The sequence below is a fragment of the Lactuca sativa genome, chromosome 4 (genome assembly GCF_002870075.4).
Source record: "Lactuca sativa cultivar Salinas chromosome 4, Lsat_Salinas_v11, whole genome shotgun sequence".
Lineage (NCBI taxonomy): Eukaryota > Viridiplantae > Streptophyta > Magnoliopsida > Asterales > Asteraceae > Lactuca > Lactuca sativa.
In genome coordinates, this window is record NC_056626.2 from 45889775 (window position 1) to 45961863 (window position 72089).

Sequence of the window (72089 nt, forward strand, 5' to 3'; positions counted from 1 at the left end):
TGCCGGTTAATATACTTTTGTGACATCTTCTTCAATCTCGGTGTTGCTACCTTCTTCACCGAACCTATCCTCCCTGGTAGTTAAATTTACTTTGTCCAAGGCCCTGCAAGCACTCGAGCGGTGACTAGGAACCCCACATTTAAGACATTTTCCTGCTATTGGCCGAGTATAAGGGTTAGTTAGTTTTGGTGGGTTGTGAAGATGGCGTAGCAATAATTTTTCCGCAATCCATGGTAGGGGTTGTAGTTATTGGTTGGGTGTTTTCAGTGACTGGAGAAGGGAATGTGGTGGAGGGTGGTTTGGTACGAGTATAATTTATGTTCTAATTTTGTTTATTCTTGAGGATTTGGGATTTTGCTCGAATTGCTAAATTGTAGGCATCATCTAAGGTGTAAACAGGAACCAAAGAAATCCTGTCTTGACTATTGGGACATATTCCATTAATAAATCAAGAAACTTTCTACGATTCTGTTTCGGATAAGTTATTTTTGGAAGATAACCTATGAAATTCAGAAGTAAATACTTCTATTGTATGGTCTCCTTGTATGCATTGTTGGAACATAGTAAACGACATATAATCATGATTACAGGGAAAAATCACCTATCTAACTCTATTTCCATGCGATCCAAGTTAAAAATAGGTAACTTACCTTATCGTCCTCGATTGATTTGCAAGTTTTTCCACCAATTTTGGGCTCCCCCTTTAAGCTTATAAGCCACCAACGTGACTCGCTTCTCTATTGGAATCTCATAAAATTGAAAAAAAAAATTATAGTTCAATTTTCCAATTTAAGAAATCTTCGATGTTCATAGAGCCATTGAATGACAGAACATCCTTGGATCGTTTCTTGTAATCGAAGTCTCAGTTGTCCCTACACCTTCCAAACCGACCACCTCTTACCTCTTCATCTCCACTATCATCTTCCAAATCAGAATCCTCCCCAAAATGAACATGTTCTTGTTGTCTCAGTCGCTCCTATGGTTTATTCCTTCTTGATTTGGTTGTTGGTTTTGACGATTTGGTTGTTGATTGGGTGGGTTATTTTGATTGTTCCGGTTTTGCGCAACAGTGAGAGCTATTAAACCTTCTGTGATCACTTGTAGCGATTGTTGAAATGTGAGCATGGTTTGTTCGATTCTTACGATTTGAATAGAGTCGTCTTCTTCTCCGGCCATCGAAAGCTCTAATACCAACTGATGTAGCGATAACTACATATTTTAGACAAATTGGGTTATGTTTTATCGGACAAAATGAAAATTTGGAGATACTACGTGTATCGGACGCAAGAATACAAATAGATAGAGAAACTCTTCTCTGACTCTTTTGTATTAATTTAAAATAACCTAATCAAAATACATGGTCTTGATCTGTTTATATAATGCTATTAAACGTAACCTAGAAGAATTCTAGAACTTGTAATTTAGGAAACTAAATATTGGAAAAATAAAGAAAAGACTTGACATAAATAAAATAACTTATGTATCCACGTTATTTGGTACTATCAGATCCCCATCATGCTCATACCAAATCTATAGGAATTAGATTTACTAGTGAACTGGTTTGATTACTAAATTTGTAGTTGATAGTATGGAATTTGTTCAAATTATTTTCTTTTTGATTTGGTAATTATTAATAATAAGTTGCTACATTTTTCATGAATTCTTTTTGTTTTCATTGTTTTGCATGTTTAGAACCACTTCCAAAATAATATTTTATTCAAACTTCCACAATCGGTCCTACTCTTAAAAGATATAAGTGAATTAATATGGTCATGGAGTATTGGCAGATGGTTCATTGAGATGAACATAGCAAAGGTATGTAACCAATACTGATGAATACTTGAAAATAGAGATTTTAAGTATTTAAATTAAGTTGACTATATTTCTTATTCTTTAAATGGAGATGACTGAGGTTATGTTCTATAATCTATATGTATCTTGGTTTCTCCCCAACTTTGTTCGTAGTTGGTAGTTATACAGGGTTTGACTAGATATTACATGAGGAATAGTACTTGCCTATGTATTCAAAAGTTTATTTGATCCATCTACCAGAAATGGAGAAGCAGATATCTCTAGGCCCCTTGATGATTTAGTGTTAATAATAAATGCTTGGCCGAACTAAGACCGAGTTGATCTGGTTCGACTGTCAGTTTGATAAGGTCACCACGAGTCGGTATTGGGAAAAAATCTTGAGTCATGAGATTGACATGTGATCTATGTCCCAGGTTCATTACAAATATCATGAAGATCAAAGGAATTCAAAGTCACTAGTCTTAGGGTTGCTAATAGCAAAGTTGCGATAAGTATAATAGTTGCATTGGACTGTCAGTCACTACTTATTTCTAGTAAATATTGAACTAGACTTTTTTGATGCCTAAGTGCAAGTGGGAGCTGTTGGAGAATGGTGCCAATAGTCATAATAAGTCGGTAATATTACTATAAATAATAGTGTCATTTTGGGTTAAACACAATAGCAAAATAAAGCAGAACTGAAAAGATATTTATTTAAGGACTTATTTTGTTAGTTAATTAAAAGTTTAATTAATTTATTAGAAAAACATGGAAAATATGAGTATACTAGAAACATTTGATTCTTGGATAATTTCCAAAAGTTTGAATAATTAATAACTTATCAGATAATTATCAGTTGAAGTTCAAATCACCTCCCTATAAATAAAGGGCTCAAATCCCGGTTTTGAAATAATGCAAACTTAGCATCTTAGCTCCAAAAATCAGAAACCCTGAGGAAAACCCTGGAAGAGCCGAAGCTCGATACCGCATCGCGATAAATACCTCGTTGTGCCGTGTTGACAGCCATAAGTGTTCTTCGGTTTCGTTTCCTGTTGGTTCTCGGTGGTGCTTTCAGATCTGCTGTTTTTTATGTCTTGGATAAGATTACAAGAGAGAGACCCTACGTTGGGTTCTCAAGTCTAATCAACTGGCTAAGTCAATGAAATCAAAGAAGACCACAAATGTACAATTCGTTTTTATTAAGTCCTTTAAGTTGCATATATATATATATATATATATATATATATATATATATATATATATATATATATATATTTGTTTTGAGCTAGATATGTATTTAAGAGTCTCAAACCAAAAAATCATTGTTGCTTCCGTTGTCCCGATTGGTCTTTTAGCTAGGCTTATAACCCATCAGACACCTCAACATCGTGTGGATAAATTTTGATCATAATAGCTTACGTCGCTTGCCATGTATACATGTTACATGTTTAACATGTTCAAATGAGATTCAATGGATAGATGGTGACAAACTAGAGATGTTAAAGTTTAATTTAGTTTCTTTTGTTATTAGGGAAATGTAACGACGTAAATTTTCAAACCAATTTTTCATTTTTCAAACAACATAATTATCATTTAAGCATTCTCAAATCTCATATTCAACAATTGTCATCAAATAAAACATATCCTAAGATCACAAATTAAAATCCTCGGTCTGTGTGTACGGATCATGTCGGCGCCTTCCCGCGGTCGTTACTAGTACCTGAAACACATAACACGTAACATTGTAAGCATAAATGCTTAGTGAGTTTCCCAAAATACCACATACAACATAAATTAGCCACTCAAGGCTATAACTCTGTATGACCCTCTGGTCACAGTGTCCCAGTTGGACCCTCCAGTCCCATAACTCTGTGGACCCTCTGGTCCTAACTCTATGGACCTTTCGGTCCTACTCTGTAAACTCTGAATCACATATAGCACAGAATCACATAGATATCACATCATATAATAACATACAACATACTCTGCCATATAACTCTAATTACCACTTTAGGTAAAGTATAGTGAGAAGACTCACCTCGGGTAACTCGGTAAATCTCGAACTCGGAAATACTGATCTAGCCTCCGCCTATTCACATAAAATAACTACTCTAATCAATACGACTCTCAAAGGCTAGGCTATTCCATCTATAAGTTCCTTTAGGAGGGTAAAAGACCATTTTTACCCCTCCAATGGCTCAAAAGTCCAAACATTGACTAAACCCTAAAAGTCAACAAAAGTCAACGGTCAACTTTGACCAGACTCGTCGAGTGCACATAGGTGACTCGGCGAGTCCAAGTGCGTCCTCTGGGTCTTACTAAACCTTATTCGACTCGTCGAGTGAGCCTTCCACTCGACGGGTTACCACTGGTCATGAATCGTGGGGCAACCCGACTCGACTCACCGAGTCCCCTTATGGACTCGGCGAGTTCCTTCCATGGCAACACTCAAACGACCTTCTGAGGTTAGATCTGCTTCTCCAACTAGTAGATATAACCTTCTAGTACTCAAAAGTCACGTAAAGGTTCAAATTTACGCTCATGCAACACATACAAAGCCATAAATGGAGAAATAACCTTTAAAATGGTTACCTACTCACAAAACTCTCATGAAATAGCATAAAGCTGGAAGGTTGGGACTTTTTGGACCTCTCATGGTCCAGATCTAACATCTACACCACCTTGGGACATCACATGCTTCAAGATCCAACTCAAAAAGATGCAAAGAAACCCTAGATTCAAGAAATCTATCAAATATACGAAATTGGAAAGGATTTGTACCTCCAGAAGCGAATCTCAGTATAAACAACACATATCCAAGCTCCACAACCGATCTAGCTTGGACTTTCCCACTCCTTCTTGCAAGATCACACCGAAAGGATGAAGAATTAGCCTTTCCCTTGCTCTCTAAGCTCTCTTCGCTCTTTAGGGTTTCTCAGGGGAGTAAGTGGCCGCAAATGAAGGCCATAAGGACCTTTAAATATGGCACAGGCCCAAGATTTAGGGTTTCTGCCACCAGCACAGACTCGTCGAGTCACCTAGCCGGCTCGTCGAGTCCATTCATTAATCCAGTCGGCGAATCGCAATCCTACTCGACGAGTCTAGGCGTCAACTTGTCGAGTCCCACAAAATAAATGATTAAAATAAAATATCTGGGAATCCGGATGTTACAGGAAATCTATAAAAAAATCCTTAAAGTTGGACCCTATTAAAGCAAAAGTCATCTTTGATTTTTAAATTTTTTTTTATTATTATTATTTTCAATTAAGCCTAAAAACCCGATAAATAATTGCAAAATAACACTTGTACCCGGTTAATATCGATTTTTAGGGTCAAATTGTAAATAAACAATTAGTGATGACTTTTTTCGTTAGAAAGGTCTTTAAGATTTAACCTTATTAACAAAAAAGTCATCACTGATTATTTATTTACAATTTGGTGTTGAAAACCGACATGAACCAAATATAAGAGTTATTTTGCAAGTATTTGACGATTTTCTGAATTTAGTTGCAAAAAAGAAAAATCAGGAATAAGTTTTATATTAATAAAACCAAATTTCAAAGATTTTTATTTCAAATTTCTCATATATTATTATCGGTAATACTTACAAATTAACAAAATACAATTAAAATATTGTTTGATATTAAAGTTAATACAATATATTAAAATTAATCACTATCTAGTACTATATCGCTTTGCTGCAAACATATGTTTACGAATTGGACATAGTCACGACTCACGAGTAATGACTTGAAACTAATATTTATTCATATCAAATACAATTTTAAATAGTTTTAAGAAAGTTGAAGCAAAGGCACGTGTCGGTGGTCGGGAAGGCGTGTTAGTGAGTTGTCGATACATTATTCGAGTAAATAGGGAGCACGTGTCGAGGCAGCGACTAAAGTTTAAAAAAACAAAAACAAAAAAAAAAAAAAAACTTTTAGTAATACCCTTGCATAACCAGCTTGTACTCCATCCATGTATACTTGTACTATAAGGGTTCTGCCTATCTACGTTGTACTTTATGCAAATAAATATGCTTTAGGATTTAACCTTTTAATACAGCTTATTATATATACCGATTGAATAATTAATATTAATAACTTTTCGTCATTATATTAGTTCATTTGATTTTATCATTTTAATTTAATCTGGAAGATTAATTAGAAATATTTTATGTGAAATTCGTTATTAAATATCTATTCTTAAATTATGAAATTTTAATCTTGTGAAAAACATTATCCGGTTTGAATGGGCTTCCACAAAATTTGTTTAAGCCCAAACCTCTTGATTACATCAGATTTGTTTCATATTTTAATTTTAACCTGAAAAAAAAGTCATGCTAATATATATATATATATATATATATATATATATATATATATATATATATATATATATATATATATATATATATATATATATATATATATATATATATATTCCAGTTCCGGTGAGGACTCGTGAGAAAAATCTAAAAAAAATACGAAACCTAAAATCGAGCATAGTATTATATCCGGGAGAAAAAATAAATTGGAAAAAAATTCTGCATCATTAAAATTGAATCATGGATCATAAAAATGATTCATGCTTCAATTTTAATGATCCAATTTTTTTTTTCAATTTTTTCTCTCCGATGTAGTACTATGCTCAATTTTATGATTTGTATTTTCTTTTAGATTTTCTTTTTCAATTTTTTAAAGATGTCCTCACGAGCCCCCACTTTTAAAAAAGTCATCACCCGAATTTGATTTCTATGTGATTTTCTTGCTAATATATACTAGTATATGGTGTACATTTGCTGATTAGAACAAATTCGGGGCCGAATTTGAGAACCTAGGGTTCTGATTTTTGCAAAAATCGGACCCAATTATTGATGTTTTTCCTTTTAGTTTGTTGTTATCCTACTCGTTTTCATTCCTAGAGTAAACCTTGAAGTTGATTTGAGTTGATATGTGCGGATTCGTGATCAACAGTTCATTGGTAAACCGACAGTTGGTCGACCACGATGACTCGTCATGGTCCTCGACGCGGTGAAGAATTTTAAGGCTTAATCTTTTTGTTCTGATTTTAATCTTGCACATGGTTTCTTTGTGTGTTGTTTTTGGTTATTTTCCAGCCATGGCTAGTCGTTCACGACACAACCAACCTGGGAATTGCCCCCGACATCCCGTGGTACACTTTTCCAAGGAATGTTGGTCCCAGATTCTTACAAGATGGAATGCAAAACTGGACTGGCAGAAACAAAGGAGGGTTCATGTGCTTGAGGTAGTGGATTGGCAATGGATTAGTCAGATTGGATTGATGGAAGGAATTGAGCCTTATTTAGACAAGTCATTTGATGGAATTCATTGGAGATTTATTTGCATGGGTTGGAGACGTATTTTCCAAATTCAAGAAACAGTCTACAAGGAATTGGTTGTCGAGTTCTTAGCCACTACGTCTTTCAGGAGGAAAGATGGTATTTATGATGAAGACAACCTTACCTTTTTCCTTGGCGAAGAAAGGCGTGCCCTTAGCCTTGTTGATTTCGCCTTAAGGACGGAGATTTATCTTTCGTCCGAGATCCATTCTGAATCTTATCTTCAATATATCGCTGGTTGTGTGCAGATTACAGAGGGGTTCAAGGCGGAGACACACTGGCACAATATTGCAAATGGAGCTTAAGAAAAAGGGACTGCGCAAGAAAGTGACATCCGCTCTCCTATTCATCGCCTATTGCACCACTTCATCACGAACCCCATCAATCAACACCAGGAGGGGGATAAGTACCCGACTATGGACGTATTTTTCTTGTGGGCTCTTATATCTCCCGATGCTTATGTGGACCTACCCTTTCTTTTGGCGTAATTTCTTGTAGACCGGGCGGGCAAGGATATGCGAGGGTCTCCTCTCTATGGTGGCATGTTGATTACACGGCTTGCGCGTTCGTTTGGAGTTTTTGAAAAACGCGACGTCGTGCTTTTGACTGTGGAGCCATAGAAACCATTCTCTACTCTCCTTTATAAAAGGGCAACTATTATTGTAGATCATGGGATGGTCCATTTTGTTATTCCTGATGACACTCCCCGAAATCGACCTGGGAGACGGGTGAGGCAAAGAGGAAGGGGACACGAAGGAGATGAGCCACTAGTGGTACCGATCAAGGATGAGTTGCCCATAGACCCTTATAGTGTTGCGCATAGAAGATTTGAAGACAAATTGGCAAGGAGTGCCAACTACACCAATATGAGTTTGGATCATCTTATGGCACAAATATTGCATGTCACACGACCCGCTCATTTCCCCGAGTCATACCCTTACGCACCTAGCTGGGAGGAATTATGGAGAGAACAGCAAGGTGGAGCTGGAGGTAGTGGAGGAGGAGATAGTGATGGAGATGATGAAGATTGAGAGTTTCTATCCGTTTGTTTAAGTGGATTAAAGACTTGTTTCTTTTATGTTTTTATTTTTGTGTGTTTGGTTTGTTTCTTTTGGTTTGTTGGATACTTATTTTTGGTTCGGTTGTTTAACTATGCTTCCTAGTTTCATTACTTTTCTTTGATTTAGCTTTCCAGGTATTATTTTTAGAGTCCGAGTGAGGGTATTTTTGGCAAAAGGAGGTTCTTCATAGAGAAAGATTAAAAAATGGCGAGAAAAGCGAGATTCGAGAATTTTCGGGTGTTTATTTGCGTTAACCAGTGAAGAGTCACGCCTAAGATATGTATACTTTAGTTGGTGTCACCACATATTCCAGAAATTTGTTTCATTCGACACATATAATTGCAATTTAAAGGCTAACACGTCGTGTAGTCGTAGTCAGAATACTACAATATTAATATGTTAAAGCCACCATAAGGTGGTGCTGTTCAAATCCGTTTTTCGAGTCTGATAACATACCATCTGAAGTCTAAGTGTCCAAGTATGTAATACGTGAAGGAGAGTATATTTGGAAAGATTATTATCTCAACGAGTGGCGCTTCTAATTATCCATTGATTTCCATGGCATGGATGAGTTGTTCCCATATCATGGGATTTTATTTTGACGCAATGACGAAGTATTATCCCAACTGCCACGACATGGTTGACACTTTCCTATGTCGTGGGGATTTTTTCATCACATAAGGAGGTTGCCATTCTACATACCACTTCCGTTTCCACACTTTCGGGAAAGTTGGCTTTCCTACACATATCCACACGATTCGAGATGCATCTTCTATCCCTGGAGAGTCTGTTCCTTTTTCTCTCTCTTTTTTAATTATATGTTATTGCATAATATGCAATGAGGGCATTGCATAACATAAGTGTGGGGTAGGGGTATATTGCATTAAAGAGAAAGCATTTATTTATTTTTAATTTTGCATTGCTAGTTTCAAAATTTATGTTCATATAAACTTAACCTAGGAAACTTAGTTAATTATAATTTTGCTAGTATAGTATGAGATGATCTGAAGAGAACCTAAATTTTCACCCAAGCCAAAATATGTTATAGTGTATTTGTGGCTTCCCATTTCCTAGTGAAAAGTCATGAGGTATGAAAGGTAATCTGGTAGCTTATATGGCATAATATGTTCTGCAACCTAAACCTAAAATCTATCTAGGAGAGATTAGGTAGTCATTGCACTTAGACTAATACCTTAACCAATAAAGGTTGAAGTTAAGTGTGACAACCCGAAATTTCCATTCTGAACAAACCATTTGAAGCCAATAGAAGTAGAACAGTTACAGTGAAAACTCAGATTTCGAGTATAAGTTTGGCAGCTTTCAGGATTTTACACTTAAGGAGATATTAGGAGAGTGGATGCACTAGGGTTTTGTGCAACACTGTTATTCCAATACTCTAGGATATTAGAGTTCATTCCGAGAATAGAAATATTTTCTGCCAAAAATCCCAGGACTATATATAGAAAACTGAACCAAATAGTTCATTAGTTGAATTCCAATTAGAGAAAAGCCAAAATTCTCTCTCACGGATCTTCGGGTTTTTATCCCAAATTGTGAGTAACTCTTTCTAGTAGTGTTAGAAAGCTTTAAATGTGTTCATAACATAGATTACATAGCTAAATCATCCGATTTAGGAGTTTACTCCCCAAGGTGTTCTTGGGCGGTAAACTCCCGAAACCAAGCCTAGATTGTCCCCCGTGATTTGTAACTACCTTGGACTTCTATAGGAGTGTGTTAGGGACATGAAATCAACCAAGAATCACCCAATTTTGGGAGTTCACGGCCCAAGAATATCTTAGGTCGTAAACTCCAAAAAGGAATGCTCAAATGGTGCTTTTAAGGCACCTAAGGTTTAGACTTGATTTTAGACATGTACCCTAAAGTGTTTATAGCCTAGAAAACATATGGAATCACATGTATTAAGGAGTTTACGTCCAAGACAAGTTCTTGGGCCGTAAACACCTATAAAGGGGTCAAATGACACCCTAACTCCTTCCTTATGCCTAGAACCCAACATAGATCATAACCTTGAAATGTTTGAGACTTGAAAACACCATAAACACCCTCCCAAGGGAGTTTACGGCCGTAAACTCCAAGGGAATATGGTCCCAGGGCCGTAAACTCCTTAAAGGAGTTAATGGGAAGCCCAAACACTTGTTTAAGACTATAAGCACTTCACCACTTGAGTTGTATTAAATCTAAGCTTCAATTAGAGACTTGATTGAGAGTTTACGGCCAGGAGTTTACTCCCCTGGGCCGTAAACTCCAAAACATATGGCCATTAGACCATAAACTCCCATTAGGGGCATTGCACTCCTTTGTTGCAAACCATTAGCCTCCTAGCACTTGACCAAAAGTGTTTTCCTCGCGTTTAAATGTTTATACTTGTATAATTAGTGTTTTAATCACTAATTATTTATATACATATGTCTTCATATGTAATTAGGATCATTGTGTGTGTGTGTCTAAAGTCTCCACTTGACACCAAGCACTTGTCCGATCCTTCCTTACGATAACAGTCCGTTCAATTCCAGTCACTTACTGCAGGTGAGTTCATACCCCTTAATCAATGATTTAAACTGTTTTTAAATGTTTTATGGGGGGGATACAAGTAGAATTATGCTAGTTATTATTGTTGGGTTTTGAGCAATCTAACACTTCCTAAGTGTGCATGCAACCCTAATAAACCTTGGATCTATGTTTGTCTAAATACATGCAAAATAATAATTTTCCAAGGTTTATAACCTATCTAACATGGCATGGGGAACATTTCAACATAAAAGAGTTAGAAGAGATTACATACCTTTGTTGTGTTGGGTTCTTAGGAGTTTGAGGGCCAAGCACCAATAGTGTGAATGCCTCAAATGGAATCACAAACACCACAAACTCTTGGAAAACTTTGAGAGAGTATACACACTCTTGTATTTTTCGGCCACACACATGCACACACACACTAGAACACTAGCTTTCTCTTTGGCTATCTTAGGCACTCTTTCATGCTCCATAAGCATGCTTATATAGTATGCATGGTTAGGGTGAAACCCTAATAACCCATGTCTTTTCCTATTCCAAGGATCCATGGGTTAAAAGCTCCATGGATCATCCATGGACTTCCACATAAGCCTAGCCCATTAACAAATGAGTATTAGCCCACACTATATAAAACAAATAGCCCATAATTTAATTAGTATTCCTTTTAATCTCTAAATTAATCCATAATTAATTTAAGACTAAAACTAATTAAATAACGTAACTTCATATTAATATATTATAACTCATAATATATTAATAAACAAATGTGTATAACTCTCATAAAATTATCCATAATAGTTTGGATGAGATGCAACCCAAATGGACCATGCCGGTCGGGTCAAGTATATACCAAATAAGTTATGGACTTAGACACCTTATCCAACAGACTCCCACTTGGATAAGTCTAATAACTATATTTGCCTATAACTTCAGGAACCAACCAACAATCGTAGCTCTCGAAAACTCCCTCGAACAATGAAGACTCTGTCGAACTATGAAGCGCCATTTTAGATAAGTGATCACATAATCCTCTGTTCTCATGATATCAGCCGGACAAACACATGGAACTATGTCTTGCTTATTGTCTAGCAGTTGTTTCTCGATTATCCGATTTGTTTGACGAAGAACTTCACTGAACACATCGGTTTAGTTCTGACCAGGCCTGGTATATGGGTCAACACAAAATCATCGAGGGGCCCGGATATCGCTTCTATTTCTAGAAGGAACATATAAACTTCGACTGATATGCTTGTTCTACTACTTATTGAATTGTACACAAAGGCACGTTTTATAACATCAAGTTACTGATGCATTTACGTGCAATCAATGCACAACCAACTCATAGGTAACAACTCATATCTCTAGGTTTAAAGATTTATATGATGTTATCGTCTCACGATCACTCGAGATAAATTCCATGAAGTGATACAAGTGAGCGTGGGTTTATACCAATACTCATAACTTATGAGTACTCATGAATGTTGCAGCAACCATTGCCATGCCTAAACACCTTTAAGGCATCTACAAACCCAATTCATGACAATCTTGATTCATACCTACTTCCGACGTATGATCGATTGTGGAGGTTTGAACAAATTAATTATTCTGGAAGTCAAAACATGCAAAACTGAAACAATAGTAAATAATTGACAATGATAGTAACACTTTACTCATAAGTAAATCACAAATTTTATTCATCATCAAACGTCGATTACATTTTACAAGTTTCAGGAAAACTATCTAATCTGTAAAACTAATATCGTCCCTCAGCCCGATGCGTCTCGCATGCTGAAAATGCTTAACCCTCGTCAGTCCCTTCGTAAGGGGATCTGCAGGATTCTCATCTGACGATATCCTCCTTGTCACAAGGAGTCCTTCTTCAATCTTGTGCCTTATGAAGTGATATTTTCTGTCAATGTGTCGGGATCTGCCATGATCTCTTGGTTCCTTGGCTAAGATAACCGCAGCATTGTTGTCACAGAAAATTTCTATAGGTTCCTTAATAGCTGGTACAACTCCAAGGTCTCCGATGAAGTTCTTTAGCCATATCGCCTCCTTCGCTGCTTCACTCGCTGCTATATACTCTGATTCACAAGTCGAATCAGCCACCGTCTCCTGCTTGGAACTCTTCCAAGAAACTGCCCCTCCATTTAAGGTAAAGATCCAGCCCGACTGAGAGCGGAAATTATCCCTATCAGTCTGAAAACCAGCATCACTATACCCTAATATTCTCAAGTCATCACTGCCACCAAGGGTAAGGACCCAATCCTTAGTCCTCCGCAGGTACTTGAGAATGTTCTTTACCGCGGTCCAATGAGCCTTGCCAGGGTTCCCCTGATACCTGCTGACCATGCTCAAAGCAAATGCCACATCAGGACGGGTACAAGTCATAGCATACATGATCGAGCCAACTGCGGAAGCATATGGTAATTGGCTCATCTCAGCTATCTCAGCCTCTGTACTCGGACTCTGAGTCTTACTCAGTTTGGTATTGCTTTGGATCGGTAAATCTCCTTTCTTGGAATTCTCCATGTTGAACCTTTTCAACACCTTATCCAAGTAGATACTCTGACTAAGTCCAATTAGTCTTCTACTCCTTTCTCTTAATATCCTTATCCCTAGGATATAGGTAGCCTCCCCTAGGTCTTTCATAGCAAAGCACTTCCCAAGCCAGGACTTAACCTCCTGCAAGGTTGGGATGTCATTTCCTATGAGTAGTATGTCATCCACATACAGTACCAAGAAGCTAACTATACTCCCACTAGCTCTGACATACACGCAAGACTCATCTTCGCTTCTCAAGAAGCCAAACTCTTTTACCTTCTCATCAAAACAAAGATTCCAGCTACGAGATGCTTGTTTTAATCCATAAATGGATTTCTTAAGCTTGCATACTCTATTAGGGTACTCTGCATTGACAAAACCCTCTGGCTGATTCATGTACACATCCTCAGCCAACTTTCCATTAAGGAAAGCGGTTTTGACATCCATTTGCCATATTTCATAATCATGAAATGCTGCAATGGCTAACATAACCCTAATAGACTTAATCTTGGCCACCGGCGAAAAGGTTTCATCATAATCAATACCTTGAGTTTGAGTAAAACCCTTCGCAACCAGTCGAGCCTTATAAGTATGCACTTTTCCTTCCATGTCGGTCTTCTTTTTGAAGATCCATTTGCACCCGACTGTTTTACGGCCTGGTACATTGTCAACCAAGTTCCAAACTTGATTGTCATACATGGACTGTATCTCGCTGTCCATAGCCTCCTTCCATTTAGCAGACTCCGGGCCTGCCATGGCTTCCTTAACACTGCTAGGTTCATCCAAATTTACTAGTGTACTATCACTAATAAACGTATCACCTTCCGTAGTAATATGAAAACCATAATAAAACGAAGGTGTGTTCCTAACCCGTGTGGAACGTCTCGGAGGTACAGACTCGTCAGCTGGATCAACAGGAGTTTCTACCTCAGGTTGATTGCTAGTGTCTGAGGTTCCTTCACCAATTGATTCTTGAATTTCTTCAAGATCAATCTGCCTCCCACTGTCTCCTTGGCTTATAAATTCTTTCTCGCGAAAGATCCCTCTTCGTGCTACAAAGACCACATTCTCACTGGGTCTGTAGAAAAGGTAACCGAAGGATTTCTGTGGGTAGCCGATGAAAATACACCTTTCACTTCGGGGTTCAAGCTTATCATGAGTTTCACGCCTCACGAAGGCTTCGCAACCCCAAATTTTGATGTGGTCCAAATTGGGAACCTTCCCAGTCCACATCTCATGAGGTGTTTTGGTAACCTTCTTTGTAGGGACTAGATTAAGGATATGGGCGGCAGTCTCTAAGGCATACCCCCAAAAAGAGATTGGTAACGAAACTCGACTCATCATAGAGCGAACCATGTCCAACAAGGTACGATTACGCCTCTCAGCTACACCATTCAGCTGTGGTGTCCTGGGAGGAGTCAATTGTGAGACAATCCCACACTCCTTAAGATAGTCAAGGAACTCGGTACTAAGATACTCACCACCTCGATCGGATCGAAGCATCTTAATGTTCCTGCCCAATTGATTTTCTACTTCCTGTTTGAATTCCTTAAACCTTTCAAAGGTTTCGGACTTGTGTTTGATCAAGTAGACATACCCATATCTACTATAATCATCAATAAAAGTCACATAATACCGATTAGCGTCCCTTGTGGCGGTTTTGAATGGCCCACATACATCAGTATGTATTAGGTCCAACAAACCTTCACCCCTCTCACAAGTTCCAGTGAAGGGTGATTTTGTCATTTTTCCAAGTAGACAAGATTCACAACTATCATCTGATTTGAGGTCAAATGATTCCAAGACTCCACTCTTTTGGAGTTGGTCTATGCGTTTCTTGTTTACATGTCCAAGACGACAATGCCACAATGATGCTTTATCTAGGCTAGTAGAAGAATCAATATACAACACATTATTTCCTAAGTTGTCTACAATCGACACAGTTTCATACACGCCATCACAAGGTAATGCTTTAAAATAAAACACATTATTAAAGAAAGCATTAATACCACCACATTCATTATCAAACGAAAAGGTAAAACCTTGTTTGTACAAAGCATGAAAAGAGATAATATTCCTCGCCATTTCAGACGAGTATACACATTTATTCAAATCTAATTTTAACCCATCATTAAGCAACAAAGTATAAACTCCAATCTTGGAAACAGGTGAAGCCTTCCTATTCCCCATGATTAAGTTTATCTTCCCGTGCTCCACATCCTCACTTCTTCTTAGGCCCTGCAAATCAGAACATATGTGAATACCACATCCTGTATCAAGCACCCAAGAGTTAGAATATGTTGAGTAATTAGACAATATAGTGTAAATACCTGCATAGGTGGGTTTCACTTTCCCATCCTTTAGATCCTGCAAGTACTTAGGGCAGTTTCGCTTCCAGTGTGCCTTTTCATGGCAATAAAAGCATTCAGCATCCTTTGGAATGGCAGAAGGAGTGACAGAACCGTTCTTAGTCTTGGATGAGGAGCCTTCAAGAGACTTTCCCTTGGTACCCTTCGAAGGGTGCTTCCTCTTTTTCCCTTTGCCTTGCCCAATAGCTAAAACAGGGGTAGAAGTTGGAGTAGGAGTAGTAGAGGTAACAACCGCTTTACCCTTAAGACCGGTTTCAGCGGTCTTCAAGAGTCCTTGAAGCTTGCTGAGGGTAACTTCCTCCTTGTTCATATGATATGTCATTCGAAAATGATCATAACAAGAAGGCAAGGAGTGCAAAATGATGTCAATTGCTAACTCCTCGGGGATGTTAACATTCAGCTTCAGCAAACGGTCCACATACCTTTGCATCTTTTGCATGTGGCCCGTGACGGATTCACCGTCCTTCATGCGGGTAGTTATTATGGAGGAGATTATTTCATACCGCTCCTGACGAGCACTCTGATGGTACCTTTCCATCAAGTCTTGGTGCATCTCAAAAGGGTAGAAATCTTCATATGACTTTTGGAGCTCGGCTGTCATCGTGGCCATCATGATACATGCCACCTTAGTAGCATCTCTCTCATGAGTCCTGAATTCAGCGATCTCCTCAGGAGTAGCAGTAGACTCATCAAGTTCTTTAAACTCCTTATCGAGGACATATTCCTTGTCCTCGTAACGAGTAACCATCCTGATGTTCCTAATCCAATCCATGAAGTTAGAACCATCAAAGATGACCCTCCCACAAAGATTCATGAGAGAGAAAGAACCAGTTGGGTTAGAGCCTGAAGCATTAGTGTTGGAAGACATCTGAAAGAAGAAAGTAAGTTTAGATTAGATATTTAGGATCCTTAATAAGACACCCAAATGTAATATTAAGGCTAGGATCCAATCACAATATATTACACTTAGAAGAGGGATGTCGTAATCTAAGTAATAATATATTTGAAAGGTAGGCGAATGACGATTCACCAATTTCCACCATGAAAACGAAATGATTAATTAGGTTTAATTGGATTTGAAATTCCTAGATTCTTTTGAGATTCATTGAACTTTTCAATGGCATGTTTCAATCTCGATTGTGCCCTTCAAGTTTTGTGACTGGGATGCCGAGGATCACAAAACAAGGTGTGAATAACCATGCTAACTCACTTGGTACTCCTAATATTATCACCTAATCAATGTGCCGGTTAACCACACACGCTCCATTGATCTATGACAACATTAAGTTACCCTTCGTGATCCTTACTAGTCTAATTAGTGTGCCGGTTAACCACACACGCTCCACTAACGACTTGGTAAGGTACAAAGTGTGAATTCCATGGATTAGCACCATGTTCACATTTTCCTAAAATAACTAAGATTGGGAATTAAAAGAGTTTAGTTATTTTATAATATTCATTATACTTTTAATGAGGATTTAAAGTCGTTGTTCTACCCGTTCGGCTAACGACCCCCCACCGATCAAGCAAGCGGTGGGTGAGAGTATACACCCATTAAGTCGCCATTTTATAGGCAACAACCTTATACCCACCTTATAGACCGGCTTCGTGAATGAGGCCTACTAACGGTAAAACGACTTATTCTTATACATATATATAATAATTAACCATTAATGTTATAAATAGTATAAGGGTTGAATTTTAACTATTAAAACTCTAAGGTTTGGAATTAAAGTTTATTAAAGTGTGTGAAACTTTACAAATTCCAAAACTTGAGGACAAGTTTTGTAACTTTGCAAAACTCTTCATTTCATAACTTATGAATTAAAGGTTCATAAAAATGAAGACTCTTCATTTTCATGTAACTTATGTGTTTTAAGTGTGTGTTAAATGAAAGTGACCTTTGGTAATCCATAACTTGAGGACAAATTATGGACTCCATTAAAACACATAAATGATTAAGAATTAATTCTAAACAATTCAACAAATAATTCCTATCATTTTCTAAATTCATAAGAACATGAACATGATCATCAAAAAATTCAAGAATTATATGAACACATAAAATCATGGATTTTTGATATATGCTATTGTAAATGGATTAGAACAACCATTACACCAACTAAAATAAGTTTTACAACACCAAAACAATTTAGGGTAATGTTTCCAGTCCATTTCCAGCAGCAAAAGTCGAGATTCTGCATTCTTTCGATCCTACTCGCCGAGTGCACGAACGGACTCGTCGAGTAGGTTGAAGTTTGCCTTGGAGTCGGCGAGTCCCCCCAATGGACTCGGCGAGTCTAGCATGCAGACAACAACAATTTCGACTTTTTCCACTATTTTGCATCAAGTATCAAACAAGCAAGCCTAGGCTCTGATACCACTGTTGGGTTTTGAGCAATCTAACACTTCCTAAGTGTGCATGCAACCCTAATAAACCTTGGATCTATGTTTGTCTAAATACATGCAAAATAATAATTTTCCAAGGTTTATAACCTATCTAACATGGCATGGGGAACATTTCAACATAAAAGAGTTAGAAGAGATTACATACCTTTGTTGTGTTGGGTTCTTAGGAGTTTGAGGGCCAAGCACCAATAGTGTGAATGCCTCAAATGGAATCACAAACACCACAAACTCTTGGAAAACTTTGAGAGAGTATACACACTCTTGTATTTTTCGGCCACACACATGCACACACACACTAGAACACTAGCTTTCTCTTTGGCTATCTTAGGCACTCTTTCATGCTCCATAAGCATGCTTATATAGTATGCATGGTTAGGGTGAAACCCTAATAACCCATGTCTTTTCCTATTCCAAGGATCCATGGGTTAAAAGCTCCATGGATCATCCATGGACTTCCACATAAGCCTAGCCCATTAACAAATGAGTATTAGCCCACACTATATAAAACAAATAGCCCATAATTTAATTAGTATTCCTTTTAATCTCTAAATTAATCCATAATTAATTTAAGACTAAAACTAATTAAATAACGTAACTTCATATTAATATATTATAACTCATAATATATTAATAAACAAATGTGTATAACTCTCATAAAATTATCCATAATAGTTTGGATGAGATGCAACCCAAATGGACCATGCCGGTCGGGTCAAGTATATACCAAATAAGTTATGGACTTAGACACCTTATCCAACAATTATATCAATCACATGTGATTAATAAGTAGAATTACGCTAGTTATTATATCAATCACATGTGATTAATATGCAGCATTCAAATGATTTACTACACATTAGCCGTTTTACCAAACAATTTCCTTCAAATGTTTTTCATAAACACTTTATGTGTTTAAAAACTCCTTATTACACTGTACATTTTATTCTGTATGTTACATTTCAAACTTATTTACAATTGTGTTTCAAACAAATGTTCTTTATACTAAATTGTTTTATCAAACCCATGCCTTCGAAACCATTTTATAGATCGACATCAAGTCGATCTTTTCTTAGAAAATATTTATGTTCAAAGGTTTTACAAATCTTATTTTATGCTTTTATATTATAAATTGCATGCCTCTATGTGTATAGTTATATAATAAATGTTTAAAAGACTTAGGAAGGCTATCCACCCTATTTCCTTTTCGCGCTTGAGATGTGGTCTGGTGGGATATCGGGTACTCGTCCGAAGGTCGTTTAAATATTAGTTATATATCATGTGTACATATATAGTCATAAAGGCCCTTCCAGTTCATCCCATGCCCTTGGGTAGCAAGGGTATACATCCATGTTCATACATACCAGTTAGATTACTAGTAAACTACCATATGGGTAGTTTAGGAAGATACTAGAACTATTACTAGAACGCGATATCATACAATGAGTCAGTTCATTCATGAGTCTATACTTGCTAGATAGAGAGCACATACATTACAGCTAGAACATTTTATTACTATGAGTACATATACAACTATACTAGGAAGAGAACATATACAACGATACTAGAACAAGTACATTATTATACTTGCTAAATAGAGAGAGAACACACATTACAGCTAGCACACGTCGAACATTTTCGTACATTACACTTACATTAATACGTTCATAAAATTGTGATCCACTGTATCGGAGCATGACTTAAATGTCATGGCCCGAGTTGTAGCCAGAGTCTCTTGAAGGGAGAGCGTTAGTTTGCGTATAGATCTATACTGGATTGACTATCCTACACCTTGCTACTAGCTACAGCCGGACCTGCAGGTCTGCGGGTGCCAAACGTCATTCCTTATTATGACCATTCTTATGTCGTTGTTACCAGTCGATAGTATGGTGCAATTAATCACATGATGCCTTAATATAAATCCGGTTTAAGGTAGTTAGTACAGCAGTAGTTCTTATAGCGCTACGTTTTAGTACTACATTAATTTTCCCTGTACATATATTTAGTGATCTTTTCACTTAAACTATAAATGTAAAAACTATATTTTGTTAATAATAGTTACACTTGGGAAAATTACACACTTTTACATGACACGAACATTTAGAACAGTTAAGTCTTGGTAGAAGACTACATTAAGAACAGTTAGATCTTGGTAGAAGACACCCTTATAGAATAGTAGGAATCATAGGGATTTCTAGAGTTTTTCAAATGTTTACAGTTGTTTTACAAACATTTTCATACTTATAGTTCATATACATTTACAATACTTACAGTTCATTTACTTACAAATTCTGACATACAAATTAAGTCACTAAAATACTTATGATCTCACCAGCTTTAAAGCTGATACTCGCTTTCAAAATTACTTGTATCCTCAGGTCATCATAGACAGGTACCGATGCAAGGAGAAAGGAAGATGGAGCTTGTTCAAGACTCATCTTTCATTTTGATTTATGCTTTAGTGTTTATCAAAATTTGACAGAACACTTGTATAATAATTATATTATTAATGCAATGGATGATGTCGTTGCTTGTTTACTACTTTTCATTGTTGTGATACTATACATGACATCCTCCGTCCCAGAACGTTTCCGTCGTTCTTGGTTTTGGGGTGTGACATTAAGCTCTTTGCTTAAGCATGTAGGATTTGAGTGAAAAAAAAAGTGAGATACATGTAAAAAAGAAGAGAGAAATTACCAAAAAGTTAAAGAATTTTGGAGCAGTCAAAGTATGAAATTCAAAAATCTAAATTCTGAGGAACTCTAATAAATTAAAGATACCAAAAATCAAACAAAGAAGGTGGTGAATTCAAAGAAATCAAAGATCAAATATACAAAGAAAGTGAAGAATTCAAAGAGCTCCATTGTGGTATCAAAGTTGTAATTTCTAGAACTTATGTATGCTTGGTTGTTTAGCCAAAAATACCTTGAGGTTAAGAAAGGTTTCTAAGGATTGATTCGGAGGGTTGCAAAAATGAGTGTCGTATAAGGTAAAGGGTGAAGGTTCATAACGATTGTGAGTATTTAGGAGTGGTAAGTTCTTAAGAATTATAGACATAAATACATGCATTGCAGTCTTGGGATAATTCCTGGGTTTGAAATGGATTGTTTTGTACATTAATGGTAAAACAAAAAAATCAATTTGCTTGGGGGCAAGCAAACAATAAGTGTAGGGTATTTTGATATGTGCATATCTATACACATAATTATACATCATATCTTAATACTTTTAATTACTTTTATACCCTTAATAGAACAAAAGGTACTTAATTTGTTATGAATTGTGTTGTAGGGATAAATGATACGCTTGGAGCAAAAAGGAAGTTGGAAGCTGGAAGTTGGATTGCAGAAGCTAGGAGTTTGAATCAATGCTTAAATATGAAGAAAAAAATACACTCAACACATCGTGGTGGTCTTAACACGACATGGTGACTTGAAGGTTCCCAATTGATTTCGAGGACTTGTGGAACACGGGATAAACACGAAGACCGCGTTGTGGTGGCCTCACCACGTCGTGGTGCTCTGAATTTCAGAAAATTATAAATAGATCACATTCTGCTCTGAATTGACTCTCTTGGCTCTGGAAGCAATCGTCACTTTTGAAGGCAAAGCACATGTTCTAAGGCTTGGAAGCAAGGAATTCGTTTATACCCTTGGAAGTAGGAGCATTAAGGCAACAAATCTCTACACTTTGACTTTTCATTAGATTTTGCTACGTCAAATACTATGAATTTCGAAATTTTGTCTTTGTTTGTTGAAATCGTGAGCTAAATTCTCATGACGTTCGTTTAGCCTAGGATAGATTGTTTATTTGTGGTTGAATTTATGGATTGGATTTAGTTATTTGGTTATTTGTTGATTTTGCTTATTAAAGAACCTCGCATACTTTTGATAGCTATTTTCCCTACTTATCGTTGAATTTGATTAAGTTAGTATGACTATATTCCTTATTTGAATTTAAATCTTATGATTTTGTGAATTGCAAAATTGTAGGACTATAGTTTTGAACAAAAACTAGGGTTAAGTAGAAAAGTGGGTAAAAAGGTACAAGATTTTGCAAGTCTTCACGCTCTTTTTTAGTTCTCATAATAACTCATTCATATATATATATATATATATATATATATATATATATATATATATATATATATATATATATATATATTGTCTGACACCGGTGAGGACTGTGATGACAATTCTTCACCACTCATTTTGTCAAATATACAAATGTCATACCAAATACTTGGGCGTAGTGTGTTTACATGCGACCAACGTATGTGGTAATTAATACAAACTCAATGAATTAATAACATGCGACAAACGTCCATGGAATACTATTTAAGTGAGTTCATTATTAATTTCGTTTATTTCGTTTTTAGTTTTTATTTTATTTTTTTAAAATCCAAAAATAAATAGATATATACTCGTTTTTCATGTTTTTTATTTTATTTTTTTTATTATCTTTTTTTCAATTCTTATACTCCCCCCGTCCCAAAATTATAGTCAATCTTTCCTTTTTGGTTTGTCCCAAAATAATAGTCCACTTCTAAAAATAAATAACATTTTTATCAAAATACTCCCTCATTATTACTTAACCAACTAAGCATTTAATAGAACATTAAATGAAAAGTAAGGACAAAACTGTTATTTTATTATATAAAGTTAATGGTAATTAATGTGTTTCTTAATCTGTGTGCTTTTTTGTCTGTGGACAATAATATTGGGACGGAAGGAGTATTTTTTTCCTTTTTTTTTGTCTTTTTCATTTTTTTTAACTTTTATAATGTCTTTAGTATATAGTTGAATATACTAGTGTTTTTGTTTTTGTTTTGTTTTTTTGTTTTTGTTTTTGTTTTGTTTTTTTGTTTTTGATTTTTTAGGTTTTTTTTTGGTTTTTTATACTAAATACCAGTTCGGGTTTTTAATGTTTAACAATTATTAAATTTTAAATAATAAATATTAAGGATCATAATATTTTATGTTCATAGAATTTTTGAATCATATTATTTTTGGATCATAAATTTTTTAATCATATTTATCTTAATCAAATCATTTTTGAATAATATGATTTTGGATCAATAATATATTAAATTAAATAAAGTTTTTGTCCAAAAAAATTATGTATCGTTACATATATTGAATAATTTAATTTTGAATCATAAATGATATAATTAAGAAATATAAAATATTTAAGTCTAAATATTTTTAGATCATAACAAGTTAAGAATCAAAAACAAGTTGAATTAAAAGCTTTTTTGAATCATGAATATTTTGAATATTGTATTTTGGATTATACTATGTTCAACATTTTTTTTAAAACGTCATATCATCTTGCAAGATTTGGATGATAAATAACATCAAATCTCTACCTTTTATTTTAGGGCAAATATTTGTCATCGCAGTCCTCACGAAAGTTTCAGTATTCAACCGATCCAACAAATACACACACACACACACATATATATATATATATATATATATATATATATATATATATATATATATATATATATATATATATATATATATATATATAGTAAGGATCTTGTGCGAACATATATTTTCCTGCGAACAACTCTCAAAATACGAACTCTTGTGTGTGATATTTCTTTTTTCAAAATAAGTGAAATAAAACACCAAATTGGTCCAATAGAACATGTTCGCAAAAAAAATCACGAAAAAAATGTGCATATATGACAGGTGCATATGTACACAAACGTCGGAAATTCACAAAGTTCGAAAAAATGCACATATACACCTGTAGTATACGCATATTTTTTTTCGATATTTTTTATGAACATGCTTCTATACGACCGATTTGGTGTTTTATGTTGCATTTTTTGAAAAAAAAATATCAAACAAAACTTCACATTTTAAGGGTGGTTCCTAGGAAAATATGAGTTGGCAAAAGATGTTACCTTATATATATGTATATATATATATATATATATATATATATATATATATATATATATATATATATATAGAGAGAGAGAGAGAGAGAAAGAGAGAGAGAGAGAGAGAGAGAGAGAGAGAGAGAGAGAGACACACACACAGAAAGAGATGACGATTCACTTGAGATTTTTTAAAAAATTGAGATTTTGAGATTCAATTTCAACCACATATTTTTTATTTTCCTATATATATATATATATATATATATATATATATATATATATATATATATATATATATATATATATATATATATATATAGAGAGAGAGAGAGAGAGAGAGAGAGAAAGAAAAGTTCATTTCAGATTATACTAATTTTGTGAGAAACTAGGACGCAATGCTAGACACTCAGCTTGGAGATCAACAAAAATCTAACATGCAAAATAAAAGGAAAAATCTAAAATTTCTTTTTCTTTAAATAATATTTTCGTCATTTAATTTTTTCTAAAAAATTTTAAAAATTAAAAATAAATAAATAACATAGGTTATCGTTTTTTAAATATACGTGAAATATTTTAGTAGAATATTGCACTATAATATTCAAATAGAATTGTAAGAATTTTAGAATACATTATAAGATTCTACTGGAATTGTTAGAGACATGGCTACAACGATGTGTTTTTTTCTTGGATTAGAAACCAACTGACTTCACAGATTTACAACATATGTAATATCTGGTCTTGTAGCCTGCAAACACAATTAGCGACCAACCAGCCTTCGAAACTGACTTGCTTTAATCTTTGGACTATTTGCACACTGATCCAACTGAAGATTTTGCTATATCGGAAAAGAACTTGGCTTACGTCCCATCATTCAACTATCTTTTAATATGTCAAGACTATACTTTCTCTGACTAAGAACCTTTCCACTCGTTGTTTTAGCTATTTCAATTCCTAAAAAAATACTTTAATGAACCTAAATCTTTGATACTAAATTTCTTATCAAGATAGTTCTTCGTCTCTTGTATTTTTGTTGTGTCGTTTCCCATTATTAACACATCATCCACGTAGATTAGGTTAACAACAAACATACTACCCTTGTCATAAACGAATAAAGACGCATTTTCATACTTTTCTTTGAAGCTTAACTATGATAACGCCAGAGTGAATTTTTGATACCAGTTGCGTGAACCTTGGCGAAGACCATATATAGACTTCTTTAATCTACAAACCCTTGTATCTCCTTCTTTACCAAAACCCTATGGAATCTTCATATAAACTTCTTCTTCAAGGTCTCCGTGTAAAAATGTGTTGTTAACATCAAGTTGTTGAACAAACCCAACCTTTCTTCATGGCTATGGATAGCAAAGTTTTGACCGTGACAAGCTTGGCCACCGGTGCGAAGGTATCATGAAAATCTACCCCTTCCTGTTGAATGTATCCTTTTCGCCACAAAGTCGTGCTTTATACCTTTCAACTTTTCCATCAGGCTTGTATTCTACTTTATGCACACATTTGAAATCAATGGCGTGTTTTTCCTTCAGGTAGTTCTTCAAGTACCCATGTCTTATTTTTTTTTTCTAAAGCCTTTATTTCATTTTTCATTGCTTCTTTCCATCGCTCACAATGCACAATCTGTTTAAAACACTTTGGCTCATCGCTTGCGCTGATAGCTGCTAGAAAGGCTTTGTGTTTATTAGAAATTTTTTTCATATGAAATGTGATTAGTAATAGAATGTACCATGGAGGAGCTTTGATTGTGCAAGGGATTTGTAGGGTCTATCGACGGATGCATGTCAACCACAAAGTCTTCAAACCTCTTTGGTTGTGTTCTAGTTCTTCTTTCCCTCAAATTATTTTCCGTTTGCTGACCTTCAAAATTTGGTTCACTTGAAAACTTGGTTCTCCAATGACCTGATCAGGAATTGGTTCATTGTCATCAATGGTAACAGTTTCAGCATCACCATTTCTAGGACTTTCTTTGTCATTGTAATTGACATCCGCATCTTCATCAAAGAAGTCGTTAAACATGCTTTCATCGTCATTATCGTCTTCAACCTTCTGTGTTTGAGCTGCCGAAAATGGGTAAACCTCTTCAACAAACTTTACGTCTCTAAACGTAATCACTTTGTTGTCATTGATATCAAACAATTTGTACCCCCTTTTCCCTTGTGGATAGCCTAAGAAAACACTAGGTCTCCCCCTCACTTCAAACTTATCTCCTTTCATTTATGTGTTCCTTACATAAGCAAGACATCCAAATACTCTCATGTGTGCATATTCCAGCTTCTTGCCAAATAATATCTCAACGGGCATCTTAAAGCCTATTACCTTGGAGGGCAATCTATTAATTATATAAGCATTTGTCATCATACATTCTCCCATAGTTTAGTAGGCAAATTGGCTTCAAAATTCAATGCTCTTGCAATTTCAAGTAAGTGACAATGCTTTCTCTCGACCACATTATTTTGTTTTAGTGTGTAAGGGCAAGATGTTTCGAGCATTATCCCTTATTCAGCATAAAATTCAATCATAGCACCTGATGTCAGTTCACCCCCATTATCACTTCTTATTCTCTTGACATTCTTTCCAAACTGAGTTTTGACCATGTTGCAAAAATTCATCAAGCATTTACTTGCTTCATGCTTATGTCTAATGAGAAATATCCAAACAACCCTACTGAAATCATCTACAATGGTGAGAAAATATCGAGCTCCAGATAATGAAGGTGTTCGATAACTTCCCAAAATATCACAATGCAACATATCAAAGCGATCATTTGTTTTAATAGAGCTATCATAAAAAGGGTAAGCGAGTATTTTTTGCCTTTACACATGAGTTACACTTTATTTTTCTACTCAAAAGAAAAACTAGCTAAAAATTCTACTTGATGCAATTTTGCTTCGGAAGCATGTCCAAGCCTTTTGTGCCAAATAGATGCATTTGGTATCACCTTCATTGCCTTCCATTTTGACATTCCCATCCGATATAAACCCTTATCACATTGCCCCGCTCCAATCAAGCTCCTCATCTGCAAATCCTGCACAATAAAGAAATCCAGGAAAAAAAAACTTATATAACAATTTAGATCCTTTGTCATTCGACTAACAGATAACAAAGTGCAATTAAACATTGGAATGTATAAAACTTTGGCAATCTTGACTCCATTAGGTAAAACGGAATTTCCTTTCCCTTTTTGAAATATAATCGTCATTGGGTATGATGACAAGTGGCTCATCATCGTCATATATATATATATATATATATATATATATATATATATATATATATATATATATATATATATATATATATACTAGTTTATAACCCGTGGGCACCACGGATTAGAAAGGTAAAAAAAAATTAATTAAATTATAAGGTAATTATTGAACAATAATAAAAAAAAAAATTAATAATTTAATAAATTAGGAAATATATATTACAAATAAATTTTTTGTTGACGTGTTTGATATGTGTAAAATGGAGGAGTGAATTAGTGGAAATTTAATTAATGAAGAAAAACCTTAGAATGACAAGTGGCAACTAATTAATGTGAATCTCTAATTGATTGACATGTGGCAAATGTGCTACTCTTTTATTAGGTAGGGATAGATATATATATATATATATATATATATATATATATGGAAAAGTGAATATACCCTTAAGGGTATGTAAACTTAAGTATCCAAACTCACTATATTACATCGTTTTGTATCATAAATTTTATATTTATCTTCATTTTACATAATTTTCATTTTTAACTATAATATATATAGCATGGTAGGTGTTCGGCATAAAGATGTGATCTAAGAGAAAAATAATAGTGAAATTTCGAAAATCCTGAAAGTAAATCAAGTTAGTGGTTAAAGTTTAAGAACATTACAATGAATATATCAAACAAAATGACGTATTATGTTGAGTTTGGGTACCTAAGCTTATATACCTTCAAGGGTATATTCACTTTTCTCATATATATATATATATATATATATATATATATATATATATATATATATATATATATATATATATATATCCTTCTAGAAGATAATAATCACCCGTCATGTGCTCTAGTGCACCTGTGTCAACAATCAAAGTACCAGTTTTATCGATATTACCTGCCATGTTAGCCACATTATTCTTGTATTCCTTGTTAAAGTGTTTAACAAGCTTTTGGTGTTGTTCACTCATGAGTCTTTCTATAGGACTTGATTCCGTATCTACCAAGGTTGCCTTGTATTCCCCCTTCTCCTTCTTGCCTTTACTTGGCCACCACTCCGGGTAGCCAATCTTTAATTGTAACACCCATCCTTATTATGTCCATTCTTACCACAGAAACTGCAATGCTCGTCCTTTGTTGCACTTTTCATTCGCTGAACATTAGGTTCAATCGTCATTTCTCTCTTGCTTTGTGCGAAGGTTTGGAATGTTGCAGCCTCTTGTACGGTTTCTTCATTATTGAGATTGCTCTTTGTTGTTCATATTAAGAAATAAGATGATATACAATACCAAGAGTATGAGTGGGTTTAGATGCAAGAATCTGGATTTTTATGGTTGAAAAAATGGTGTCGATCCCCATAAGAAACTCGTATAATCTTTCTTTTTCTTTTGCCTCGATCAGCCTTTTCCCTAGATCACATGTGTACTTGCCACATGTGCACCTTGGGGTTGGAGATACTGACTGAATTTCATCTTAAATACCACACATCTTGGTATAGTAGGGATGTAGGATGATACGAAGCTTCCATCTTGCTGCGTTCCAGAGAGAGCATTTTTAACTCGTATGCATGGGGTGCACTCTCTTTCCCAAATCTTTCTTCCAAGTCAGCTCATATTTTTGCAGAAGTATTTGCATATTTGACACTCGATCTGGTCGTTTTCTCCATGGTGGTGGTGAGTCATCCTTTGATCATAGCATCACAACGCATCCACTTCATGAATTCTGGTAAGCCTTCTTCTGTTGTATTGATTGTTCCATCCACAAAACCAATTTTGTTCTTTGCATACAAGAAATTCTTCATCTCCTGCAACCAATCCCCGGGGTTTCCATAAGTAAGGATGTCATTTACATGCATGTAAATAGTATGAAGAGTTGGTGTCTGCACGAGGATCATCATCCTTGTCGTTCTTGCTAGCTTCCCCTACCATAGTTTTGGCGGTATCCTAAGGTATTTGCAGGATCTATATGACCCACTCTTATACCATAAAGAAATTGATTACTCCAAAACTTAATTTCATTCAATCAAATGGAGTGCTTACATATAAAGCTAAGGAGAAGATATAGAAAAGATAACAACTAATATGGAAATGATAACAACTAAATAAAGACTAGAAGTGGGAGATAATGAACGAAATTGTTTATTAATATTAATAAAACTAAATATTTATAAAATTCACAAGAAAATATTAACTTTATCTATTTATTTGCAACTTTCCTCTTCAATCGAACACTACAAGAGTGTTTAGCAAAACTAGCTGATAGTTGAAAATTGTAAGCTGTCAGTTGATTAGCTAAAAGCTAAAAGTTGATACATGTTAATTGATAGTTGGAATTCAGAAGCTGCAGCTTTTATTCATATAGAAGTGTTTGACAAAAGTAGTTTTCAGCTAAAAGTTAAAGCTACTAAACAAAACTTTTTCTTTTACGAGTTTTTCCTTAAAAGTGACGTGACAAATACGCCTACATCTTTAATTGACCTCTCATGGTTTCAAAAAATGTATTTAGATAATGTCAAACACACCAACCCTTTCAAAAATATTTATCTAATTTAATCTTATAATAAATTAAAACAAAACCCTAAATTTGTAAACTTGTTACTATTCAGGGGCATCACTCACAAGGTTCCTCTTTTGCTTTCTAATAAGGATGTAAGCGATTCTGAAATCAGAATAACTGGAAACCGATTAAGGAGTGAACAGGGAACTGAGAGTCGTACTGAATACCACTAACATGTTCGATTTTACTAGGAAGTGTGCTATCTAAGAAAATGTTCGATACTAGTACCGAAATCTTCCCAAACCATACTAGAAATGAAAGAACCAAAAACCGAAAATGATGGATTGAGAGAACCTGAAACCAAACCGAATACCACTAATCGGTTCCAACTGATTCCGATTTCGATTCAATTTTTCAATTAAAAAGTTCATCACTACTTTAAAAGAGTTCCGGTTATGTAAAGTCCATATTCAATTTGGACACCAAACATTTATCTCCACACTCTAATTCAAGATTTAAGTTTGTAGTCGTGTTTCTTTTAACCTCAAAACATTTACTTGGTTTTTAACTTTATTTAATTAAAAGTATATTCTATCAAAACCATTATAGTTTTTCTTTTGATTAACCTTTGAAAGGTAATTTTTTTTCCCGATAATAGTTTTTTTCTTTCAAAGAAAGAAAAAACTTTGAATATATAAAATCCATTAAAATTTATACTTTTTGTATCTTACTTGAAGAAATTTCTTTTTCAATTTAACGATCGAAAGTAAAAACAAATTCCTTTAACCTAAAAAATAATCTTCCTTTTTTCATATTACTGAAAAAAAAAAACTTCTAAATATAAAGAAAAATTTGATCCGTATCCTTACAAACTTTAAATATTACTTCAGTATCCTTGCAAACTTAATATATATATATATATATATATATATATATATATATATATATATATATATATATATATATATATATATATATATATATATATATATATATATATCAAACTATAAAACTCACATTTATATACAAACTCATAATTTAATTTGGATTTTATCAATTTATATTTAAAAATCTTATCTAAACTTCAAAATTCCATAACAATTTACCAAAGTATCATTTTCCATATTAATTCCTAAACTAAATATTAGGCATTTCTACGTATTGTTGGGCGATGGTTTTTCTGTTTCTTGTGTTCTATAGTTTGCCATGGGCAAATAGATTATGATTTAATATCTTGGATGTTTCATGCGTAAACAACTAAATTTCATGCGTAAGTTGGAATATATATGGTTCAATTTCTTGCTCATGTAATCGTAAGTCAACGATTATGTCTTTAGAAAATTTGTTTACTTAAAATAAAGAATTGAGGCCATATACAAGGCCATGTTAGTAATTTGTGACTTTAATATGTCCAATGATACTTTGTGTTATTAAGAATCTAGGATTTTAAAACGTCATATGGGACCCTGACCCGTGGAGCTCTGATCCCATATGGAGGATATTTGTTAAAAAAACGGAAGCGGGGCAGGGGCAAGGTTAACCCCCATTTTAGTTTTGGGGGAAGGCAGTCTCATCCGCGTCTCGAATCTCCCAGTGGGTGGGTGGTGGGCGTTAATATATTATGTATATGTATATATATTAATTATATAAATATAATAAATAATAAATAATAAATCATGTTTTTAAATTGATAGTATAATGTTATTGAGATGTGATAACATTTTTGTTTTTAACATGTAAAATTATGTTATAAATAACTTTTTTAACCCAAAAAATAGCTTCATCGAGACCAAAGAAAAAGCCTTCTTTTAGCCCGATAAAAAATATCCCAAGATCAATCGGGGGCTGGGTGGGGTAATCAATAAATTCAGAGGCGGGGGCAAGGTTGGGGAGGCTGGAAATTTCGTGGGCTGGGGCATAAGAAAATTTCGGTGGTGGGGGTGGAAGATGCAATCTCCGTCCCATTTGATCCCGTTGATATCCCTTTAAGAATCATCAATTCATTTTGGTTGTTGAAGTTTTGAGAAATCTATACGAATGGTTTGGGTGCAAGGAGACGTAGGGGAAGAGGGTGTGGGTGTTGTTTAATCTTTAATTTGGGAAGGGCATTTTGGTAAAACCGTATGAAACTTTGAATTTTAGATAAGTTTTTTAATATTAGTTTATATAATCCAAATTAAATTATAAGTTTGGATATAAATGTGGATTTTATAGTTTGAGAATGATATATGTGTAATTGTATAATTTGTAAGGATATAGAAGTAATATTTAAAGTTTAAAATGCTCCGTAGATATAAAAACAAATATAAATGGTTAACTTAGAAAAAAAAATCTTTTAGTGGTTAAATATAAATAAATAATCCAAACTATAATGTTCTTTTTATGAAATTTGGTTAAGTTTAAACTTTTGTCTTTTATATTAAACCTTGAAATTTAAATGTGTTATCTCATGTTCAATCCATTTATTTAACATGTTAAATTGGTTAAAAAAAAAGTTAATCAATTTATCTTCTCTAATAAATAAAGAATTTTTTTGTCACATGTCACACTTTCATTGATTTAGCCACATGTCATTTTGTGGTTATTCTCAATTATATTTTTTTCACGTGGCATTTTGTGGTATTTTTCATTTTATTAATTTTCAAATAATATTTAAATATAATAATTACAATAAATATAATAATAAATGCATATCAATTTCATTAATTGATTTCATTCTAATTTCAGATTGACAAAACTGCACAAATGGTCCCTATGGTATGTCGAGAAATACCACTTTGGTCGAAAAAGATTTCGACTAGCACCAGTGGTCCAAAACTTTCATTTTGTTGCGTCTTTGGTCGAATCTGTTCTGATTATTTTCAAAATGACAAATCTACCCCTATTTATATGATTTTTTCGTATTTGTTTTTCTGATTTTCTGATTTAAAAAAAAACTAAAAACTAAAAATAAATCTCTCTCTAAAACAAGAAAATAAATATAAATCTCTCTCTCTCTCTATGTGTGTGTGTGTGAAAGTCAACTTTCCCCATTGAAGTGGTGTAGGAAATCCTTTCCATCTGAACTGAAATGGTGGTATACTGGAAGAGTGAAAGAGACCGAGATGGTTATTTGTTCTTGAACTAAGCCCGATGCGGCCATAAAGCATCGTTCCTTCACCATTGTTGGAAAAAAACCTCACCATCTCGCCTCCTTTTCCCTCCTTCTCACTGAATTACTGTCAAGGATTGAAGAGGGAATCAAGGGCAGTCAAGGGCTACCACCCACTGCTACCGTGACCCACCACCATCCAACATCCCCTAGCCTCTAATCTATTTCCCCCATCCTTCGTTTTTTTTTTTTTTTTTTTTTTTTTTTTTTTTTTTTTCTGAATTGAGAAAACCACCAATGAAGGTGGAGACTTTCCGGCAAGGAAGACAACCCGCAACCACAGATTTTGGCCACCACCGGGCCCCTCTCCACACCCATTCACTTTCTCCTCCGATTCCAACCAGATACATAGTAATTGGAGCCGTCAGAGCCGCTGGAACGGACTTCGACCACCACAATAGATCGTCGTCGCCGCCTTGCTGCTCATCGCCAATTCATCATCCCTACAACTAGGGTTCCGACGAGCTGAGTTGTGAGCATGCATTGAGGTGGGATCTTCATGTTCCGACTAGTTTGACGAGAGGGAAAGAGAAGGAAAGGGTTGTGGGTTCATCGGCATTGGCAGGAGGGTAAATGGGTGGTGGCAGCGGTGATGTTCCGGTGGTCCCTGGTGGCCTCACTATTGGTGGTTTTTAGTCGCCCTCAGTGGTGGTGTTTTTTGTCGGCAGTGGGTGGCAGCCAATTGTTGGTTTTTCTTGCTTCAGAAAACGAGAGAGAGAGAGAGAGAGAGAGAGAGAGAGGTTTATATTTATTTTCTTGTTTTAGAGAGATATTTATTTTTTATTTTTTGTTTTTTTTAATCAGTAAAACAAATAAGAAAAAAAATCATATTAACAGGGGTAGATTCGTCATTTTGAAAATAATCAGAACAGATTGGACCAAAGACGCAACAAAATGAAAGTTTTTGGACCACTGGTGCTAGTCCAAACCTTTTTGGACCAAAGTGACATTTTTCGACATACCACAGGGACCATTTGTGCAATTTTGTCTTTCAAATTTTCTAAATTAAAGTTTCATTAGTTTCATTTGTTTATTTATCTAAATTATTTGTTAATTTAAAAGAAGGGTAAATTAAAAAAATGATCCATGTGGTTGACAATTTTATGTGCTTTTGGTCCAAAACAAAATGTTGGTGCACCACGGGTCCAAAATTGGATATTTCTATTGTTTTTGGTCCCTATCTACTTAAAAAGACCAATATGCCCTTATAATTTGTTTTTCCATTTTTTTATTATATATTTTTATTCAAAATAAAAAACCCATCACTCTCTCTCTCTCTCTCTCTCTCTCTCTAAATCTTCATCTAGGTTCTTTAACTTCATCTTCTTAAACACACACACACACAATATATATACAAAACTATGAAGATCCTCGTTTGATGGAGAAAAAGAAATACGAATAGGAACAGCCCCAAGGCCGATCGATGGTCCAGTGGCCGAATTCGCGAGTAAGGGCGAGCAATACAAGAGGTCGTCGCCTCTTATCGTTCATCGGGAAGAGAAATCGCCGCCTCTCAGTGTTTTACTCATCCAGAGCGAGGGAAACAATGGCTACTGGAGCAGCTCTTGTGCTCTTCTGTCTCAGAAGAAGGATGTGAAGGAAAGGGGCTCAGTGTGGCTAGGGGTTTCGAAGGGAAGGAGGCCAGAAAAGAGTTCAAACGAGAAACACGATGTCGCGGGTGGTTCGGTGGCGTTTGCTTTAACAGAAAAAAGAAGAGTTGTGTGAGAGGTGAGGTTGTTGTCTCGATGGCTCACCGAAACACCAATACACCCGATAGTTCATGACAGAGGACGAAGAAATAGGCCGAGACCAAGAGACCCAACGATGGGTCTCGATATTTGTTAAATCTCAAACTTGCAAATCACGATTGGTAACGAATCTGGTTGAAATTATGGGTGGGTTCTTGTGTTCACTGTATAGTTTAGGGATGAACGAACTTGTGTTCCCACATATTCACGTTTGATCTATCTGATGTGAAAGGAAGCAGGCGGGAGAGAGAGAGAGAGAGAGAGAGAGGTGGGTTTATTTTGTTTTTGTTTTTTATTTTATTATAAGTATAAGAAAATAAATAAAAGAAATTAAAATATATTTATTTAAGGGGCATATTAGTCAATTTAAGTGGGATGTGGACCAAAAACACAAGGAAATACAACCATAAGGACCAAAACCACATAAGATATCTAAAATTAGACCAGTGGCGTACCAACATTTCGTTTTGGACCAAAACTACAAAATTTTGCCAACCACAGAGACAATGTTTGCAATTTTGTCTTAAAAGAAAAACAAACAATTTAATTTTAATAATGCAATATTTTTTTATTTTTTTCTTATAAATTCAAACTTCTCAAATATATAAAGTTTCATATTTTTTTTCTTTAAAATGAACATATATAATACATGAGTCTTATATCTAATTTATATCTAATTTATCTAATAGGTAAGGTTGTTTCCCGTTCTTAAGGAAATGAATAATCGTAATCGTAATAAGTAGATATACAAAGTCAAAAGACTCAACCACACCCATTTAATGCATTTTTCTTTTTCTTTTTTCTTTATTTCTAAAATAAACTTTATAAAAACTAAACTATATTTTCTATTTCATATCCCATCCAATTTTTTCCTTAAAATCTCTTTTAAACCTACCAATTTCTTACAAATGGATCCAAACAATAATCTTTTCACAACTTCAACAACCCCAAGATTCAATAACCCTTACGCATTGAACAACGCATCGCTACCTTTCTATCACTATCATCGGAATCTCGTTCTTGCATCCCAACTTAGTTTTACCAAATTACTCAATTCACCCCAACAATTTCATCTCCAAATACAACTTTCCCAAACCCCACCTCGTATTCATTATTTCCAACATGAATTGGTGCCCAAAACATAACTCAAACCATCACGATGAAATAAAAAGAGTTTCGTTGTCTCCTTTCGATGAATCTTTAGACAATAACTTTCAACTACTTAAAAAATGGATGAAAACGTAGCTTTACAAAAAGAAAAGCTTGTGGTGCAAAAACAAAAAACGGATTTGAAAATCATTAACGTTCTGATTGCAAGTAGCATCATGCTTCATTAACGTTCTAGAAAATCAAACACAAGGTTTCTGAACAGTCTAAATGTGAGGGATTTTAGTCATATCAAGGTCTGTTGTATTAAAAAAAGTGAGCATGTTACAAAAGAATATGTATCTAAGAATATGGGCATTTTCATCGGTACATAAAAACTAAGTAGAAAGGATAACCATTTAGAACAAGTACACCTCACTTGAAGTTAATTATATACAATAATACATGACATGCTTCTAATATTAAGAATGAAAAAGTGATGTGAAAAGTTGACAAATAACAAACCTAGCGTGATTTCTTCAGTCGTTTTGGTGGCCTCATTGTTTCTTTCCTTGAATCTGCTGCAACTTTTATATCTGGGTATGGCTACAAAAAAACACCATAGTTTCATACAATATGCAGAAACAATAACTTTGGCAACTGTTCTTGACTTCATTATGGATAAAGATTTTGTACACATAAAGGGAAGTGTTCATAAATCATACCTCTTCACATTTTCTTTGAAGTTCTAAAAGCTCTTGGCAATAAGCAAGACACTCAGCATGGTAGACAGCTGCCAAGTCTTTTATCAATGCTTTCCTTTTGATGATACCAATTGCTACAAAATGAGAAAGAGTTATGATTTAGACTGTATAGACTAATGCAAGAAAGAAGGTTATGACTTATGCATAGTAGCCACTTTCATATCTTTAACGAGTTAATTTGCAAATTCATATCAGATGGCTGACAAACAAACCAAGTTTATCCTTCTATAAAAAATTTTATAGCACCCTTTAGCAATCACAACAAACTGCTTACAATTGTTAGCTTCAAATCTTTTTACAAGTATATCCGGTATCCCTATGTTTTTTGGGAAAATTGGTGATTGTCCTGAAAACCCTAGCAAAAGTGTTTAGTAACTAGCAAGAACTCACGATCGAGAAGTTAATTAATACATCAATCATCAATCATATGGAGAACAGTCTAACACGCAGTCGGCAGTATATACAAGATTAACATCAATTGAAAATGGAAAACCCTTTAAGAATGAGAAACATTGAGGAAAGGTTATAACTACAAATCAATATAGATAATGTAATAAACAGTACTCAATTGGGAATAGTGCCCAACAATGGTAGAATGATGAAAGAAGAAGATTATGAGAAAGACGGCTTACTGCGGCAGGGATCGAAACGACAAGGAGGAGGGTCGTCCGATGGTGCAGACGGTGGGCTAGAAGGCGATTCTGAGGATGCTGGCGGCGGCGGAGGAGGAGGAGAGGAAGGTTCGTTCTGTAACTCACTCATCTGGTTTAACAGCGAGGACCGGCCAATGATGCCTCCTCCGTGTCTGGCTCAATTTCTCCGGTGAAACTGACCTTCCGTTCTGTGTTTCTGGCCTTTATCTCTCCGTCTTGCACTTTCTGTTTTCTTACCTGTAGAGTAAAATACGGTTTTGGTCCCTGTGGTTTGAACAAATCATCACTTTTGGTCCTAGTATTGGGATTTAATCACAAGTAATCCTTATTTCAGTGTTTACGACTTAAGCAATTAATATAGATCTATTAGCTAAATGTGAAATGATGCAAATGCCCCTCTTTATATTATTTTATTTGCCTTCATATAAAATCAGCACATATATATATATATATATATATATATATATATATATATATATATATATATATAATCATGATTAAGGATATTGTGTTTATGATATTCCTTTAAGTATAATATACTAAATAAACATTCAAATAACTAAGGTGGCTTAAATATCCTTTCACTTAGCTCTATCTTGACATCGGATCCAATAGTGATGTTACTCATTTTCACGGAATTTTATAAGAATCCATCTACATTTTAACTTGTTAGGTCAAAAGAAAATAGATACAACTAAATTAGACAAAGAAGGATAACTAATATTTTTTTGTACCCGCTTTTATTATTTTTAAAAATAACCAAACATATAAAAATTAATAATCTTTATACTCTATAATTAGATATCATATCGATATATTTTTTCATGCAAAACAAAACAATTTGAACATTCATAGTTTAGTAATTATAGTTTTTTTTTTTAATTGTTACTGTTGTAACATAATATTTTGTATGAAAAATAAATTGATCTAGATGGTGTAATTATTAAAATTATAAAATTAATAAATTCCATGTGTTTTTAGATAATAAAAAAGTGCTAAAAAATTAAAAATAAAAAAATGTGACTATCAAACTGTGAACTAAAAAGTTATAAGAAGATATAAATTATATAAAATACTTTAAAAATACCATTGAACTAAAAGAGATATGAAAAAGAGTTATGGGTATTTTAAAAACAAAAATTAAAGTTTGTTGTTTTTTGAAGATATTTTTTTAGATTTTTTAAACCTGTGAAATTGAGGAAACAAACTAGAGGTTTTGTCTAACATTAACCAAAAGGAATTAACTATAATAGACTTGATAAATAATGTGAAAATAGGGCTCGTCCTAAAACCCTAAAAGATACAAGACGTTTTCTTCTCAAGGGTTTAGGTCTTTAGGTGGTTCGTCGCTCTGTGGAGATTTGAAAGAGACGATCAAAATCTGCAGATATGAGTCTGGTAGCAGGATCATACGAGCGATTCATCTGGGGATTTAAGCTCAAAACCCTAAAACACTCCACTGAAACCCTAACCTTGTCCCCAATTTTCTCTTTTCCATCACATCTTTCACCAATCAAGTCCGTCGCTGTCGCCGGCTCCGTCGCTGTGTCAGGTGGCTCCGATGACACCATCAAAATATACGACTTATCAACTTCATCGGAGGTTGGTTCACTTAACGATCCTACCGCCACCGTCACATCGCTCGCCCTCTATACCCCTCCGTCCCTGTCCTCTTTTCCTCGTAACCTGTTCTCTGCGTATGACGACGGTAACATCTCGTTATACGACGCCGACCCCTTCGTTCACCTAAAGACGATGAAGATACATAAAAAGGGTGTTAACGATTTGTCTGTTCATCCGTCGGGGAAGTTGGCGCTGACAGTGGGGAGAGATTCGTGTTTAGCTATGGTGAATTTGGTTAGAGGAAGGAGGAGTTTCTGTTGTAGCTTGGGGAAAGAAGCTTCCATGGTGAAATTTGATTGTAGTGGTGATAAGTTCTTCATGGTAATGGATGAGAAAATCTCTGTGCACGAAGCAGAGGATGCAAAACTGATTCTTGAATTGGAATCCAAGAAAAAAGTTCTTTGCATCGCACCTGGCATGGTTAGTTTGCTGTTTATTCTTTACTTGCGTATAGTTGTATACTGTATACTATAATCTGTTCTGATATACAGTATAAAATTTGCTTCATAATCTGAATTAAGTATGAAATTGTGACAGAATGGACTTGTATATGGTGGTGGAGAGGACAGGAATCTTACAGCATGGGATACAGTTAGTGGGAAGGTTGCATATTGCATTGAGGATGCACATTCATATCGTTTAAAAGGAATTGTAGTGCTTTCAAAGATTGATGGAGCATCTGAAGATGAACTGTTTTTGGTAGCATCTGCATCTTCAGATGGAATTATTCGTGTTTGGGATGTTCGTATGGCTAATAAGAATAAGTCAATTCCATTGGCTGAAGTTAATACCAAGTCTAGGCTCACTTGTCTTGCTGGATCATCTGTTAAATGTGAGTTTTTTACACTATTACCCTCTTTCGGTTTTTCCTGTATGCTTATCATCATATCATGTACTAAGGAGTTGTTTCTTTTTGATATAATGGTATCAACTTTAACATGTGATGAGTTGGGAGGAACAAAAGGGCAAATAGTAAAGGGTTGGTTGTCTTAACCCATTAAGCCATGTCTTTTTAGCTTAACCTTTTAAGTCATTTTTTCTAAGATTAAGTGAAAAAGAAACAACCGTGTATAGTTGCCCGGATTAAGTGCTTAGATTTAGCTTATTAAGTCAAACAAAAATAGCCACTTACTCAGCATTACTTATCACTTATAAACAGAGGGGTAAAATGGGGAAGTTAAGTATTTTTTTTTTTTTTACCAATTATGCAACAATGTTTCATTTTTAATATTTTTAACCAAAGGCTGATGTTTTCGTTTGCAGCAATCAAGAGGCCTCTTGCTGATTCGAGTAAATCAAGTAAAGAAGAGGACGAACCAACTGAAGATTTGTAGTATTCTTGTAATTTATGGATTGTATTTTTAATGTTCTCATTTTCATTTTTGATCGAATATTTTGACATTATACAACGTGAACAATGTGATTTTTATTTAGATTGTGTCTGACACATATAAACTAGTTTATTTTTGGAGTGGTGAGACCACTATAGATATTTTATAACCTAGGTTTTTAAAAAGGTATTTTAGATAGTTTATTGATAGTTAACGAGTCTTTCTAAATATATTTTATATATTCATATCGATCACCAAGTTTTTAAAATATTTTATTTTATAATTTTCATTTAACTTATCAGTTATTAAACACTGTTTTTTACTAGACAAAAACTATTTTTTTAACTAAAAATATACTTTTCAGCTAGTCTAGCTGGTATAAGAAACAAAATATTATTTGTGCAAATGGATTATGTGAGTAAAATTTTAAAAAAGATAAGTAATTAAAAAAAAGAAAAATAGGAGTATGAATATACACTATAGGGCAAGGTACTATTATTTGCTTTCCAGGAGTTTGGTAAGTACACCCATAGTGTACCCATGTGCTCGTCGTAAGCTTTTGTGGGTACAGACACAGAATCTTTACCTCTTCGGTCTTCACGCTAGTGAAAATCACAATTCATTTTACTTGCTGACAGCTGAGTGGGTTGTAAACTCGGTATTCTAACTCATCTGATCTATTGAGTTAACTCATGAATATATATATATATATATATATATATATATATATATATATATATATATATATATATATATATATTAAATCGGTTTATTTATAAACAAGAATAAACTTATATGTATTGTTCTTTAATATGAGCCGGTTCTGTGAAAAATAAAAATAGATTCTTAAATATAATATTTATGTATATAAGGAAAATAAATTTAAAAAGGTGGATAGTCTTGAGGGAAAACTAAAAAAATAAATTATATTTATTAAAAAGGGAAAAATGCCAATTCATAAAGTTAAAGGGCAAATATATAATTTTTAGAAACTGAATAATAAATACAATTAAGAGGAAGGACAAATTTTGAAGCATGAAGTATAAATTAGGGACTCAAAATGTAACTTAGGAAAATGTGATCAAATATTCTTGCGACGAAAAAATTGGGAAAATGACGGTATTTTTATTTTTACCCTTTTAGTCCTTCAAGTTATTTTCGTGTTTTTTAAGAAAAAAAAAATTTGATGTCGACCTACTTTTTTGTTCAGTGCGACCTAATATACCGGGTTAAATCTATGTGACTTATGATTTGGAATTATTTTAGTAAAAAAAAAAGAATAATCAAAATTAGGGTCCACCCTCCCCCCCCCCCCCCCCCCCCCCCCCCTCTCTCCTTGAAATTCATAGGAACCAATGAGACCTTGCTGCTAAAGAAATTGTTGATTCCATTTCCATTCGTACTTACATTTCTTTAACTTACCCGTGAATTATGGACACAATACCATAAATTAGATGAGTGATCCCTTTTCTGAACATTCTAACTGTAACTTTTGTCATCTATGTCGTTTTTAAGAGGTAAAACAAGATTAGAACAAGGGGTCTCTTTCACTTTAACAAGGCTATTCGAAGAAGAAGAACCTTGTTACAATTTTTAAGAGGTAAAATACGAACAAGATAAGATAAAAAGCAAATCTGGGTGTGAAAAGCTGGAAGATTGGTTATCCCAAGAAGCAAAAGGCTTTGTACACTGGAACTAAGTTTCACCATTAACCACATGCGTTTTGATGAAAAAGATAATTTTTTTCTTGAAGATTTGTGGTAAACAAGATGAAATCACACAAACCCACAACAAGGTTCAAAAACAAGACAATGAATATGTACCTTTTTTTGAAAGAACCGAAAATTTGTTGTCCTCTTAGAGAAAAAAGAAAGAACAGGTAGTGGTCGATGGCTATGGGTATTTGAGAAGTTTTTGGGTGGTTAATCAAATGACTCAGGTGGCGGTGAATAAATAAACTGGAGGCAGTGGTTGGCACTTGGGTTTTGCTCCGATCAACAGAAAAAAAAAAACGAGGGGGAATGGAGAGGATGGTGCCTCTCGGTGGTTAAGGAAAAAGGGGTTGTAGGTGGTTGAGAAATGAGCTCCTGTTGGATTAGTGTCTAAGCCTGTAACTATATTTGATATGTACTTGACCCGGTTGTGCATGGTCCTTTTGGGTTACCTTCACCAAAGTAACTTGACAAGGTAATTTGATGAGAAAGAGAGGATATTATGATTTATTAATATATTATAAGAATAATATATTAAAGGAGAAATCATATTTATTTAGTTAGTATTAGTCATAAATTAATTAGGAATTAATTTGGTGACTAAAAGAGACTAATTGAATAAAGGGGCATAAACTGTCAAATGTGTGATAGTTGAGTTTTAGGCTGGGAAACCTAATGGGCTAAGGGGGAACGAAATGATGATGAAGGATCATCATATTTTCGTCCAAGGCCTTATTCCAGAAGGTTCCTTGGGCTGCTTGGTGACTAAGTTGTCCATTAGGGTTTAAACTGAAACCCTAGCAGCCTATAATATAAATATGACCCCTAGCCTTCAGTTTTCGGCCACTTGCTTCCCAAGAGTAACCCTAGGCCAAAATTAAGCATCCTCTCCCCTCTCTCAAAGTTGTCTTCTTGCTTGTGGTGTTTGTAAGCCTTTAGAGGAGTTACACTTGTGACTCTAAGCTCAAGAACAAGAAGATCCAAAGGATTTCAAGCCAATTGAAAGAGGTAATCACTTAGATATGTTCTTATAGTGTTAATTTCGAATTATGTATGCTAGATTAGGGTTTACAAGTCTTGGATTCATTGCATGTTCAATAGAGAAACCTAGATCCAAGCTTTAGGGTTTGTATGAGCACATAGGATTGTTCTTATGCATTAAACCCTTCAGCTCCGACATCAACAATTATGGTGGGTGTTGGTGATTTCCGGCGGGGAACAAGATGGTGACAATGGTGGTTCTAAGGTGGCACAGGTCTGAGAGAGAGAGAGAGAGAGAGAGAGAGAGAGAGAGATGGTGGGCCCTAATTTTGATTATTCTTTTTTTACTAAAAAAAATTCCAAATCAGAAGTCACATCAACTTTAACCTGATAAATTAGGTCACAGTGACCAAAAAAGCAGGTCGACATCAATTTTGTTCCATTAAAGGGCACGATGTCACACCCCCAAACCAGAACGGCAGAAACGTTCGGGGGCGGAGGACGTCATATTCAGTATCATAACAGTTCATAGAAAGGAAAGTACACACCACCATACATATATAAAGGTTTTAAAAATGTTTACATAATTGTATTCATTACATGTTCAAAAGATAAATACATAAACAACTTTCAAAAGAAGTAATTAACGCCAGCGCGTTAATCCCCAAAAGTTGATTTCCAAACCTGCTTAGCGGTTCCCTGAGAATACAAGTTATTTCAAAGAGAAAGTGTCAACAATTAAGTTGGTGAGTTCATAAGTGGTTTAGAAAATTTGTATGCCATTCCAAGTTGAGTGTATGTTTTCCAAGAACATCCCTTATTTTCTTATAAAAGTGTGAAATGCATGAGAATATTTGTATTGAATAATGTAGATAGTTGAATCAAGAAAATCCCTTATTTTCCTATTAGTTGTTTGTTTTGTATACAGGAAAATCCCATATTTTCCTAAAGTAATAGTTAGCCTAATGTCCCAGACTAAAAACCGAAAGCAAACGACATGCTTTAGAAGGTTGAAGCATAGATTTATATAATAAAACCTATTAGAAGATTTCAGTTTGCTAGATGGAGAATAGTTTGAATAGCTACTCATTCATCAATCAGAAGTACTATAATAATTGTATATCCGATGAGTTTTATAACCATACTAAACATAATATGCCTGTAGCGATGTTCTTCAGGCGTCGTAGCGTTATGAAAAACTGTCACCCCAAAGGACGGACTGTAGCTAACAGTCAGGGCGCGGGATCATGACTTCCCGTATAGATCTATACACATTTGACACGTTCTCCGAACAGGAGACTCTGGTTATAGACAGGACTTGTAGCGGTACCTTTTAGCAAAAAGGTATTATTTGAAGATATACACGTCTCACGGATTCTCAACTAAGTCTGTATTAAAGTAGTAGTTTTGTATGCAAAGTTTATCCTTTTTCACAATGTTTGACAAAGCATAAATCATAAGTTCTTTGAATGCATAAAATGATTTATTAAAGAATATTAACCTTGATATGATGTATTTGTATGTAAACGTATAAATAAAACATTATTTATATTTATCAAAACATATTGTATCCCAAGAGGGTAAAGCTGTGTTGTGAGGTGTTTTGCATGATGATGACTTCATAAGATAGTTAAAACAACAGTATGAAAAGTATAGCAAAAGATCGATGTTTCACACGATTTTACTCGTGTGTTTACTTGTATTCCCCCCTTAAAAGTGTTTAAAAAGCATTTAAAAAGCATTTAAAGTGTGGTTGTAGGGGTATGAACTCACCTGAAGGGTTGAAGAAAGCGAGATGGAAACCGGACAGAATTTCGTCTCGGGAAACGGATTTCCTCGGGATTCTCGGGAATCTCGGGAGTAAAAACGACCTTCGGGACTTGAGCAAAATGACCGGGGCTTCGGGTTAGAACGGGCGCGGAAAACAAGGCAAGAACGCACATGAGAGGAGAGAAATGGAGCCCTTTCTTGGGAACCCTCGCATCCCTTTTATAGGGGCTGGAACCGCCTCGGTACGCGGGGCGTACGCGTACGTCATGCTTGATCGAGTCCTCGACTGCCTCGGATTTCAGATGGGACAATGCTACTTCGCATAGACCGGGACGTGGACGATCCGAGGCCTAGGCCTTGAGTACGCGGGGCGTACGAGGGTACGCAGGGCGTACTTCGGCCCTATCTGATGACTCCCTTCGGATAATACCAAACATTTATAATTAAAGTTATATTTAATTTAATTAATAAACTTCTAAAATTCATATCTTCTTCATACGAATTCCGTTTTCGATGGTCTTTATATCCACGCGTAGGTGAGACTACGCTCTACAACTTTCGCTTAGACTCCGTCGGCAAATTTTGAAATTATTTTTATTATTTATTTTTAAAAGGGTCGTGTTTAAGGAATTTCTTTAGAAATTCATAACTTCTTTCTCTGACGTCGGTTTTTGCCAGACTTTTTACCGCTGAATTACCATTGTCGAGACCTTCGATTCTCGTTTAGGTCATTCCGACCAAAAGTCGCTCGATCTCCGATTCGAGTTTTTAGCTGTCTGTTGCTAAGCCGAACTTGGAAAAATCATAACTTCAATATACGAAGTCGGATTTGGGCGTTCTTTTTACGTACGATCACGGTTTAAAGACATCTATCACAGTAGGTAATTAAATAGAAACTTTTTGGACATTTTATTTTCGAAGTTAATTTCATTATCACAAAAGTGGTTACAATAATTGACTTTTCAGGTCATTACATAGAGTTGAAATATCGGGTTGTCACATCATCCCCCCGTTAGAGGGAATTTCGTCCCGAAATTAAATACAAAAGAAAAGTTTTAGGGGCTGAGGAAAAGATGCAGATACTTCTGTTGCATCTGATCTTCTCGTTCCCATGTGAATTCAGGTCCTCACTTAGCGTTCCAGCGAACCTTTACTATTGGTATTCGACTCTGCTTAGTTCGTTTAATTTCTCTATCCATGATCTCGACGGGTTCTTCCACAAAGTTAAGGTTTTCGTTAAGTTCGATTTCTTCGAGTGGAATTACTAGTGTTTTGTCGGACAAACAATTTTTCAGGTTCGATACGTGGAATACTGGATGTACTTTGTTAAGCTCGATTGGAAGTTGGAGTTTGTAAGCCACTGGACCAATTCTTGAAATGATTTCGAAGGGTCCAATGTACTGAGGATTTAGTTTCCCACGCTTTCCAAAGCGTATCATGCCCTTCCAGGGTGAGACCTTTAGCAGTACACGGTCTCCAATATGAAATTCCAAGGGTTTTCGTCTTTTGTCGGCATAACTCTTTTGCCTATCCCTTGAGGATTTCAGTCATTCTCGTATTTGAACGATCTTTTCAGCCGTTTCTCTGATGATCTCCGGACCAGTGAGGGTGCTATCAGGGACTAGACCTTTTGCTAACTGCGTGTCGCCTACTTCCATCCAACACAGAGGTGACCTGCACTTACGGCCGTAAAGGGCTTCAAATGGAGTAGTCTTGATACTAGTATGATAACCATTGTTATAAGAGAACTCGACTAAAGGTAAGTGAACATCCCACGCTTTACCAAAGTCGATTACACATGCTCGCAACATGTCTTCCAAGGTTTAGATCGTCCTCTCACTCTGTCCATCAGTTTGTGGGTGGTATGCTGTACTCATATCCAACCTTGTTCCCATGGATTTTTGCAATGATTGCCAGAATCTGGAAGTGAATCTGCTGTCCCTATCTGAGATGATAGACATCGGCACTCCATGAAGTCGTACGATCTCCCGAATGTAGGTTCTCGATAGTTTTTCCATCTTATCAGTTTCCTTGATTGGTAAGAAATGAGCGGACTTGGTTAGTCTGTCGACGATCACCCAAATAGTATCTTGGCCACCCTGAGTTTTGGGCAGTTTCGTTATGAAGTCCATGGAAATCTGTTCCCATTTCCACTCAGGTATTTCAGGTTGATGGAGTAGACCTGAGGGTTTTTGGTGTTCTATTTTTATCTTGGCGCAAGTCAAACACTTGCTCACATAGGTAGCAATCTCTGCTTTCATGTTTGGCCACCAGTAGAGTTGCTTGAGATCTAGATACATCTTATCTGACCCTGGGTGCACGGAGTACGGAGTCTTGTGTGCTTCGCTCATAACTACCTCTTTGAACCCACCAAACTTGGGTGTCCAGATTCGGTCCATGAAGTAGCGTACTCCGTCACTCTTGATTTCTAGGTTCTTGTCCATCCCCCTAAGGGTCTCACCTGTCACGTTTTCGGGTTTGAAGGCCTCTATTTGATCCTCCTTGACTTGTGCTGACAGGTGCGAATGGATCGACATGGTTAATGACTTCACTCTTCGACCAGAGTACTCCTTACGACTAAGGGCATCGGCCACGACGTTTGCCTTTCCGGGATGATAGCGAATCTCACATTCGTAGTCGTTGAGCAATTCAACCCAACGTCGCTGTCTCATGTTTAACTCCTTCTGGTCGAAGATGTGTTGAAGGCTCTTGTGGTCTGTAAAGATGGTGCACTTGGTCCCGTATAGGTAGTGCCTCCAGATTTTTAGAGCGAAGACCACTGCTCCAAGTTCTAGGTCATGAGTGGTGTAGTTGACTTCATGCGTTTTCAATTGTCGCGAGGCATATGCAATAACCTTTCTTCTCTGCATTAGTACACAGCCCAGCCCTTGCTTCGAAGCATCACAATACACCACAAAATCTTCGGTCCCCTCTGGAAGAGAAAGAATGGGCGCACTACAAAGGGCATGTTTCAAAGTTTGAAATGCAGCATCTTGTTTTTCTCCCTAGTTGTAGGTCACCCCTTTCTGAGTTAAGGCGGTAAGAGGCTTTGCGATGCTGGAGAAGTTCTAAATGAACCTTCGATAATAACCAGCAATACCTAGAAACTGGCGAATCTCTGATGGTGTAGTTGGTGCAGACCAATTTTTGATAGCCTTGATTTTTGATGGGTCCACGTGGATTCCTTCCTTGCTGACCACGTGACCGAGGAAGTCCACCCTTCTAATCCAAAACTCACATTTCGAGAACTTGCATAGAGTCTCTCAGTTCGTAACGTCTCTAAGACTTGTCTCAGATGTTGACTATGCTCTTCTTTATTCTTTGAATAAATGAGTATGTCGTCTATGAATACTATCACAAATTTATCCAAGAATGGACGACATACCCGATTCATTAGGTCCATGAATACGGCCGGGGCATTGGTTAGTCCGAACGGCATCACTACGAACTCGTAATGTCCGTATCTCGTTCGGAAGGCCGTATTGGGAACATCACTCTCTAGGACTCGCAGCTGGTGATATCCTGACCTCAGATCGATCTTGGAGAAGTAGTTGGCTCCTTGGAGTTGGTCGAATAAATCGTCGATTCGGGGTAAGGGATAACGGTTCTTGATGGTAAGTTTGTTGAGTCCTCGGTAGTCGATGCACATCCGGAATGATCCATCCTTCTTTTTCACGAATAATACGGGTGCTCCCCAAGGCGAGAAGTTCGGCCTGATGAATCCTTTTCCGAGTAGCTCATTCAGTTGGCTGGATAGCTCTTGCATCTCCATTTTCGATGGTTTTTATATCCACGCGTAGATGAGACTACTCTCTACAACTTTCGTTTAGACTCCGTCGGCAAATTTTGAAATTATTTTTATTATTTATTTTTAAAAGGGTCGTGTTTAAGGAATTTCTTTAGAAATTCATAACTTCTTTCTCTGACGTCGGTTTTTGCCAGACTTTTTACCGCTGAATTACCATTGTCGAGACCTTCGATTCTCGTTTAGGTCATTCCGGCCAAAAGTCGCTCGATCTCCGATTCGAGTTTTTAGCTGTCTGCTGCTAAGACGAACTTGGAAAAATCATAACTTCAATATACGAAGTCGGATTTGGGCGTTCTTTTTACGTACGATCATGGTTTAAAGACATCTATCACAGTAGGTAATTAAATAGAAACTTTTTGGACATTTTATTTTCGAAGTTAATTTCATTATCACAAAATTGGTTACAATAATTAACTTTTCAGGTCATTACATAGAGTTGAAATGTCGGGTTGTCACACACGAAAATAACTTTAGGGACTGAAAGGATAAAATTGAATACGTAATAGGGCCGTTGCGTCATTTTCCCCCAACAAAATTAAAGCAAACATCAAGGTAAATTGTTGTATACAGAGATTGAACCGGTGGGTTTGCAAAGTAAGGGCGCGCGTAGACTAGGGGAACCATACAATATTTGTAATTTTTCTTGTATAATATTATACTAGATTATAACCCGCATTAAACGCAGGGAAACACATGAAAAACATAAAAATTCTTGAAGGATCTATTTATAGACAACTTTTTATGTTAAGAATTGGATGCATTAATGTGTTAAAATGATTTTATTAAATTCTTCGATATATATATTAAACAAAATTAATATCCTAAAACAAAATAAGACATGAGTTCACGAGTAAAAATATAAATTACAAAAAAAAGTATTCAATCATAAAGTAATATAAAATATTAAATATCTTAATGAGATGAATGACCTATTTATAGATAATTTTTTATGTTGAAAAGAACTGGATGCAATCGGTTTAAATGAATTTTTTAAATTCTTCGATATATATATTAAACATAATTAATATCATAAAACAAAATAAAACATGAGTTGACAAAGTATTCAATTATAAAGTAGTATAAAATATTAAATTTCTTCATGAGAAAAAACTTCGGTTTTCGAATGCAAATTAAAATATATACAATCACATATTTCTATTTGGCATACGAATGTGTTGTTTGTTTTTTAAAAAACTTCTTCAAATCATTTTTTGCTGAGCGGCGAAACACACGCGCAACATTTTCCCTGTCATAGCAGTTTGTTTTTTAGAAGGCCTCAGACTGCAAAACCGGTGCGCATGTGTTGCGTGGCGCAAAGTGTTTTTTTAGAATTTTGGTATAACTTATTTTTTTGTAAACTTTTATTTTAAAAAAAAAACTTTGATTTTTTTAAACTTTTATTTACGTATTTGATACAATTTGTTTTTATAGTTTCCACAAATTTTTTTAACTTGATTTTCTAACAAAAAAAAAACTTTGATTTTTTTAATTTTCTTACCGTTTCTCTTAATATTTTCAGTTTCAATTGTATTTTTTTAACGTGTGTAATTTTTTACGATTTTGATAGACATCGTTTGCAATACTTTCTTAATTTATTTTATTATTTCATTGTTTTTTTTAAATTAGTTTTTTTCTAGAATAAAACTATTAGCTTCTTTTATATTTTTTTAAAGTTTTTTTAAAAAGTTTTATATTTTTGTTTTTTTATATGTTCTTTTTAGTATTCTTTCAATGTTTTAAAACTAAAATTATTACAATTTCGATGTTAAGAACTATTGTCAGTTTATAAAATTAGTTTATTCAAATTTCAGTTTACTGCAGATGTTAAAAAACAAACATGCTTCTTGTTATATGCTGCAGTCGTTTGTTCCAACTCTTCTGCAACAGAGGATTGTAGAGGTGGTCCGCAGACTTCATAAAGTTTCTCTTCGAAAAAACAAACAACTTACTGTCTCACAATCTGAACGAAATGAAAACACTTCATGAGAAGGATGTGCCGGAATGACATGCTCAATCGTATTTCCTTTAAAGAAATAAATGAGATTGTTTCGATAATCCTACCATTCATGTGAACCGGCATTGAAGTTACCAACATCTACTTTAAACTACCGATTTTGAATGAAAACCCAAATAGTCCACAAACGATCGTCACTTATGGAAAAATATCCCAATTTTCCGTCAAACTTGATAAGCCTCGATGTATATACGTTGAAATCATTAATAATAGAAGGTGTAGATATCACTAAATATTCTTCCGAATATACATCGAATCGCAGAATGTCATAGTTAGACAATAAGAAGTAAACCACACCTCCACTTATGATTACGTCATCCGAAACATGATAAACAGAAGATGTTAACAGGATATTACGAAGCTCCCTCTATTCTCATGTAGTAAAGGCAAACACTTCTAGGTGGAAGTAATCATAGTCCACATGTTCCTTAAACAAATCACGACAAAGAAATAACATAACAGTAATAAAACAAAATAAAATAATATACATACAATATAATATAGATAAAGTCTTATGATGCCAATGCGTATGACAATCGAATTTTGAATTCTTTGATTCTTTGAAATTGAGCGACAATATCCCGTAATCTTGTAGATACGTCTTATAAAATAGATGTGAATTGAAAGAATATACGAAATGTGTCAGCTAAGAACGTGATTTAAGTTTAGAATGAACAAAATTTATTTTCAAAAATTATGATGAGATTTAAATGCGTTGAATACATTCTTTTTATAAATGACGTTAACATTAAATCAGTTAATCAAGTTTTGAAATTCAGTCAATATCAATTTAATTTAATTTAATTTTATATTAACAAAAAAACGAAAAAAATTATGATGTGGTTTAAATGAGTTGAATACATTCCTTTTATAAATGACGTTAACATTAAATTAGTTAGTCAAGTTTTCAAATTTATCAATATTAATTTAATTTAATTTAATCTTATATTAACAAAAAAAAAACAGGATTTGCCAAGTGTAATAAAAGGAAATTAAAAAAGAATATGGAAAATGTCATGTGGCATGTTGAAAACCAAGAATTATGGGAAAATATGTCAAATTGATAGTAGTATAATATTAATAATTAAAAAAAATAGAATATAATTGTATTTATGATTCAGAAGTACACTGCTATAAGGGCATAATGGTCAAATCACTTTGAAGCACAATTCAAAATAGGATATTATTTTGTCAAATGCCATGAGGGTTTAAAATGCTTCCTTTAAACTATTATATAACAATTATAAAAATGATCCATGTAAACTGAATTATTTAAAAATGATAATTTATCAAAACAAATGATTAATAACATTATTAATTAAAGAAATGGTCATGTAAACTGAAAATTTTAAAAAAATGGTCCTTAGTTCTCTTAATAGTATTGTAGTCATAATAATTACATAAATGATCTCTATAAAACAGAAAATAGAAATTCACAATTTTAAAACATTACATATTAAAGTCAAAGCACATTGCTATTAACTAGATCTGCTAAAAACCAAGAATTATGGGCAAATATGTCAAATTAATAGAAATATAATATTGATAATTAAAAATGGTAATAAAAAATAAAGTATTTTTAAAATTTTAATAAATTCTTGGATGGAAATTAAAACATATAAGGGCACAATGGTCAAATCATTTTGAAGGACAATTGAAAATAGGATGTTTTTTTGTCAAGGGTTAAAATGGTCCTTGTAAACTATTATATAACAACATTTTATATTGATATATTCATTTGCACACTAATAAATTTGCATATGAGATATCACTAATACCTTGATACGTAACTTAAAATTATTACTTTGATTTTATGTTTAAGTGGATATGTAGGGATAAAATAGAAAACGACACAAATACAAACATACATTGAATATTACAACAATGAACTCTGATAGAAGTCACATGGTCTCGTCTCATGTATTTTCAGCAACGGTGACATCAATTTTTTTCATATAACTTAATTTATATCATTCTACTTGTAATCGTTTCTTTTTAATACATTTTACAATAAACAGAAATAGCAGGATATAGTAAGACACACATACATATTATGGGCAAATATGTCAAATTAATAGCAGTATAATATTGATAATTAAAACACTGAAGGGTAAATGGTAGTTTTCCATCATCAACTACCATGCAATCTAAACTGTCTCAGAAAAAAAATTATTACGTAAGACACACATACATACATACAGTTAATCAAAAGTCATTGTGCTTTTCTCATGGACATTTTATCATATATGTAGAGTGCAACATCAAATGCAAGGTTAAAAAGACAAAAGTAAAAGATTGAAAAACTAATGCTAACATTTATAATCAAGATTATTCATACATTCAAAGATCACAGTTAAATACAACACTAATGAGAATCAAAAAATCAAATACAATTAATAAATATTAAGAACATCATATTAAAGAAGGAACCTGGATGACGAACGTGATGCTGCAAAAGGTGATGTTGTTCGAACATGATGTTGTAAAGGGTGTGAAGAAAACATAAAGTACGAACAGTCGCACATAATTCATACATAACTTTCAACAATGATTATGAAAAGGATAGCAAATTTTGAATTCTTTGATTCTTTGAAATTGAGCGACGATATCTCGTAATCTTGTAGATACGTTTCATATAATAGATGTGGATTGAAAGAATATACGAAAGGTCTTAGTTAAGAATGTGATTTTAATTAGGAAGGAACCAAATTTACTTCAAAAATTATGATGAGGTTTAAATGCGTTTAATACATTCCTTTTATAAATGATGTTACAATTAAATCAATTAGTGGAGTTTTCAAATTTAGTTAATATTAATTTTATTTTATTTTATTTTAGGATGACATCATCAAAATAATTTAAGGTTTGAAATTAATCAAGTAAACACAATGAGTGACCCTGATTGTTGAAGATGATATCATTAAGTTTCTATTTTAATATATATAGAGATATATTTATTATTAAATAGATAAATTAGCTAAAATTTAGGTCTTCTTTTTTTTTGGCCAATGCGGCCGCACCCCGCACTCCTTCCCTCCTTCAGGGCTGAGCATGATCTGTATTATTATTATTAGTATTATTAATATATATATATATATATATATATATATATATATATATATATATATATATATATATATATATATATATATATATATATATATATATATAAAATAAAAAAGTTTAGAGTTAGGAATAATAATCTTTTATCTTTTTTTGTCTACTTTGCCCCTTAATATTTAACCATTTTGATATTTTTGGTCCTTGTAATCTAAAATTTTACATTTTTTAGGAACCTTTTAATATTCAAAGTTTGGCCACAAAACTTTAAAGAATTGACAACTTTGGTCCATTTTCTAAAAACTTGCTAATTCCAACCCCTTTAATTCTTTAGCCATTTTGACACTTTTGGTTCTTACAGTCAAAACTTTTATATTTTTTCATAAAAAACAAAAAAAAAAACGGCTTTAGACTTTTGGTCGTTTGTCATTTTCTTCTTTTGGTATATCTTTTCTATATTGATCCTCATATTTAATTTTTTTTTGTTTGTTTCTACCTTCTATCTATCATTCTCCGTCTCCCATCTGCATCTTTTAACAAAAACAACACTCAAATCAGACGCACACAACCTATGCGGAACATGGGCAACATATTAGTTATTATTATTATTATTATTGTTATTAACCATTATGGTCTTTGCTTTTAGCTTTTTTCTTCTTAATATGCAGATTGTTGTATATTTGTGAACGATATTAAAAATATAAAATCACACCAACAAGAGTGTAACTGAATCACTGATAACTACAATAGCCTGTTCATTTAACATTTGTACCATACAAAGTAAGAATACTATGTACATATGTTAATGATTAATGATTGTATAACCGATTATGGAGAACTATTTATTTAATTTTGAACTAATCATATAATCAAAATCATGATACCTTATCCATGCATCATAAGCTAGGGGTGTGCATGGGTCGGTTTGGGTCGGTTTTGGACTCAAACCCAACCCAACCCATAAATGGTCGGTTTCTGGTTTTTAGAACCCAATAGGATCGGTTTCTGGTCGGTTCGGTTTTTTGGGTTCTAAGGTCGGTTTGGGCGGTTTTTCGGTTTCTTGGGTTCAACCCATACACTCACGGGTTCTGGGTTTAAACCCATGGGTTTAAGGTTTTAACCCATTTTCCATAAATGAAGCAACAAGTTAGATACTTCAAAAAATAACAAATTGAAGTTAAGTACTTCAAAAAATATGAGTCTTACAACAAATAGTCAATTACAACTTACAACTAAAGCCTGAAATAGTCTATTACAACTAAAACACAATCAAGTATGGGTGGTTTTTCGGGTTGGATGGGTCGGTTTCTTGGGGCGGTTTGTCGGTTTTAAGTATGGGTCGGTTTCTTGGGTTGGATGGGTCGGTTTCTAGTTAGAAACCGAACCCGAACCCGATTTTTCGGTTTCTAAAAATATCAAACCCAAACCGTCGGTTTTTTCGGTTTCGGTTTTGTCGGTTTTAGTCGGTTTCTCGGTTTTTTGGTTTGGGTTTGCTCACCCCTATCATAAGCTAAACTAGTTGGTTATTGTTACATAAACTCGTAATACTAAGTTTAGCCATAAAACATAGATCCCAACATTCTATCAGAGCATTTTGGAGTCCTTTTATAACTAATTACTATTCGATTATCTAAGAATTTATAGTCCAAAGGGCAACGGTATCAAGTTTTGACAATAAATCTTCACAAACTAGACTGGTTTTTAAACTATGAATCAATTTTTTATACAATTAGTTTATAAAATTAGGTCACCAAATGTTTTTCACCGGATTTTTAACCGGTTAGGAAAAAATATATTTTTATCCGATCAAAAACATATATTTATCTGATTATATTACTATTTTAAATCCAAATATAAGAAAGTATCTTTTTAATTGGAGTCACTTTGAATTAAAAAATAAATAGTTTTTATAGGTTTATCCAACCGATCAATTGAATTAAAAACTGGTTATATTGGTTATCCAAATCCTATGAAAAATCCTATCAAAACATGTTAGGTTTAAACAGAAAGCTAATATCCAAGAATCCGAACGAACTAGTTAAAAAACGATTTTGGTTAAAATTGAATTATGTGAGCCTCCGGTTGACAATATGATGTCCTAACATAAGTGGTTGAGGGTTCAAGTTTTGCTCTAACCCGAACAGACTAGATATTGCTTATGTCATATATATATATATATATATATATATATATATATATATATATATATATATATATATATATATATATATATATATATATATATATATATATATATATATATATATATATATATAAAATTCATCTGGTTAACCACATTAACACAATTGGAGTTTGTAACATGCGAATCTTGAGGTATATTTTATTTTATTAAAGTTTGGATTTTTTGAAGTTGTCACGGCGTGTTGAAGGATCACCATGACGTGACAATGCGTTTTTGGCTGCAAACTTCTTTTGACCCGTCACGACGTGGCAGATATAGGCCACATCGTGGCCGTCGTTGATAACTTAAACCCTAATTTTCTAGGTTTTACACCCTATTTAAAGGAATGAGGAGGTTAAGGTCTGCTCATCCTCAGCCTCCACCACCCTCCTTAGCTCTGAAGAAATCCTAATTCGTTTCCCTCCATTGTTGAAGCTTACCTTGGTGTTTTTGGAAGATTTTGAAGGATAAAGAAAGATGGAATGGGCTAAGAATCAGCAAGCAAGTTCTCATTTCTCTTCCTAGCACGTTTATGGACCTTTGTAAGTATCCAAGACTCCACCTTTATGTTGTTAGGTTGCTAGATCTTTAGTTTTGCCCCATTTTCTTCTTATTCATGTTGGTTAGGATGGTGAGAAACCATAAAGGTTACAACTTTATGAATCATTGGGGCATTTGGAGTAGTTGACGGCTTGGATCTGAAGCATGGTCGGGTTTTGAGCCATGCATGATATTTTTGGTCATAATCCTCATTTTGACATAATATGAGTTCAAGACATGTATTGGACATGCATGTCCATAAAGCACTGACTTTTAAGTTAGTTTTATTAGGTTATGAGCATATCTACATTCCTATTTGATCATGCAATCCTAATTGCTTTGGATCTAAGTTTTTCATTGATTGAACATGCAAATTGAATACCAAAGCAATAACCCTATATCTAGCATATAATTTCGAAATTCACAAAGAAATTCAGGTTAGAATATCATCTCACTTGTTATGTAGCAATAAAAAGACAATCTTGATGATCCTTGACTCTTGAAAGCTTAGTGCCCCAAATATTACACCTCTAATGGAGTCACAAACACCCAATGCAACAAGATGAGAGGAGAGACACTAGAAAAGTCGGCTAGGTTTCTTCAAGGAAGCATTGGCCGAAATTCTAATGCTTGGGGGGTTTATATAGCTATGAGTTGCTAGGGTTTCTGGAGGAAACCCTAATTTCCTGCTTAAGGCTTAAGCAGCCCATGGACCTCTTACCAGTGGGCCTTGGATGAAATCTATAGAGCCTTCCTATAGGATTTCGTCCACTCCTAATTAAGGAGTATAATAGCCCAATTTGCAACTATCAATGATTTGCAAAACAGCCCCCCCCCCCTATTAATCAGTTCCTTTAATCCCAAAATTAATATCAAATTAATTTCTGATTAAATACTAATTAATAATATGATTCCCAAATAATATATTAATATTATAATATATTAACATAATCATTTTGAGTACCAATTTATTATTTCAAATAATAAATCCTACTCTCACTCCACCAGTCATCTTGTCAAGTTGCATGAGTGAAGGCAACCCAAAAGGACCATGCAACTATCAAATCAAGTACATATCAATTATAGTTATGGGCTTAGACACCAAATCCAACAAGTTTTAGTGTTTGAAATTCTTCTGAAACTGACGGACTAAGGAATTTGGAGATTAAGTGTTTAATGGTTAAGTCTATGTTATGTTTTACCCTTTTTGGACCTAGGGTTTGAGATCTTGATCTCTTGGAGAGTCTTAAGGGATAAAGTTGGAAAATTTATCCATCTAGACCATATAATGGACTAGATATGAGCTTTTAATCTCTTAGAATCGGAGGAAATAGCTTAACCCATTACGTTGTTTAGAACCCAGTGCCTACGGTGTGGCCCTAGGCTGCCACGACATGGAGACTGGGGAATCAGTGTCTGTTTTGTCACTTGTGGGCCACGACGTAGTCAAGGTTGTCCACAACATGGAAAGTCGACTGAAGTCAACTTTGACCGTTGACTTTTGACTTGATTTGACTTTTGGTCAAACTCTTGGCTTTGGAAGTTGGGCTAAGGGTTTACTTGCATGGATATATAGGTGGTGTATAGCATCAGTATTTTCGGTAGTGAGAGCAGTAACAATTGATTTCTAGTAGTGAGAGCAGTAGCAGTTGAGTATTTACGGTCATTTTAAAAATTTTATTTATGCTTATTTTAAAAACAAGGTATTTCTTTTATTATGGAATTGGTCCCAAAAATATCCTTGACATGATATAATATCAAATCAAGGCATTTCAGAAGAAATGATTTTCATTGATTTATTTAAACTCGTGATGTCATAATTGCTACAAGAAACATAAGCATAAACGAAGACTTACAACATCTTAATATAGTCTATAGTTCCTCAAATCTCTCATCGGATCCAGGCATCTTCATTAGTGTACCTTATTACTGTTTCTTGTGATGCAAAGATACAGAGTGGGTTAGGTTGGGGAACCTGGCGAGTACATAGGTTTTCAACCCAGAATAATATAGTTAATGTGTTTAATTATCAAAAATTTAACCCGATTATCCATCCCCATCTACTTATTTATTCTTCTCTAAGGGTTTATCCTAAGGGTCGTTGTAGTCATCGTTGCTGACAATACTATTACAAGGATTTCTATGCAATACATGTCAGTAGGTTTCCCATTCTTAAGTATCTATCCTAATGATCATCTTAATCATCGTTATTGACACTATTATTACAGGGATTTCTCTGCAGTATGTGTTAGTAGGGTAGAGTACATCAAATGGGAACGAATTCTATCACCTACAGGTTATAAACTTGCTTGTGTTCTACGGGACGGTCATGAATAGTTTGGTTGTTATCACCTGTATTCTAATAAGTGAATACATCGTTGGTACACTAGTACCATTCCTACATCGTTGGCATGCTAGTACCATTTCTATGTTGTTGGCACACTAGTACCATTTCTACATCGTTGGCACACTAGTACCATTTTTAAAGTCGTGACATCCTATCTTTGCCTACATCTTTCATCATACTATGGCATCTACTACTACCCTTCGTTACCCAATGTATTAAATTTATAAAATACATATACGGTATAAATCATATAATTTATCTTGGTAATACTCATCTAACACATAACATCTTTGCACATAAGCACATATAATATTCAATTATCTAAGTACTTTGTTATCTATATGTAAGACGAAAGTAACCGTGCACTCACCTGACTTAGGTGGGTGACTAGTGATCTGGATAGAGTTTCGCCTAACACTTTAGATATTCCATTTATGTGACCTAAGTATGATTAATATAGAGTTTTAGTCTAATGATCTTGGTGACTAGTAACAGTCTAGATCCTCACTAATTCTAATATCTACATCAATATCTACGAAGTAAGGATCAGCCAGGAAGGACAGTTGGGAGGCAGGATCATTTTCGCATATAGCCTTTTTGAAATCCAACAATCAAGCCAATGTGACCATTCTAGACGCCTCTCCCACAAGTAGATCAGTTAGTATTATAACTAGAATTACTGAAAAATCTTATTTATAGGTTCATAATAACGACTATAACTATAAATATAAGTTAAACCGAAAAGACTAGAGTGTAGCTTAACTTACAGAGGTTCTTCCTAGCAAAAGGGAGGAAATTGCATTGGCCGAGATTCTACTCACTAGCTACTACTACTTCAAGGATCATAAGGCTTCGACGAATACTAAAACTAAGAGAAAAATTGGGAAAACGTTGATGTAACTTTAGAGTGGAAAGCTGGGGGTGTGGGGATGAATGAGACGGGAGCTGCTATTTATAGGGCCTAAATAGGACCTGTGCCTTGTGCAAATGGAGTGCATGTCACGCAGATAATGCAATGTCTCCCCAGTTGATTTATGCCACGTGTCGGCCTCTCTGTGGTTGCAGGATCCCAATGAAGATGACAAATGTGGAATTGAAGAATCAATGCATAATCGAAAAGACCCGATCTAAAGTTTAAGCATAATTTGTATAGATATGGGAGAACGTATAAAAAATGTAGAAGCATGTGCTTGCTTACTACACCACTCTCTCTCTCTCTCTCTCTCTCTCTCTCTCTTTCTCTCCCTCCTTCCCTCTCTCTCTCGAACTAAACTAGAAATCTATACAACGGGAGCTCTCTCAAACCTATACATGGTATACGATACAAGTATATATAGGAAAGCTCTACCCAAGAACCCATATCACAAAGGGAAAGCCTAAGACACCATCCAATGAAGAGCTTTGCACCCTAAAATTCCCCCCTCAAAGCTTGGAATGGATGACCCGACTTTAATTTCCAAAAATGAGAAACTTTGCAAACAAGTCCTCAAGCGTGACAAATATAGAAGCAATCAACAAATCTTTAAGTCTTTAATGATCTTCTAATCTGGGTTCTAGAGTGTGATACATTACAATCCAAATAAACAAGAACCAAGAGGCAATTTTAAGGTCCATGAGTATCCAAAACCCATGGCGAACTACCCATACTTGAGCTTAAAATCACACCCCAAAAAACTTCATTAAGAGAAAACCCTTCATAAAACTGAAACATTTCAGAAAATCAAATTCAAATCACTTCATAATCAACTTTCTTTCAAGGCCACATCGGTCTTCAATCATAAATGGTCATCCGCCAAATATAAATATCCAAAAACTTTGAATACCCATATCATAATCTCTCTCCCTTTTTATAATCAAAACATGATTACAAAACTCCAAACGGGAATGAGAAAGTGCTCAATATGGATTTGGAAATATAATCCTCCCCTTCGATACGAGACAAAAATGAAACATCAAATCCTGGAAAAATCGAAAAAATATGCCAATTTTCGAAACTTGACTTCCCAAACCACTTTTCACTTGAAAATGAACAAAATTTGTTCATGTTGTAGAAAAAGTTTTGCAAACATAACATTCTTTGAAATCCCAAAAAAATCTCCAAAATTTGGAAAGATTTAAGTTTATGGGTAAAAAGTGTTAGTTTTCTGAAACTGTAGGGACCAAATGTGAAAATTCTATAAGCTTCCCAATTCTGTCCTAATGCAAAAATGAACGCATTGTAATAGAATATGTGAATCATAACAAACCATACAAATCCTTCTCCTCCCATACGAAACATATTCTTCCCATACAAAAATTACATATCACTTCCCATCGAAACACAAAATTCACACAAATTTCCATCAAACACAACCATTCGACTCAAAAATCTTCTAACTTCCTAGCGAAAATGATTTTCGTCCTCAAGCTTTCGCACAATCAATGTCGAATCATAAGTTTCGCACAATCAAAGTCGAATTGTAATTTTCGACTTTTAAACTTTTAACTTCCCATCGAAAAATAGTTTTCGTTATCCAACCTTACCATCACAATCTTTCGACCATTGAAGTTTCTATACCCTTCGACCAATAAATCCATATTCAACATTTCTTGGACCAATGAACATAAAAAATCAAAAACATTTGAGAAAGTTCAATTCAATCTTCAACATCAGGTCACTTAAAAGAATCGAAAAATCAATTTTAACTTTCTGAAACCATCTTTGACTTTTTTTGTTTGACCCAAATGCATCCAAACTGCAAAACAAAACCCAAAATTATTTCCACTTGCGAATCGAGAATATCCAAACTGAAGCTTTTCATTCAATATCTGCCCCTCGTAATTCAACTGCTTGATACTTCAAAAACGACACTCATTATCAACTTGCGAGTGATTTCAATTATGAGTTGTGAACCCTTCAATTGTAAGTTATGATTCATAGTAAATATAAAAAAGAATATTTGCGTGTAGCGAGACTCAATCAACAACTTCCATCATTGTAATTCAACATCTTCTTTCAAATATGAGACTGATGCAAGAATAAGATGAAATGTGAGATCTAGTCAACATCAATGCATCACCCTCTTCATTTCCAGATGAACAAGAACATCGAATTTTGACTTTGAGTTTGACTTTTTCTTTGATTCGGAATCGAAAATCGCATCTAACATCACGCATCCATCCAATCCAGTTCAATATTAATGTTGTCATACCAAATACATGAGTTGCGATATTGGTATAATGGCTGGGTTCAATTGGGATTGTCTTATGTGATATTAGTGTGCTATTATTCAGTTTTGCTTGGGGGCAAGCAAATGTCAAGTGTGGGGTATTTTGATATGGGCATATTTAGTCATATAATTTATATATTATCTTAATACTTTATGTTGATTTTATCTCATTTAATGAACAAAATGTGCTTAATTAGTTTAGAATTTCATTTTTCAGCAACAATGATATGCTCGGATGGAAAAGGAAGCAGATTTGGCAATTGGAAGCATGGATATTGGATTTTGAAGAAAGAAAGATGTTGCTGGACAGCTTGACCCTTCATCGGTGTTTTGGCCATATCTCATGAACTGTAACTCCGATTGATGAGATTCAAAATGATCTGAAAACTAGACAAAATTTCGGACGACTTTCGTTTTGTTGCCAAATGCTAATTCCCAATTATCACGACGTGAGGATTATAATCTCACAACATGAGATTGATTCTTCTAGAAGATAGCTATGCTGAGTGTAGTTTCCTTGCCGAACACAAATTCTAATGAGATCACGACGTGAGACCAGAATTATCATGATGTGAGATGTGATTTTTGGTAAATATAAATATCCATTAGCATATCGATTTTAGGGAGGTTGGATCTGATTTCCTGGAGTTATAATCGAGTTCAGAGGTCAGAGAAGTGCGAAAAACAACCTTTGGAAGGAGAGATTGTTTGAAGATCGAGAATTTGAAGATTAAAACACTACATTCGGTTGCGTTAATTTAATCATGTCAATTTCTTATGAACTTGTGTGTTTACTTTCAGTAATGAGTAGCTAATATAGTAGACTTTCGTTTACTTAGATGAAACCTTAAAACTATGAGTTAGTTTCTTACTTTATGAGTTATATGAATTTGGTTTATGCATGTGTTTGATTATCATTACCTAGCATGTTAAAGTATTCATCTTTGTTGCTTTAATTCAAGTTACGTGTAGCTTAGTGACCATTAAACTACATGAACTTGTTTACCTAGTAATATAGTGACCATTTAATTGCTAGAGCTAGGATGAATCAAATCTTAGATAAGTAATAAAGGTAAAAACTTTAGTTGTGTTGGAGAACATAAATTGTGACCGTTTGTTTGATTAATTGTCTTGACCATAGATAATTATCTAGATATATCTTACATAGCCCAATTATCATTAATAACTAATTCTGTGTTTTCTAATGTGTAACCATACATAGTAGTTCATGAATTGGCAAAAAGATTAGTAGATTTGACCAATATCACTAATTACATATAAATTGGTAACCAACTTTATTAATCCATAAATAAGAACTAACCATAGAAAAAGGTGGATTCAAAACTAAACGAAAGTATTTTAGTATATTGATTACAATCATTTTTATTTGAGTACTTAAGTTTTTTTGAACTTGTAAAATCAGATAAAACCCCCCACTTTTAGTTGTTTTTCTTAGTTTAGCATTTAGTAGTTATTTTATTAATTAAATATCGTTCCCTGTGATTGACACCCGACTTACCTAAACTAATCTATAATTCGACTAGGTACACTGCCTAGGTGCATTCTAGCTAGTTAAGTTCGTTAGGTTATAAATTCAAAACTAGATAGGTATAATTTGTGCACATCAATAATTGATGCACAATGGCTGTTGGGTAACATCTTGGGTGGCCCATTGTCTAAAGGTTTGTTCAGCAGGTGGATTTGGAGGATCTTGATTGCCTCCAAGGTTGTCTCCTATGGTAGGAGTAGGGATAAATGTTTCAGACTCGGGTAAAGGTGAAGATGGTGGAGTGGAATTTTTGAATGTTGGTGAAGATGTGGTTGAAGGATTTGATGAAGAAGCTTCGGATTGTTGTTGTTTCTTTAAAATTCTAGCTTGCTTCTTTCTTTGTGTCAAGCCCAAAAAATAATAGGGGTACAACATACTCCAAATACACTACTTTAATGCACTAAAAAGTAGTACAAGGCAAGCAGGATCGAACCACAAAGACACGGGATAAAAGTCTATACCTTTTTGCGCAAGGTACTTTGATCACCAAAGGGGGTTTTGTTTGCAAAAGTGAAATAATAAAATAACAATCTACTTTAAAAATATGCATAAAATGAAATAAACTTATAAACAATTTGATTGAATGGTTATAGTTCTAGTTCTCAATATTGTTGTTCAACTTGATTATAACTTGATGTATTTCATGATTGTTATTCTAAGTTGGTACTGAAAGATATTAACATGCTCCAATACCTATTGCTTGCCAAATTATCTAACCAAAACACGCTCTTTGACTAGACCTAGCTTTACTAATTCAACCTAAACACCCTCTTAGATTGTATTGAAAAACTGCATTAAGTTTTGTACAAACTTCCCAACAATGTTCATTTCTTCTCATATGCTCGGAAGTGTGAAAACATGTGATATATGTTTTACAATAAGAAAACTTATTGTTTGTTACCAATTATTAACTTAATAGAACGATTAAGTTCCCTAAAAGTTAATTAACTACATAAAAATTCAATTCATGAAAGTGGTCAATCAAACACAAATCAAATTCAAGTGTTCTAGTTTAAACAAAAACATAATCACTAGAATATAATCACAAATCAAACATCAAATCATATGATTCAAGTCAAGCAATAAACATGTTTTGAACTAGAAATTAAGGTTTCTTAGCCACACATGGCTTAGAACAAATCAAAGAGAAAGATTGAATTTGAAATGTTTAATGCTTACAAATTGAAATCAAAAGTGTTTGCAATGATTTGAAATCTTCAAGAGCTCCCAAAATCGCCAGAAGTTCTCCAAAAACCGTCTCTCTCTTCTGTCTTCAAATAGCAATCTTGGGTCATCAAAAATTTTCCCATCATTCACGGTGATGGCAGAAATGGTATGCCCTGGGTCCTCTTCAGTCTGCGATGGTAATTTTCCTGAAGTTTCCAACATACTCACAGATTGAGCAAGTTGTGCAATTTGTTCCTCTAAGCTTTTGAGGCTAGCTTTGGTTGTTTCCTGAAATATTTGGGTAGTACTGGCAATGCTTTTCACAATGTCTTCCAAGGACATGCTCAACATTTCATTTTGTTGAGGAGGTGGAGGATATGGTTGTTGGAACTGTGGAGTTTGTTAGTATTGGTCATTTCCCTAAGCTTGTGATTGGTTTTTTTCCCAAGCTTGCTTGTTGTCCCACCATTGATCATGTTGATGTTGATCAGAAATCCATTGGTTTGGCTAGTAGTAGCTTCCCATTTCTTGTACTTCTTCGCATTCTCATTGTAAATATGGACACATATCGGTTGGATGTCCTACTTGAGTGCAAATACCATATGGACGGGGTGTAGTTGCACACATTTTTCATTTCCAATCATCATAACTAACTGGGATAGCTCAGAAAGTTGGTCCTTAATGTAAGGAGTATTCATTTTTGGGCCACATATTTTTTTTAGGTAGAGATGTACCTGCTCACAAAAATCTTGGTATAAACAATTAGTAACACCGTGTCCCTAACAATAGTGCCAATTTGTTTGGTGGTCAAACCAACAAATAATGGGATAAAATAATAATAATAAAATACAAGTCACTGCTACTATGTACACTAAAGATAGTATAGAGTAAGCAGGGTTGATCCACAGGAATACAAGACTTCTTATTCAACCATGTTCGCACACATCATACAATCAATGTTGAAGTGGGGGGGTTATGTATGACTTCAAATTAAACTTCATAAACAAACAAAATTAATACTAAAATTCAATAAGAGAAATACATTTCCGATTCTGATTCCTATACATGTGTTGGGTTGTAAAGTGTAATGTGACCGTAATTCATGTTCAATCTAGGTTGGTAATTTAGATATTAATGAGATCTAATATCCAAATTAACGAAAGTGTTTCATTCAAAATATGTTCTTCAAATAAAATTTCATTTAATTGATTCAATTCAAATAAGCTTTTACATCCAATCATTAAATGACATTAAGTTCTTGCAACAATTACCAACAATGTCCAACATTCCCCATAAGTTCGGGAATATGAACATTTAATCTTTGATTAAAGTAATTTTGATCTATTTACAACCAATCAAATGCATTTTACCAACATCAAATCATAAAACATATACAAATTTCACAATTTGACTAACTAGATTGATAAGAACCCAAATTCATTGATCAAGTGAAAAGAGAACCAATCAAACAAATATTTAAGACCAAATCAAAGATTACTAGATGATAAACATAAAATCAAGTGCAAATTACAATCTAACAACAAACACTTAAGAATCTGGAATCGGAAATGATAGAGAAGTTAGCTACGCTAAATCAAACTACAAATTCAACAAGTTTTGATCTTAAAATCAACTTACAAAATGCAAATTAAAGTGTTTCCAAAGTGCTAAGTAGTGGTATGATCTCCCAAAATCCCCTTTTTGAAGTCCCAAGTTGAAGTTATGTCAAAATATCCCAGGAACCAAAGATAAATCAGGAGTTACACATTCAAAGATCAGTCAAATCACGTTACACGGCCCGTGTAACGTATGCATTGCTGTTACACGGACGTGTAATGGCCCTGATGTGTTGAATTGCTTGCAAAACACGACCGCGTAATGTATGACATGCCAATGCGCGGGCCGTGTAATGTAGTACAAAATAGTCAATTTCTGATTTTTTTTTTCCATTTCTTCAATTTATCTCCGAAACTTCACCGAGAGCTTCCCTCGAACATCCTAAGCATGCTCCCTTCTTCAAATCACCCTGAAACATCCACATAAATTGGTGAAATGTAGATAGATCCTCGATAATGTCCCAAAATGCGAAATGAATGAAAATTTCACTAAAAATGCAATGTAATGCTATAAATAAACATGAAATTAACCTATGAAAAGGTGCAATTTATGCACCTAATGTAACGTCATGATTTTCACTCATTTTTTTATTTTTAAAATCTTTTAACGGAAAATGCAACGGAAGACTATAACATTGTTTATTTCAAAAACATTTCAAACCACAATGTTACGTTCAATTCAAAACCAAGATATCAAAATTATGTAATTGTAGCGAACGCATAAGTTTCAAAATTAAATAACAATTCCAAGTTCCATCTTTATTCTAATGATAAACTACCCCAAAAGTGACCCCATCTCACCAAGCCAAGCTCCTAAGCTACCTGTACCAATCGTAAAGGCGCAAAGCAAAGAAACAAGTGTCAGCAAATGCTTCGTGAGCCAATAGAAGTTTGTACACAACGAAAAGGAAAACATATCATCCCCTAACGGGTCAATCATTCAAATTATGATCAAATAAACAAAAATGACATGTCAATCAATAATCAATCATCATTCGCATAAAATTCAATCATTCAATTTTTGTATCATCCATTTACATATCATTCATTAGTGTAACATCAATCATATTTCATGCATAATCATATCGTAATCGTACATCATCATATCAAAGGAATCTATCATAATCGTATAGGCGTAGGTAGTCTCATAGTGATACCTAACCCCAAAGGAAAAACATGTTCGCTACTTGTGTGCTTGGCCAGCCAAATGCTTTAGGTGGTTCGTGACTCCCACCCGTCACACCGACCCTAAGACTCCACTTTCACTACTGCGACTATGCAATGTATAAGTACATCGCGGTGTCGTTCTGGTGTTGGTACAAGCGATGGCATTCGTCCGCCACCTCCCAACACCTACGTGATGTTTGTACAAGCCTCGTTCGAGTGGCCAACATCACTCTAGTCCGCAAACACCGAAGTGTACACGTACCATGTGTCGCACGGGCATCTAGAAAGACCGAGCAACTCGTAAATGGCTTAAGCTCTTTTCCTAGGAGGTATTTTTCAACCAACCAGGTTTGAAGGTATCTGGATAGGGTTTCATGCTAAGTGCTAGGTTCTACCCTTGCCCTCTATGCATAACCCCGCATAATCGATCATATATCAAGTACAAGCATGCAATATTCGTATTATCATATTCAAGATTCATGAAATTTATACCAAGAAGATAGTCAAATATCATACGTCATTTCATATAGCATATCATAGTTGCAATTAATCATATCAAGTACATAGGCATGTCAACCAAATTTACTAAGCATGCAAATGTCACAGAAGACAAAACAATGACATATACTGCACATATAGGTATAATCAACAATTAATAATATTTTAATTTGACTAATCGAGCCGTTTCCGAAAAGTAGTTTTCGACTATGTACAAGGTTTACGAAAAGTCTATCAACTCACCTTTGGTTTGGTAGTGAAATCACTTCAAAACGTGAATTCGTAGCTCTTTTACTCAACAAATACCTAAACAAAAAGTATATATTTATTTAGTTTAGGCTAAGATAAACATGATTAACACTCGCATATTTAGCTTATCTCATATTACTTTATTAGACTAGTCTATTGTTGTTTATAAATTACGATTGCCTCGATTTGCTTTATTACTTAATCAAATTGTATGTTAGTATCCTTCAATGTTAACTAACCATAATGAAGCTTATATTACAAAGTCGTTGACACCAACTTGTGCTTTTAATTAACTATTCCATGTCATGCACCTTAACATATAATTTGTGATTAGATAGAAACTCTTTTATAAATTATACACGTTCATTTACAAAATTCCTTATTAAGACATATACCATTATTTCATTATGTGAATCGCAAGTTCATAAACATAGCTTTTAATATGTGCTAACAAATTAGATTATTTTTAACACTTTAAAATTAGCATGTAACTATTGTAGTATTATTTTATCTTTACTAATAAAGCACGTGATATTGCCAAAATTATAAGCCACGGCATTTATGTGATGATTACTTAAACTTCAACTAGACTTAACAAATTCAAAATTTCATGCAATTACGATAACCGGTCATGTTCTAATAATAATATACACACATAATCTCATTAAAGACCTTATCCGGTGAAGTTTTGGTAGCTGTAATTAACTTGTTTATAAGTTAATTAATCAACTTATATCTATATATATTGTCATAAGAAGGCCACGACTACACTATTTTCTTTTATGGCCAGACACAAAGGGATATAACTGTCTGTAGTTTCGAGACTAGTAGATTAATAAAATCAGAAGGATTACCCACTTCACATGGCTGCTAAATTCAGGTAATAAGATCGTTAAACAGAAGAAGAAAATATCATGTGATAAGGGTGGATTTGGCAGCAAATCAACTTGGTTAGTAGACAAAAGAAAAGAAGTGAAACAGATGTATGTTTATTGGCTGCCCCTCATCGTGAAATCAGAAGAAAAAGAAGAAAAGAGAGAAGTATAAGCTTTGACATAAGCTTTCTTCAATAGCAGCTGCTCATGAAGAACATCCCAAACACACCAGTACACGCATGGGCTATTATCCCATCTGGATTTGTTCCATGAGCAGGTAACAAAAAGAAAGTCATACATATCTCGTTTAAGGATTAAGAGCATTGGGTTGACATAAAGTTCCAAGAACAGGGAAGGAAAGGAAGGGCTACAACTTGGCAGCAAAGCAACATGGTATCAAATATATGCTTCACAAACTAACATTTACTATGCAACTGCTACATGGGATTAATACATTCACAGTCATTAGCAAGTGTATGATCTTTCAAGTTTATGAAGGAAACTTACCAGGTGCAAAGAAGGCCTTGTTTCTTCCTGCTTTGATTTCCAGAACACGCAACACTCTTTCTTTCTCTAGTCGATGCAAATATGGCAGCCCATAAGGAAGGAGTGTGATTGGTGAATTTAGGGTGTAAGGGAAGTATGCGAATCGATATCGTAACGGAAACGAAGAAGAAAAGATAGGATGCGGCAGTTTCCTTGATCACGTAGGGTTATTTATTAAAACTAATTTACAATCGTGAGTTATGAGTGTAGAGAATTCAATTTACAAATTGAATTCTAATTTCAATTATATCCCCTGATCTTTGAGACTTATTACAATATTAACCCTATAATTTTCCTTTTGTTTTACTTTACAACCGTATCATTTAATAATTTAATTTATCTATAAACTAGGCGAATGCCCACGCGTTGTGCAGAAGCATCTATATAACTAAAATCTTTACATGTTTTTTTAAATATAACAATAATGTTGTTGTTAAATTTGATATAATAATTCGTATACTAAGGAGATTTAATATATTGATTATTTTGAAGAGTAAATTACACGAATGGTCCCTATGGTTTGGGGTGATTTGCGTGCTTGGTCCCTAACTTATTTTTTTAACTCGAAAGGTCCCTATTATTTGTTTTTGTTACGTGTTTTGTCCCTACTGTTTGTTTTTGTTACTTGTTTGGTCTCTGTCTTACATAAAAAGACTATTATTTAAATAGGGAAAAATTGTGGGTTATGTAAGGTAAAGTGAATGGGTGGGGTTGGGGTGTGTTTATTTAAATAAATTAAAAAAATCAAGGGAAAATGGTCTTTTTAGATAAGACATGGATCAAGTGCGTAATAAAAACAAATAGTAGGAAACTTCCGAGTTAAAAAAAATAAGTCAGGGACTGAACATGCAAATTACTCTAAACCATAGGGACCATTCATGTAATTTACTCTATTTTGAATTATATGATAATATATACATCTATTAAAACTGTATAATCTCAATCTTTTGAACGACCTCTACCCGCGGGTTACTTATGAATAAAATATAATATAATATATAGTTTAATGTTATTTATAGTTGTAGTTATTATTAATTAGTTTTTTAAAATTTATTTGCTTAACGTTCTAATTTCTATCATTGTAATTATTTAAAACATCAAACATTTTTTTTTTATTTTAAAGGTAACAATATAATCATTTATATAGAGTTACTTTTAACTATTGTTATTGTAAGTTATTTTAAGCTAATTATTTGAAAACTTTTAACGATTATAAAAATATCTTTAGAAAATATTTTAGTTAAATTGATATTACAATTTAGTTTTTTGCATTTAACACTACAATTTATCATTTTTAACTATCCACAAAATATTCTTTGGGTTTTTTTAAGTGGAATTGAAATTTATATTGAAGTTGACCTTGTAATATTATATTTAAATTAACAATTTAAGTATTTTGTCCAAAGTGTTCAAAAGTTATAGCTGTAAATTAATAATGGTTTACATACAACAACATATTAAATATAATAAATTAAGTATAATATGTTGAAAGTTAAATACATAGCTTTATAATTAGAAGTAAAAATATTATTTTAATACTGAAATTTAGTTTATTTATGATTACACTTTAGGTTTGATACTTATTTAACCTTATTAACCAACTTATAATCATTATTAGAAAGACACTACAATTTATCACTTTTAACTATTTACAAAATATTTTTTAGATTGTTTAAGTTAAACAAAAATTTATATTTAAGTTGATCTTGTAAGTTATATTTAAATTAACAATTTAAGTATTTTATACAAATTGTTCAAAAGTTATAGCTTTAAAATGATAATGGTTACATACAACAACATATTAGGCCTAATAAATTAAGTATAATATGTTAAAAGTTAAAAACATAACTTTATAAGTAGAAGAAAATATATTCTTTTAATATTGAAATTTAGTTTATATATGATTACACTTTAGGTTTTATATTTATTTAACCTTATTAACCAACTTATATCATTATTAGAAAGAAATTGAAAAGTCTTGGGAGTTTCAAATGAATGTGATGAAAGGAAAAATGAATAGGAGTTTCAAATGAATGTGGTGAAAAGAAAAATGCTAGCTTTATAAGTATATAATGATGATCTTTTAATACTTTAAGTATCAATTAAATCCTAAATAATCATTTAAAATATTAATTAAATCTTTTAAATCATAAATAATCTCTTTTTGTTAATATTATTATATAATAAACATGTGATCCGACACGAAATACGTACAACTTAATCGTATGTATAACGGAAGGCTAACATTGTTAACAATGAGATTTTTGGGTCGTTACACCTAACACCTCCCATCGTCACATGGTGACACTCTCCTGGTTACGATGTGACCGTTGTATGAAACAAAATCCTATTTGTTTGAGTCCTTAATCCTTTAATCCAAACCTACTAACCTTCTAAAAGGCTTTCCCCAACCCAAATGACCATGAAAATCGTAGCTTTTTAGTCATGCATGTCCAATGCATGACTTGAACACTAAATGGGTCAAAATAAAGGAAAATGAGGCCAAAACTAATGCTTGGAGTCCAAAACACCACAAATCCTTGGATCTAAGACATATACAAGTTAAAAGGCCTCAATGATCCATAAAGTTGCTAACTTTATGGATCACATGCATGCTACCCAACCCAAACATGAAGAAAAGTGCATAAAACTTAGATTTAGCATGCTTAAGAGAGAAAGACAAGACATTTAGGACTTACAAAGGTCCATAAATAAAACAAGGTAGTGAGGAGCAAGATTGATTGCTGAAAAAGTGCACCAAAGGGA

The 72089-nt window shown here is 34.1% G+C and overlaps 2 protein-coding genes and 1 long non-coding RNA gene across 3 annotated transcripts in view; 1 reads left to right on the forward strand and 2 right to left on the reverse strand.

The window, feature by feature from the left end:
- Positions 1–36020: 36020 nt before the first annotated feature.
- On the reverse strand, positions 36021–37295 carry LOC111914716 (chitin-binding lectin 1). The gene is made up of 3 exons (XM_023910425.3): positions 37059–37295; positions 36388–36500; positions 36021–36268 (listed from the first exon to the last, which is right to left on the reverse strand). The coding sequence occupies exons 1-3, from the start codon at positions 37186–37188 to the stop codon at positions 36188–36190; spliced, it is 324 nt and encodes a 107-aa protein (XP_023766193.1). The 5' UTR covers positions 37189–37295; the 3' UTR covers positions 36021–36187.
- Positions 37296–38305: 1010 nt separating this feature from the next.
- LOC111914717 (uncharacterized) lies at positions 38306–40135 on the forward strand. Its single transcript, XM_023910426.3, has 3 exons — positions 38306–39122; positions 39240–39534; positions 39966–40135. The coding sequence occupies exons 1-3, from the start codon at positions 38469–38471 to the stop codon at positions 40034–40036; spliced, it is 1020 nt and encodes a 339-aa protein (XP_023766194.1). The 5' UTR covers positions 38306–38468; the 3' UTR covers positions 40037–40135.
- Positions 40136–65866: 25731 nt separating this feature from the next.
- Positions 65867–72089, reverse strand: part of LOC111914596 (uncharacterized) — a 19268-nt gene continuing 13045 nt past the window's right edge. The window contains exons 4-6 of the long non-coding RNA XR_008232116.1: positions 67897–67959; positions 66768–66810; positions 65867–66398 (exon numbers count right to left, since the gene is read on the reverse strand). This is a non-coding gene — a long non-coding RNA (uncharacterized LOC111914596). The remainder of the gene's footprint in view (positions 66399–66767; positions 66811–67896; positions 67960–72089) is intronic.

Excerpts from the sequence above, each read along its gene's own strand:
- LOC111914717 (XM_023910426.3), top strand. The coding sequence starts at position 38,469 with ATGAGTCTGGTAGCAGGATCATACGAGCGATTCATCTGGGGATTTAAG. Across the intron at positions 39,123-39,239 it reads TTTGCATCGCACCTGGCATG|AATGGACTTGTATATGGTGG; the intron begins GTTAGTTTGCTG and ends AAATTGTGACAG. Across the intron at positions 39,535-39,965 it reads TGCTGGATCATCTGTTAAAT|CAATCAAGAGGCCTCTTGCT; the intron begins GTGAGTTTTTTA and ends TTTCGTTTGCAG.
- LOC111914716 (XM_023910425.3), bottom strand. The coding sequence starts at position 37,188 with ATGAGTGAGTTACAGAACGAACCTTCCTCTCCTCCTCCTCCGCCGCCG. Across the intron at positions 36,501-37,058 it reads TCGTTTCGATCCCTGCCGCA|CAATTGGTATCATCAAAAGG; the intron begins GTAAGCCGTCTT and ends CTCATTTTGTAG. Across the intron at positions 36,269-36,387 it reads TTCAAAGAAAATGTGAAGAG|CCATACCCAGATATAAAAGT; the intron begins GTATGATTTATG and ends GTTTTTTTGTAG.